The sequence below is a fragment of the Podarcis bocagei genome (assembly GCF_964188305.1).
Source record: "Podarcis bocagei genome assembly, chromosome: 15".
Lineage (NCBI taxonomy): Eukaryota > Metazoa > Chordata > Lepidosauria > Squamata > Lacertidae > Podarcis > Podarcis bocagei.
In genome coordinates this window covers 19,902,778-19,960,950 of record NC_138141.1, presented here as the reverse complement: position 1 = coordinate 19,960,950, position 58,173 = coordinate 19,902,778, and the positions used below count along the sequence as shown (strand labels likewise).

Below are 58,173 nucleotides of genomic sequence, written 5' to 3'. Positions count from 1 at the left end.
GACACACACTCTCTGGGGATATTAAGTTTCTAATCTAAGTTGGCTTCATCGAGCACATTAATCAAAGCCCTTTTTGACAAGCTCAATTATGGTGCACTTTTCATAAGCAAATCCTGGAGGTGAGAGACTCCCCCAGCTGCTGTTCATTTTCAGCTCTTCAGAGGGGAGGTGAAGACGACCCACCAGAAAGCAAATTGAATGCTTAAAAATTGACAAAAGGATGCCTTTGGTTCATCAGGTGTCACTATCGACAGCTGTACTTACACCAGCCCTTGATAGTCCATTACTGAGGTGTAACCTGGCAGCTCTGAAAAAAACGTTTACAGCAATGTGTATTGTATGGGCCTGCAGAAATGGCATGTGTCCTATGCTACCAACTCTTCAGAACTGCAATAATAGCCATGGTGAGTCAGACTTAAGGTCATTCTGACCAGGCTTCTGCTTTGGAGATGAATCTTGTAAACATGGCCTATTTATTTGTCCTTTGGATTCAGACCTATGAATCTGGCAGTTCCGTCTTGGAACTAATAGACCCATGGAGTGGAGCCAGTCTAAATTGCAGATGTCATCAGTAAGCACTGGCGACCAAATTATGAAGAGAGGAGAGTGGTCTCACCAACTTTTCACTGAAGAACTAACTTTTGGGCTGTCCCAGATTATACATGCATATGTCTAGAAGGCTCCCTATAAACTGCTAGTCTAATTAAGCAATAAGCCACCATGACTGATGAATTCTAAAACCTGGCCCATGGACCACTGCCTCTGGTTTTTCTGTTATGTTCTACTCCATAAATAACATGCTCTCCCTCTTCAGTCCAGGCATAGCAAAATATGTCAAGAGTGGGCAAAACTTCAGGATCTCTTAAGTTGACTATTAACTACATTTGAGGCAAACCAATTGATATATAGAAGTTGCTGCCTCTCAGGATTTCCCAGCTCCACCCAGATGTGGCAAGATAGGATTATTGGGTGTTTATATTTGCAAGATTTCACACAGTCTCCTGGGCTGTGTACATGTGTAGCCTCTGAATTGTCTTTCCAGTGTCCTTTTGTACATAGTGGTGTGCAGTTGTACACATCTTTGTGCAAGAGCATCTAAAGCAGCAGCTATCTGTTTTGCCTGCACCCACTGGTGGGCATGTTTTCAAACAAGTATGCAACAGTGCTCTATATTCCCCCCATCCCCAGTTAGTACATCCTCAGACTTTTTTAAAAAGGCAGTCTCAAAAAGAGAGGTTTTTTTCTGGGTTGGCCCTTATCTTGAGGGTGGTTCCTTTGCACTTCTCAAAGTGTGGTTTTTGCTGTCCTCCAGTAGGAAGGCTGCAGAAGCTCTCCAGAGAACTCAAATTTCTTTACAGAAGCCAGTACAGAAATAATTTTAACAAAGCCACACAAGCACCATAAATAATCTTTCCTATGCACTCCTCTGACATCCCGTGTTGTTCTAGGCAACTGCACCCGACCTGCTGCTCTTCAGTGAGCATCAAAATGAACTGTGAGAGTGACTCCCGCCTCCTCCTAAAGATTAATGCAAGCGCCTGGAAGATGTTGACCTAAATTTATGGTGTTGTAGATCAAATTCTAGTGTACCGACATAGGTTTGGCATCTCTAGAACTGGGCTGATCTCTGTGACAAAACAGGCTGAAAAACACCATATTGGATTTGAGTGTTTTTCTTTAGATACTCATCAATCTCCAGTTCCCTTTTCGGATGTTCAGGCTTCTAAAGCCATCACTCAGTGCCAAGAATTTCTCTTTATGCTGCAGAATTGCTTGGAGAGTATGTAGGTAGACAACTGGTACGCTGCTGGAATCGACTAGCATGCTCTGCTCAATGTTTTCCACCAAAGACACATTCTGCAAACAAGCAAACAAACTTCTGTAGGTGATAGCAGCAGGGTGTGACATGGTGGCAAGCTCATGAAAGCGCTGGGATGTGAGGACCCTAGAAATTCAGTATCTGCTCATAGATTGTGAGAACACTACTGCTGTGGCCCTTGACAATTTGCTGTTTTTAAATGTGTGCTAAGACTTCTGTACACAAGCGAAAGCTGTGGATTAGTTTCCCTGACTGCTTCTCCCATGTTTAATCTGCTCTTTCCCTGGCGATTCTGCATGGGAGCCTGCTTCACGATTAGAAATGGAGATGAGATCAGTTGCTCAGCGCTACCCTGCGCTCCACAGCTCATCCAGCAACCTGTCAGGCTCTTATCTTCCACAGCTGGATGAGCTCTTAATAAGTTTCAGAGGTGATTGGCAGCCCTAATTAGAAACAAAAAGTTGTGATTGTAGCCAGGAACTGGGAGGCCTGTTGAAATGGCAGGTGATGGGCTGGATAGATGAGAAAGAGGCGCTCTCTGTTTTTAAGGACTCCACAGAAGGATAGTTTTGAGGTTCTGCCATCTCCTTAAAACCATCTTTGATAGAGAGGGTTGCAAGGCAGCCCAGCAAGCCTAAGGCTGCCCTGTTCCAGTTGCAAGACTGCAGTGGCGATCAAAACTTGGAGGGAGCTGACTTTCAGCAGGAGCTGGCCAGCAAAGAAGTGGGTACAAGTGGCAGCATCACAGTTCGCAGGATCAGGGAGAGGCCCCAAGGTGGCTGCTTGAGCAAGGATCAGAGACCAGTTTGAATTCTTAAGTGGCAGTACTCACCCTCTGAATGTCCAAAGCCTGTCACTCAACTGAAAGAAAGTTAAATAGGCAGTGCTGCCCTGGCTAAGAGATGTGCATTTGAGCATCATTGGGTAGCATCAAAGTGCAGCTTTTGACTTGGGGAGAACTCAAGCTCACCCACACCTACAGAAGGCCCCTTCTGCCTTGCAGCTGCTCTCCATAAAGTACCCAGGCACCCCTTCTTGCACCCTTGCCTATAGGTGCCCATGTCCCTAGCTAGCTGAGACATGAATTTTCAGCTCAGAGTTGCAGCACACCTCCGGGAGAATTAAACACATATAAGACACTTGGCAATCAGGCAACAGCCCAGAGCTTGGAATCCGAAGATTTTTGACAAAAATAGAGACACTTTAAAGCAGGTTGTTAAAAAATAAAAAGATTTACAATATAGGCATTGGCCTTGCATGCCCCTTCTGGCAACTCCTGCAGCAAAGCTGGTGCTAGACATATTGCTCTGCTTTCCTTTGGACCATGTCAGCAAGACCAAGAGGGGGGTATTGACATCTGGCCATCCCAGGACCTCCATACACACTGCCTGGGACTGTGCCCCAGGGAGGTCACTTTGGTGCTGGCAAAACAGTGGTTTGACTTTACTCCTGGAGGTGCACTCCATTGTCTTTTGAGACATTACGGATAACAACAACAATAACAACAAAATGTAACCTTGGAGTTAAATATAAGAAGTGTAGAAGCAGGAAGATCCTCATGAGAGCCAGTGTGGTGTAGTGGTTAAGAGCGGTAGACTCGTAATCTGGGGAACCGGGTTCGTGTCCCCGCTCCTCCACATGCAGCTGCTGGGTGACCTTGGGCTAGTCACACTTCTCTGAAGTCTCTCAGCCCCACTCACCTCACAGAGTGTTTGTTGTGGGGGAGGAAGGGAAAGGAGAATGTTAGCCGCTTTGAGACTCCTTCGGGTAGTGATAAAGCGGGATATCAAATCCAAACTCTTCTCTTCTCTCCATTCCAAATATGGCAGGGGAAAATGGTAGGTGCTAGGCATGTATGAGGCTACGTCAGATGAGAGAGGAATGTTGAAAAAAACAAGCAATACAAGCAAGGAGCAGTGTAGCTAAGGTCTAGAGAGACAGGAGGATAGAAACAGTAAAAAGAAAAACCTGGGTTGAGCTATTACTTCTCCTACTGTAAAGTAGTGGGGGAGAGAGACTTTTTCACAGGGAAATGTTTTTGAATTGTGCTTTGGCAGTTTGTGATGGGAAGTGGAGAGGACCACACAGCTCCTTGAAACCTCTGTTGATTGGAAGCTTCCTAAGACAGAGGCTCTGGAGGAGAAACACAAGGCTGTGCGTTCCCTTAGCTCTGCAGTGGGTGAACAACAACAGGGGCCACTGTGGGTCAGGAAGGGGAACCAAGCAACTGGGGAGGAAGCACAAGGGCTGAATCCTAAAGCTTATGGACACCTGAGGGGAGGCAGTTGCCTTGAGCACAGCGAGAGAAAGATCTAGAGTACTGGTGGGAGTTCTAAGCTGCTGAGCCTTGGATCTAAATTTCCAACCCCCGGTGATGAATCCAAAGGAATCTGCAAACAGTTCCACATGCACATATACCTGCTAGAGCAGGCTTCCTCAACCTCGGCTCTCCAGATGTTTTTGCCCTACAACTCCCATGATCCCTAGCTAGCAGGACCAGTGGTCAGGAATGCTGGGAATTGTAGTCTTAAAACATCTGGAGGGCCGAGGTTGAGGAAGCCTGCGCTAGAGGGATCTAACCTCAAGTAATGCTAATGAGTGCTAATGAGTCTATCTAGCTGTGGTGGCACAGCCTCATGCATTTTGCTTTCCTCTGCTGGGGCTCTAACTGGATCAAATCAGGATGTGCTGTGGATGACTTAATTAGGTTAGAGGCCAGGTAAAGAGAGACAGAGGCATTTGCATGGGCTGGAGATCTCACATTGGAATGCATAGCCAAAGTTTGCCTCCATGATCATTCCAGACTCAGGTCAGCAAATGCAAAGCACAGCTTGCTCTGCACATCTAAGATTTTCCTTTGCACACTTTCCCAAGCAATATGGAGCTTTCTGGAGTCCAGGTGCTAGGAGGCATTCGTGAAATCCTGAGACTAAGCCAAAGACTAGGACCTGATCCCTACTGATGTCTCCTTTTTGGGTGACTGGAATATGCATTTTCCCCAAAAGTGGCTGAGCCACATTTTTACATCACTGATATATAGGAGTACAGTGGTACCTTGGGTTACATACGCTTCAGGTTACAGGCGCTTCAGGTTACAGACTCTGCTAACCCAGAAATAGTACCTCGGGTTAAGATCTTTGCTTCAGGATGAGAACACAAATTGTGCTCCGGCGGCACGGCAGCAGCAGGAGGCCCCATTAGCTAAAGTGGTACCTCAGGTTAAGAACAGTTTCAGGTTAAGAACGGACCTCCAGAAGGAATTAAGTACTTAACCCGAGGTACCACTGTACACTATCTATCTAAAATAAAATGTCCACAAAGTGAAAAAACCTGTAACGTTACTTCATCTACTAAACACTTAGAAAATTATACAAAATCATTGTCCAACCTGATCGGACTGTTAATTATGAGATAATGAAGCAGAAATATGCATTAATTTCCACATTATAATTTGTCCTTCAATAATCAATAAAAGCACCCTGCTCTTACAAATTTAGGATTCTGCAACTGTCTTTTAATTTTATGATTTTTAACAATCATGCTAATTGCCAAACCTTGTTTATTCATTTTCTACACATATTTTTGGCATCCCCACCACCACCCTCAATTCTTTGCAATGATCAGCTTTGCTGTTGTTACTAAGTTAAAGATGTGGCAGAAGTGATAGCACAGGGAAATGCTGTTTACCTTCTGGTCGCAGTGGTGCCTATTTATCTTCTTGCATTGTCATGCTTTCGAATTCCTAGGTTGGCAGGAGCTGGGACAGAGCAATGGCAGCTCACCCCATCGCACAGATTCAAACTGCCAACCTTATGATCAGCAAGCTCAAGAGGCTTGGTGGTTTAGACCACAGCACCACCCATGTTCCTTTCCCTCTCATATACTCCCACACATGAAGGAACTTCAATGCTATAAGGTTTGGGCCAGCAAAAGCGAAAAATTTTATATAATTGTACAGTGGTACCTTGGGTTAAGACCTTAATTTGTTCTGGAGGTCTGTTCTTAACCTGAAACTGTTCTTAACCTGAAGCACCACATTAGCTAATGGGGCCTCCCGCTGCTGCTGCGCAATTTCTGTTCTCATCCTGAAGCAAAGTTCTTAACCCGAGGTACTATTTCTGGGTTAGCGGAGTCTGTAACCTGAAGCGTCTGTAACCTGAAGCATCTGTAATCCGAGGTACCGCCGTTTTGAGATATGGTGGGAAGCGAATGAACCTCTTTCAGCAGAGCACAGCAAAATAATAGCAGGGGGTTGTGAAGTAAGAGCTTCCGAAGGGACTCTCTTCAGATTGTGTTTTTAAAAAAAGAAAAACGGGAGGAGTTGGCCACCAGAAACCAATCTGAGACTCGTATGAATGCTAGACTCTAAACCCAATCACAGTTAACCAGTTGTGAACTTCTAGTGATGGCTTCTAGACTCAGAACCCAATCACAGTTATCCAGTTGTGAACGTCTCGTGATGGCCAGACTCTGGTGGGAAAGGTGGAAGCTCACCAGCTCATTCCAGCAAGCAAGAACATATGAGCAAGCTTCAGAAAACCATGATAATGAAGTCTGGGGGGTGGAGGTAGAGAAGATGAACTGGAGGGATGCTATGTTTTGCAGGTGGAGTTGTTGAGGAGCCTTACCTTGGCCATGGCTGCCATCTAGTGGACAGTCCTCCATTTGATCTCGCTTTTGCTCCACAACTACTCTCTTTCAGACATAAAATACTTTCCTGACTCAGTTGTGGCATACCCCAGGTGCTAATATGCTTGGTTAACCTACATCCCAGCCATTGTAAATCAAGCCTGGTGACTGAAGAGGACTGGGACAGAGGCTCAGAAGAAGCAACGGTGCTTTCTTTGGCCTCCGTTGGATTTGATCTGGGATCAGGGCGCAATTCCTCTGGTTTTGTTTTATCAGTCTAACAAGATTCCACGAAGAAGGGCAACACTTGGATTTAATCTGCACTGTGCAATGACAATCCTGGGGACGGGACTCCATTGCATGCCTGCTCCCCTGCACTGCAAATAGGTGTGCAGGAAGTTTCTCTGACTTGGATAACATTTGGAAGTTGACCAGCAGCCAAGGCTGGCCCAAGACACTTTGTCACCTGAGGTGAACCACAAAATGGTGGCTCCCTCCCTGCTGGGGACGGAGGGGTAAGTGAAGATCTACAGCAGGGTCAAGGGGAGAATAGAGATCTGCATTGGGTTCTGCTGCCCCCATGAATCCTGCCGCCTGAGGTCACCTCACCTTGCCTCATGGGTGAGCTAACCGTGCACATTGCCGACTTGGATGGAGAAGGGGAGGTGGAGGGTATATATGGATAAAATGGTGTGTGAGAGAGAGGCTGGATGATGTTTGGACATTTCCGAATTTTGAACTTCAAACAGAATGCAGTATTTAGGAGGGAAGATCATATTTAGATGTGTGCTCAGTGCTCAGCAAGCATGGGTGTAGGGAGGAGATTAAAGAACAGTGTGTGTTGTGGACACGTATGTATAGCCAGTAAGTACTTAGTAGTAGGGATGGGAGAGAGATTTGCTTTGTATTTCAATGCAAACTTACTAGTTCACACTGCCCAAAACAAGACATGAACAGAAACACACTACCCTTTGAAATGCACACGTCTCTGAATTTTCACAATGCAGCTCTCCGACCAAAGAGTGGGTACCAAAATTCACACATTAGGAGAAAGAGTGTGTGTAAATGGGCATGTGTCGGGGGGGGGGGGAATATAGCATATAGAAATGGCTTGCCTCAAAGATTGCAAATACGTGTACATTAGACAAAGCTGCATGCAAAATTGAGTTTATCAAAAGGAACACCCAGGAAAATGCTGGGGAATTTTCATGAGGACCTGTAAAAATAAATGATCCTGAACTGATTTATTCCTGCATTTCAGAGGGCTGGACTACATGGCCCCTGGGTACCTTCTAATTCTATGATGCTGAGAACAGGAGAGGTGGGCAGGATGGAGAGAGGAACTGAAATTAACAGATTAGCCCTTCCCTGCCTCCAAGGTTGGGGTCCTAAAAGGAGCACAAAGTGCTTAAGTTCTTTGTGATGTTTGAATAGAGAACTGGAAGCAGCGAGTGTTTAGTGCCTGGTGATCCTGCCAGCTTTCTTGATTTCTCTAGCAGACCTTCCCAGGTTAGAGGATACTGGCCTGCCATTGGGTGTTCATAATTCTCATTATCCCCTCACCCTCCATTAATATTTATTTGCTAGGAGGAACATGGTAGACTCTGCAATCTCAACTAATGACTTGCTTGGCATTCTGGCTTTGAAGGCATCCATTTAGCGGTACATACAAGCGGAGGTGTGAAGGGAGAGAAGAATGATTTACCGCAGGAAAGGCAGTTAAAATAAATGTCTGCAAGGCCAGGCACGATCCTGCTAATGGACGAGAGCTGCAAAGAAATCACTTTGGCAAATTTCTCTCCCCGGCTCCTTTGCACTAATAATGTTGTGGAGAATCGGGAAAGCCAACGATTTGGGGCCTGCAGGGGTGGTGGTGGTGGTGGAGGAAGAAGCCCCCAGCGTGATCCATGCAGAGAATTAATGGTGCAGAATATTCTGGAAGGAGATGGCGAGAAATGGAGGAGAGTGAGAGGCAGAAAAGTGCCCTAGTGTTTGGTGGGTGGCCTCGGGGAAGCCAGCAAAGTATGACATACCCTCCAACATTTCTCCAGTGAAAATGGGGACGTCCTAAGGAAAAGCAGGACATTCTGGGCTCAAATCAGAAACCGGGATGACTTCTGTAAATCCGGGACTGTCCCTGGAAAATAGGGACACTTGGAGGGTCTGGTGTGATGCTGTGGTTAGACCAACGGCGGCTCATGTGTTGCCTTCCAGATGTTGGAGCCCCAACCAGCGAGACTGATGCTCAGGGAGGATGGGAGCTCTATTCAAAACAACTTCCAGGATAAGCTGCTCCGCCTACATGAAAAGAGCAAGCAAGTGGGAGCCCAGCTCACAGGGGATCCCCTGTTAGAATTCCTGCTCCATGATTGCAGTCATGGGATTGTTGTCTATCACATGACGGTATATGTTTTGACTCCACAGAGTAGGAAGTGATGGAGACAGGATGTTTGTGTTACTGTGTTCCATGAAGTGGGACTATTGTCCTTTGTTCTTTTTCTCTTTGCTGTCTGATGCTAGAGAGAGAGGGAGCCCTGTTGCAGTGCTCCATGTGTGTTTATATGTAAATAAAGTAGATTAGCCAAAATGCTGAGTTGCTGAGGTCTGTTACGCAAAGCTGCAAAGACTCTGCGGATCCCTAAGTGTGCCGGTGTCGGTAGGCATCGGTCGCTGTGATGTTCGGGCAGAAGAAAGCTTTTGAAGCTCCCTAATGATCAACCAGGAGGGAGAGAACATGCCAGTCGGGCATGTGTCTCTGCCAGGGTCCTACTCGAGTGTAGGCCGAGCTCCTGACACCCCCCCTTCAATAAGAAGGACCACCAGTGGCTCAGCACAGACTTTGTCTACAGGAGGGCTGCACCTAGACACATCAAAGAAGCAATTCACTTAAACGCATTGTAAACTCATACAGGGAAATCCAGTAGGGACAGATGGGACTCCACAGCGCCCTCTGGTGTCACAGTGTTATACTGCATATACAACACATTTATGTAAAACACTTTTTCTAGCTGAGTCCCAAAGTCTCAGGTGGATTCCTGGTGTCCCCAAGGAAAAGCTTGCCAGGCCTTGTCCACACTGGGTATTACTGTGAGCCAAAGACTTCTGGGCACCGTTCTGGGACATTGTCCTCAAATGGAGCCAATCCCTCAATCCTGGGAAAACCTGAAAAGCAACATGCAAAACCAGCCTGCTTCAACCTGGCTGGGAGAGATACCCTCCTGGCTGAAACGCTCCCAGAGCTGCTGCCAATCAGTGTAGACAATACTGAGCTAAATGGTCCCCAAGGATCTGAGTTGGTTTAAGGCTAGTCCCAGTGTTTCTATGTATTATTTTACTGTTAGTTCTAGATTTTATTCTATTTTATTATTAGTATTTTATTTCGTAAAAAACAACAACCCCAAAAACCTCAAAACTGTTTAGTTTTTAATTTTATGCACTGGCAGTGCACATGCCTTCTTAAACTAACGAGTTCTGATTGATCCCAATCGGGGGAAATAAGTAGCCATTCCACGTGGGAAATGCTAACAGTTTGGGGTGGGGTTTTTTAAAGAGATACGTAGCTAATGCTGGGTGTTTGGTTAATGCTTAAAAACGATCAGATGCTGCCATCTAGCGGCACACTTCTCAAATTGCAGTTGTCCCTTTCCTTTGAAGACCCTGCGTGCTGAGTTCTTCCCATGGCCTTAGAGCAGTATGCAATGTGTGGGGAGTGGGAAGAGACTTCCGAGTGCAAGTGTGCTTGCACCACAGAATTATATAAAAGCATGACTAGTGCATGGGCATCTTTACATTCAATCCCTTTCCTTATTGTACCCCCTCAGAGTAGATACGGGTAACATAACTAAATCAGAATGCACTGCCATCATAACCCTGTCCATATAACTTGGCGGGGGGGGGGGGGCAAGGCAGAATGAGGGTGCCACCACCAATTCCTTTCCTTTTAGCTTTCTACCTTTCCTCACGGTTATCATAGGAGCCAACTCCTATGGCAGGCGTAGGCAAACTCGGCCCTCCAGATGTTTTGGGACTACAACTCCCATCATCCCTGACCACTAGTCTTGTTAGCTACGGATGATGGGAATTGTAGTCCCAAAACATCTGGAGGGCCGAGTTTGCCTATGCCTGTCCTAGGGGCTGCAGGGGCTTTGGTCCTCACAATAACTTTTTTGAGAGGGCTGGGCCCCCACAGCGTTGATGGGCATTCCCATTCAAATGGTGTGTGTGCACTGCATCCTGTGCTCAGTTATGTGGGGTGGGGCTTACCTGGGCCCCCACACTATTTTATTCAAGTTGGCAGTCTTGGCTGTTGTTCCTTAACATAAATTGCATGCGCTAAGCTGACTCGGAGAAAATGAAACCCTTTCCTACTTGCTGCTTTGGCTGCAGTGCCGCCTCCTCCTACAAACTGTGGAGGGTGTCCAACCAAGTTTCACCCAAGATTAGACCTAATGAAATCAATGGGCCTGTCTTAGTCATGTCCATTAATTTCTTTGAGCCTATCCTGAGTAATATAGAGACGTGGGTGGCGCTATGGGCTAAACCACAGAGCCTAGGACTTGCCGGTCAGAAGGTTGGTGGTTCGAATCCCCGTGATGGGGTGAGCTCCCGTTGCTCAGTCCCTGCTCCTGCCAACCTAGCAGTTCAAAAGCACGTCAAAGTGCAAGTAGATAAATAGGTACCACTCCAGCAGGAAGGTAAACGGCATTTCCGTGCGCTGCTCTGGTTCGCCAGAAGCGGCTTAGTCATGCTGGCCACATGACCCGGAAGCTGTACGCCAGCTCCCTCGGCCAATAAAGCGAGATGAGTGCCGCAACCCCAGAGTCGGTCACGACTGGACCTAATGGTCAGGGGTCCCTTTACCTTTACCTTTTATCCTGAATAATACTTAGGTCTTGTCATGCTGGGTGCCATCCTACTATATGTTGAACATCCAGTGGAGCTATGCAGCTGGTGCTATTTTTCTAGAAAAAGAGGCACTGGGATTTATCGTGAACGCCTCCCTTGTTTTCTTAGAATGGCACTGGCGCCCACCTGAGAGGTGCCAGAACTGAGTTCTAATGAGTTCTAGCTGAAAAAAGCTGTCACTCGCTGTTACTAGTGTGAGCTCTAGGTGGCGATAGCACATTGTTATTGCCTTTTGCATCACATTGAAAAGAGAAGAGCTTACCTTTGCTTTTTAAAATAAACATGCTTCTTTGCTTTGTTCGGGGGCTACCTGTTGCAGGTGACTTCCAAGGCCCCTGCTCTCCCTTCTTAGGGTTTCTTATTCTTAAACCAGATTTGGACTGGGTACCTCTTCAAAAGGGATGTGAGTGGCACTGTGGGTCAGAAGGTTGGCAGTTCGAATCCCCGTGAAAGGGTGAGCTCCCATTGCTCGCTCCCTGCTCCTGCCAACCTAGCAGTTCAAAAGCATGTCAAAGTGCAAGTAGATAAATAGATACTGCTCCGATGGGAAGGTAAACAGCGTTTCCATGCGCTGCTCTGGTTCACTAGAAGCTGCTTAGTCATGCTGGCCACATGACCCGGAAGCTGTACGCCAGCTCCCTCGGCCAATTAAGCGAGAGTAACGCCGCAACCCCAGAGTCAGCCACGACTGTACCTAATGGTCAGGGGTCCCTTTACCTTTACTTACCTATTCAAAAAAGTTAAGGTGTTATGAATGCTCATAAATGTGTCTCATTGCTTTTAAATGTTATAGATAGATAATATTGATTTTTATCACTTTGGTGTTTGCCTCCTTGAACTACTTTGGGAGGAAGGATAGGATAGAAAATTTAATCATCATCATATTAATAGAGGGCTATCCTGTGCAAAGTAGGATGCATTATAGTGGGGGGTTAACTTGTCCCCCCTGTGCCATTTTCCTTACAAAGAAAGGTAAATGAATTGCTATTCACCTCCAGTGGATATTCAGAAGTGATCCTATTATCTCCAGCAGTTGCCTTCTGAACCTTTCTACAGGTATATGAAAGCCATATCCATCTCATCTCATGCAAAGGTGATCTGCATCTTCTCAGATGTTGCAAAATGGGCATGGTCTGGACATGTCTCATCCTGTCAGGGCTTAGCAGATCAGAGACACAGAGAGAGAGATGCTCCCAATTTTGCACTGATGAGCAACAGACTGCACAATATTCCCTTCATGTGGAATTTGTTGTCTTTTATCTGACAGTGGCTTCAAACAGCAGAGAGAAGAGGCTTGAGTTCTTGACCCCAGTCAGTAATCCAGGTTCCCTTTGTGACTTTGAGCAATCCGCTGTGCCTCAGCTTTCATTTCCCCCTCTGCAGAATGGGGGACTATTGCAATGATGCCTCACAAATTAAAAGTATAACTCTGTCCAAACAAACTGTAAGAGGTACAGGTGGCAGAGGAAATGAAGAGCTTCAGAAAGCATTTGGTCCATAGACTTTCCTGTCTTGGTCCTTAACAACTAATCCATAGCATGCAAGTGTGTTTAGTCATTTCCCCCCCCCCTTTTTTTTTTTTTGCAAAATCTCAGATCTATACATCTCCTTCCATGCAATGATGACACCAGGCTGGCAAACCACCTTATGCTCTGGAAAATGCATCTGCTGTGACAGCAGCAGGGGCCTTTAGGAGGAGAGACGGGACTCATAGGGAAAGGCAAATGACTAAGACTTTGTTTATTTGAAGAGGCGAAATCATGTCTGTGTACCACTTCATTCAACTGTATTATATACTTTCCTGGAATAATTGCAGAGTTTCAGAAAGGGTTCCTTCTGTCTCCTCCCCCCCCCCCTTTATAGCTGAGTGGAGGATCTTTTGTTTGTTTTCTGAGAAGGCAGAGCACTGTCAGTATTTCCACAAAGCCAAAGCTCCCTGAGTAAAGCTGCAGGAGCCAGGACTGATTTTCAAAACCTGCTGTTTTGGTTTTAATTAGTAAGATCCAAGGACGCGGGTGGCGCTGTGGGTTAAACCACAGAGCCTAGGACTTGCCGATCAGAAGGTCGGCGGTTCGAATCCCCGCGACGGGGTGAGCTCCTGTTGCTCGGTCCCTGCTCCTGCCAACCTAGCAGTTCGAAAGCACGTCAAAGTGCAAGTAGATAAATAGGTACCGCTCCAGCGGGAAGGTAAACAGCGTTTTCGTGTGCTGCTCTGGTTCGCCAGAAGCGGCTTATTCATGCTGGCCACAGCAGTCTGTGGACAAACGCCAGCTCTCTCGCCAATAAAGCAAGATGAGTGCTGCAACCCCAGAGTCGGTCATGACTGGACCTAATGGTCAGGGGTCCCTTTACCTAGTAAGATCCAGTATTGGTTCCAGGTTTCGGAGGAGCTTTGGGCAAGACACCTTTCTTCAGTGAGTCTCTTTCCTCACTGCAGCAAGCCCAGGGGGCTCTTGTCAGTGGGGCCGTTTCGTGAGCACAGGTGCTTGGTGGATGCCTCACTATGCCGACCCTTGGTGGTATGGTCTTAGGGTGCAAAAACACCTTAAGCTGCAAGATTCCTGCTCTGATGTTATTGGCAAATGGCTACAGAGGATTTCATGTTGGACTGAGGGCTGGGTCTCCTGCACCAGTTATTGACTTTAGTGCAGGAAATGAGAGACTGTGCACCACCTTCACAAGAGCGGGAGGTCGCTGGGCCTGGCAAAGGCAGCAATTCTTCTGGCTGCCTGTTGCTGGATGACCAGTCTGCTTGCAGTAGCCTGGAATATGACTCTCAATACAGTGGTACCTCGGGTTACAGATGCTTCAGGTTACAGACGCTTCAGGTTACAGACTCCGCTAACCCAGAAATAGTACCTCGGGTTAAGAACTTTGCTTCAGGATGAGAATAGAAATCGTGCGGCGGCAGCAGGAGGCCCCATTAGCTAAAGTGGTACCTCAGGTTAAGAACGGACCTCCGGAATGAATTAAGTTCTTAACCCAAGGTACCACTGTATATAGAAATGGTCTCATCTGATGGACAGAGACTCTCCGGGGTCTTGGACCAAGAGCGGCTCTTTCCATCACTTGCTACCTGAAGTTTGGGGATAGAGATTCCAGAGATTAAATCTGGGACCTTCTGTTTTGTTTTTTTTTTTTTTTAATACAGTGGTACCTTGGTTCTCAAACTTAATCCGTTCCGGAAGTCCTTTCCAAAACCAAAGCGTTCCAAAACCAAGGCACGCTTTCCCATAGAAAGTAATGCAAAATGGATTAATCTGTTCCAGACTTTTAAAAACAACCCCTAAAACAGCAACTTAACATGAATTTTACTATCTTTTAGAAGACATCTGAAGGCTCCCTGTTTAGGGAGGCTTTTAATGTTTGATGTAGTACAGTATTTTAATATATTTTTTTGGAAGCTGCCCAGAGTGGCTGGGGAAGCCCAACCAGATGGACGGGGTATAAATAAATTATTATTATTATTATTATTATTATTATTATTATTATTATTATTATTATTATTTTATCTAACGATACCATTGATCCATAAAATGAAAGCAATAACAATGTACTGCAGTCACACAATCAATCAATCAATCAATCAATCAATCAATCAATCAGTAGCTGAACTGGCTTCCACACAGTCACAAAAACAAAACAAAAAGCTGCAAAAACAAAAATGCAAAATAAATAGCAAAAACAGAAAGACCTCAGCATAACACTCAAAATGGAAGTGTGGCACTCAAATCGGAAGTGAAACACTCAAAACAGAGCACATTTGGCTTCCGAAAAATGTTCGCAAACCAGAACACTTACTTCCGGGTTTGCAGCGTACTGGTTCCAAGTTGCTTAAGTACCAAGGCGTTGAGAACCGAGGTACCACTGTAAAAACATTTGCAGTCGGTTGATCTAACCAATTACCGTATTTTTCGCCCTATAGGACGCACTTTGCCCCCTCCAAAAATGAAGGGGAAATGTGTGTGCGTCCTATGGGGCGAAAGCAGGCTTTCGCTGAAGCCTGGAGAGTGAGGGGGGTCGGTGTGCACTTCCAGGCTTCAGGAAGCTGTCCGCTAGCCGTGGGAGAGCTGCGCGAAGTCGTGCAGCTCTCCTACGGCTAGTGGAGAGCTTGCCTGCACCCAGAAGCTTGGGGCGCGCTGAGCTCAGCTCGCCCCAAGCTTTGGGCTTTGCGCAGCTCTCCCACGGCTTGTGAATAGCAGCCTGTTCTGGGGGCTGGGGTCGGGGGAAGCTCGGGCTTCCCCCGCCCCAGCCCCGCATCTGGGGGGGGGGAATAATTTTTTTTCTTTATTTCCCCCCCAAAAAAAACTAGGTGCGTCCTATGGGGCGAAAAATACGGTAATTGGCTAGTGCATCATAGAGTGGCACTCCCAGATGGTTTGATTTCAGTTACTTCCAGGCTGAAGCCTGATTACTATTCATCTATAGTAGATTTCACCAACCTGGTCTATTCCAGATGTTTTGGACTAAAACCTCTGCCAGCTTTAGCCAGGATGAGAGTTGCAATCCAAAACATCTTGCAATACTGGCGAGCAATACCAATAAACCAAGTGTTTTATCAGCTGTGCAGGGAAGACAAGATGGCTATCTCTTCACACCAGCAATAAACAGCTGTGAAGAGATCATCTTCTCTCGAGAAGCCTATGGGGACTTTCTGCTCTTGTGACAGACACACATTTAAAACAAATATTTACCTGTTGAGAAGATCCTATGCAAAGCAGCTGCTACACAGCATAACACTGTATGCACTGACTTCCTGGATTGGACAATCTAGCCCAGCATTCTGTTTCCGTTGTGGTCAGCCCCATGCCCCATGGAAGGCTTCTAGCAGGTTGTGAAGCAAGTGCCATTGCCATTTGTCTCTTTTGTTGGAAGGGCAACAGCAGAGCTCATTCCATGTGTCAACTCAAGGATGAATTCTGTTAGTGTTAAAGTCATCTAGTTGGGGGGGGGTGAGGGTGGGGGGAGGTGTTGCTTCACAACCAGGCAGAGTAGCATGAAGTTTGCTGAAGTAGTGTGTTGTTCTGAGCGAAATTCGTTGACTGTCTCCCTGCTGTGTACAGGACCTGAAGTAAGAAAGACAAAAAATCTCTCTGTTTCCTTTTCCCTCAAATCATACGCTGTTTTTGTTCAGTATTCTCAGTAAAGTGCCATCAGGATTTCTCTCTCACTCTCTGAACTCTAGCTGTGCTATTTATATGACTTTTCTAACTTATAGACACATATGCATCTGCCGCTTGGAGGACGACTGGCAAAAGAAAGGGCAGCTGCAATTTCAGCACCGGATCAAGAGACAGCACCTCTCTTTTATCTAAGTCCAACCCAATCGTGAATGGCTCATCCCATTACAAATAGCCAGCATGAGAGCCTCAGTGCCTGGTCATGACCATGGTAGGGTTTAAACTCCACCTTCCTTCCATTCCTCTGTAGCTTCCATCTATGCTGGTTGTTGTTGTTTAGTTGTTTAGTCGTGTCCGACTCTTCGTGACCCCATGGACCAGAGCACGCTAGGCACTCCTGTCTTCCACTGCCTCCTGCAGTTTGGTCAAACTCGTCCTCTGTCGTCCCCTTCTCCTTGTGCCCTCCATCTTTCCCAACATCTGGGTCTTTTCCAGGGAGTCTTCTCTTCTCATGAGGTGGCCAAAGTATTGGAGCCTCAGCTTCAGGATCTGTCCTTCCAGTGACCACTCAGGGCTGATTTCCTTAAGAATGGAGAGGTTTGATCTTCTTGCAGTCCATGGGACTCTCAAGAGGTTATTTATTTTATGCTGGTTATTTATTTTAATTTTAAAATATACCTTGCACCCCAAGACAACAAATGGTGCCTCTAGCCAAACAGAGCCTTAAATGCTTGTTGAGTGTCTAATTCAGAGGAGAGTGAGGAATGACAACCAAAGGAGTCAGAAGTTTAGTTTCCCTCTGTTCATTTGCCTGGAAGGAATCTAGGTGGCCTGACAACCAGATCCAGCTCACTGAGTTGGCCAAGATCGCATAGATTGGCATAGACCTCTGTCTAGTGAAACTAATCAATGGCTAGGAGGAACTTCAACGAAGGCAAAACTGAACAAAAGAAAAATGAAATGTAGAAGATAAAATTCAAAGTCAGAGGAGTACGAACCGGGTTGTAAAACTTCAACTAAATTGTTAAAATCTGGGGTTGTTGGCAGGTCAAGCAAGCTCAACAATTACTCTGCATTTTATGTGCTGCAGTGGTAGCCAATTTGGAAAGCCTCATGCCAGCATCACTTTTTCTAATACCAAACTCAGTGCTGTCGGGCATTGAGGATTGGCACACAAAAAGGGCCACTGGGAATGCCCACTAAGGGAATGGGGGGGGGGTTGTCTAACTTCGCAGCTGGTCTGCTTTAAGACCCTGGTAAAACCTCTCTGTTCTGCCAAAGATGCAGATGTTCTGCCAGACAACGGAGCTGGAAACATTTTTGCTGCTGAGTAGAGCAGTATGAAAACAAACCAAAGGACCATTTTTCTCCCTCCTTGTTTAAACCACAAGGAAAGGAGTGGATTTTGAGGGAAAGGGTTTCAGTGCATGTTGGGTTTTTGCTTTCAGGACAGGGCTTTGGGTATTGACATGGGCCACCAAGTTTCAGAAAAGGCACATACTATAGAGCAGGCATAGGCAAACTCCAGCCCTCCAGATGTTTGGGACTACAATTCCCATCATCCCTAGCTAACAGGACCAGTGGTCAGGGATGATGGGAATTGTAGTCTCAAAACATCTGGAGGGCCGAGTTTGCCTATGCCTGCTATAGAGGCTTTCCTTGTTTTCTATTGATAAGAGGGAAGGTCTGTATTCTTGTGAAAGGGTATTTTCACTGGGCAACTGCCTTGCAGACGTGTTTTCAGACTGGATACCAGTATCAGTGGTTATAGTTAGGAGCTTTGAAGGTAAACTCCTTCTCGGTCATGGAGCTCAGCAATTTAACTGAGATCCGGAAAATAAACTTTGTGAAACCGGAGGTCTTAAAGCCAAAGCAGAGCTCTATGCAAATTGCTGGCTGTTTTGTAAGTTGGTTTAATTTAAATGAGGGGGGATTGTGGACTTGAACACAGCCTGTATTCTGCACCCACCTCAGACCCAGACCTCCTGACCCAGCACCTTCCTCTGAAGTCTAATCTCATAAGGCTTTTCAACGAACAAATGAAACATTTTGCAGCTCATTAAAGCTCCAAATGAGATTCTAGTTGCAATCCATCTGGTGAGGGGGAAAGTCCAAGCAAAGGTCACTAAGGAGTGAGGAGAAAAGCTCCAATTTAGTTAGAATACAAAAAAGAAGTGGGGGGGGGAGAGAACCAAAAGAAAATTCAGCTTGTACATTAGTGGTTGTCTTTGTCCATGGAGTTTTCTTGGCAGGGATACTGGAGTGGCTTTCCGGTTTCTGCTCCAGGTGGATCACGTTTGGTCAAAATTCTCTCCAATACTTTGGCCACCTCATGAGAAGAGAAGACTCCCTGTAAAAGGCCCTGATGTTGGGAAAGATGGAGGGCACAAGAAGAAGGGGACGACAGAGGATGAGATGGTTGGATAGTGTTCTCGAAGCTACCAGCATGAGTTTGACCAAACTGCGGGAGGCAGTGGAAGACAGGAGTGCCTGGCGTGCTCTGGTCCATGGGGTCACGAAGAGTCGGACATGACTAAACAACAACACCTTGGTGGTGATCTATATGGGCTTGCTGAGAAGAGCCCCTGCTAGGCTAAAAGACAGTGATGACAAATGCAGGACACCTTGTCTTCGAAGAAACTGGGGCTAAGTTTGTGGCACCTCAGGAGCCTACTTTTTTTACAGTAATGCCGAGTAAATTTCAGCTGATAGCCCTGGCTAGGGAAGCTTGTGGCACTGAAATATGCGCCTCTTCCAACAGAGGAAATTTCAATAGCTTTGGAAAGGAAGAAAGGGGGAATTTGTGAGCGGTGAGCATACTTAAGAAATGTTGTTACACTTCTTTCCTTTCCTTGTTGCTCGTAACTAAAGGCCCAGTGAGATGACATATTAGCTGCATTCTTCTGCCCACAAGTAAAGGGTTTTTTAAAATTAAAAAACCCCCACAAACTGTCAGCACGGCAGGGTGCCTGCTCTAGGTTTGGACCCTAGTATTGGGGTGCAAGGTAGATTTTTAAGCCTTTGCCTCTCTCCTAGAGTATTGATTTGATGCCACCAGTTTGCACAGAAAAACAACAGCTCTCATTCACTTCAGTAGGAACTTTCCACCTTATACAAATTGATTTTTTTTGGGGGGGGGATAGAATGGAATGGCTAACAGCTCTTGATACTGCAACATTCTGTTACAGAGCCCCAGAGAAGGTCACACATGACGTTTGGGTTTTATTGGAATCTGAGGCTGCAGTAATAAGACCATCCTGGGATGTGAATGATCTGAACTTGTATATACAGTGGTACCTCGGGTTACATATGCTTCAGGTTACATACACTTCAGGTTACAGACTGCTAACCCAGAACTAGTACCTCAGGTTCAGAAATTTGCTTCAGGATGAGAACATAAATTGTGCTCCAGTGGCACGGCGTCAGCTGGAGGCCCCATTAGCTAAAGTGGTTCTTCAGGTTAAGAACAGTTTCAGGTTAAGAACGGACCTCCAGAACGAATTAAGTACTTAACCCGAGGTACCACTGTATGTTTAAATAAACCCTATAGCATAAAAACAACACAGAACCCCACCCCCTCCCAAAAAAACCTTTTTCAGGTGAGCTGGCCAAATATGGTGACACCATAGATTTGTATAATGGCATTGTGATATTGTTATCTTCCTGCTTTGAGCCATCGCTGTGCTCACTGTGGGAAGCCAAACCTTTAGTTATGCGTAGTTTGGGGTGATGCCATGTGAGAGAGACCCTTTTGGCCATGCGGCCGCACAGTCCTGAATGTCAGGGAGCAGAATGGCAGATGGAAGACCCATAATTGGCTCATAATCGTCAAGAACATGAGCCAGGGAAGACCAATGGGGACACGTTGTGGGCAGGATAAGATGTTGATCCTGGTTGGCATTTCAGTCAGAAGAGAGCTACAAAGCAAAACAGACCCTTGGAATATGGAAATTTACCAGGCTGCCCCTCCAACCTTTTAGCACAAATGTGCATTTAAGTGACTATGCATCCAGACCCCCTGGAGAGAAGCCTTTACAATCCCTGAAATGGGAGAAGGCATTCTGCATTTATGAGAAAAACAAGAGTGCAGGCTGGGTGATTTTTAATTTTTTTTTAATACTGCACAAATAAACTATCCAGTCTTTGGCTGTCAATGGGAGATTTCCAACACATCGCCTCTTGTCTTCTGGGGCCCATTTTAATTCCACCATATGAACTAGCAGTTGGTTCAGTGTTCCCTCCAGCAGGAAATAAAGCTAGATGAATGGATAGGAATGACTCTGTGGATTTCCGCATGGGGGCCAATATGCATGATGGTTCCATTACCTAAAATGTGAGCTGTCTGGAAGATGAGGATTTCACATTCATCTTTCCTGAAGGAAGGAAGGGTGATCAAATTGCTAATTCGTCAACTTGGAAAGAAGGACCTTTTAAAAATATGCTTTTCTCCTAAAGGTAAAGGGACCCCTGACGATTAGGTCTAGTCATGACTGACTCTGGGGTTGCGGCGCTCATCTCACTTTATTGGCCAAGGGAGCCGGTGTACAGCATCCAGGTCATGTGGCCAGCATGACTAAGCCGCTTCTGGCGAACCAGAGCAGCGCACAGAAATGCCATTTACCTTCCCGCTGGAGCGGTACCTATTTATCTACTTGCACTTTGACGTGCTTTCGAACTGCTAGGTTGGCAGGAGCTGGGACTGAGCAACGGGAGCTCACCCCGTCGCGGGGATTCAAACCGCCGACCTTCTGATCGGCAAGTCCTAGGCTCTGTGGTTTAACCCACAGCGCCACCCGCATCAGTACACCTCAGTAAAATTGGCTGTATCAGGCCAGTGGCCCATCTAGTCCAGCATCCTGTTCTTAGCCAGCAAGCAACAGCATTTCCCTCAATTAGGTTTCTCAGGAACATGCATCCAGAAGTTTACACCCTCTGTTAATAGAAACAGTACATAGCCATCATGAGTAGTAGCTATTGATACCCCCATTCTCCCTGAATTTGTCTAATCCCCTTCTAAACCTATCCAGAGGGTTTAATGGATGGTACCCAGCTCTTCCTCACTGTCTCACCTGAGTGGTACATGCCCTGGTTATCTCCCGCTTGGACTACTGCAATGCGCTCTACGTGGGGCTCCCTTTGAAGGTGACTCAGAAACTACAACTACTCCAGAATGCGGCTGCTAGACTGGTGACTGGGAGTGGCCGCCAGGACCATATAACACCATTCCTAAAGGATCTACAGTACATTGGCTCCCAGTACATTTCCAAGCACAATTCAAAGTGTTGGAACTGGCCTTTAAAGCCCTAAATGGCCTTGGCCTGTGTACTTGAAGGAGCATCTTTGGCCCCCATCATTCAGCCCGGACACTGAGGTCCAGCTCCGAGGGTCTTCTGGTGGTTCCCTCAATGCAAGAAGTGAAGTAACAGGAAACCAGGCAGAGGGCCTTCTCAGTAGTAGCACCTGCCCTACTATTAGATATCAAGGAAATAAGGAACTATACAACCTTCAGAAGACATTTGAAGGCAGCCCTGCATGGGGACGTTTTTAATATTTAATGTTTAATGTTTTATTATGTTTTTGTATATGCTGGAAGACACCCAGAGTGGCTGGGGCAACCCAGGCAGATGGGTGGAGTATAAATAATAAAATTGTTATTGTTTTTAATAGAGTCCCATTTCTTTTGCACCACTTTTATATTCCTGAATTGCACAAAAAAACTAATTGCTAACAACAACATTTCACACTTCAACACCTTTTCTCTAAAGGGACTTTGGTGGAATGCCCATTTTGCTGATGGGCAAACCAAGGCCATGTTGAATTATTAAACTGGAAAATTAGCAGTGACCCATACGCTTCTAGCCAAGGCAAATGGAGAGGAATCAGAGCTCATTATTGCTTCTTCATGCAAGGAAAGGTTACCGATGCTGAAAAATCTCTCTTCCAGTTTTCTGGGCGAATGTGTGAATTACATTATTGAATGTGATATAATTTTGAGTTTAGGTTCCAGTTCAGTGCACGAAGAAAGTACAAAAGGGTGCACTATAGTGCCGATACGCCTGCTTGATTTTCTAGATTTAATACACAGCAAACTGGAAGTAAATGTGAATCATTATCTTTTGACAGAGAATGATGGTTTTGCTTTGCAATATCAATTGAATGCTCGTGGGCAAAGATTCTGCCCTAGTTGCTGTTGAAAATTCTTGATTAGATGTTCGGTGGTGACGGTTTCCCATCTTCGCTGTAGATCTTTGCCTCTTTCCTAATCTCCCTTGTCATATATATTTTCCTAATCTCCCTTGTCATATATATTTTCCTATTTGAGAATGCCATTAAAAAGCCTGGCTCTTTAAGAGGCAGAAACTGTTGCCTCTCCCTCTACAGTATAAGTGAGCGCAAAATGGAGATGAAGTAATTTTACTGGAGGTTTATGAAACAGACCAATATTATAACGATGATGACAACGACCTGAAAGAATCTACAGCAGAGATTTAATGACTGGCCCTGGGAATACCAGAGGCAGCCCATTGCCATGATATTGCTTTGGTGGTTGATACAGATAACTGTCATTATATATTAATCTCATCTGGGAAGAAAACTATGCACTCTTCTGCAAATATTGAGGAAAATTCTGCAGGCAGTCTTTTTTTTTTTTTTTGCTGCTAAAGAGGGGATAAGGTCCGTATAGTTAAAGCTATGGTTTTCCCAGTAGTGATGTTATGGAGCTGGAGGAGACTCTTGAGAGTCCCATGGACTGCAAGAAGATCAAACCTATCCATTCTGAAGGAAATCAGCCCTGAGTGCTCACTGGAAGGACAGATCCTGAAGCTGAGGCTCCAATACTTTGGCCACCTCATGAGAAGAGAAAACAGCAGAATCACAACCTACACTGAAACAGCAGGAAAAGTGCAGAGCAGTTGCCCGGCTGGCTTCCCAAGGGAGGCCTCTTCACAGTTTTCCTGCTGTTTTGGTGTAGGTTGTGCTTCTGCTGTCTGCTCTCAAATGGTAGCATTTTAATGCTTTCTGGTGGTTTTTTTGTTTTACTTGGTTTCATCAAAATTGCAACTGCCCCCGGGGTCCTGTTGAAGAATGGTAAAAATCACATATATAAATAAAACCTACTAAGATGAGCATATTTAAAACAACAAACATATCTAATGTAACACATTTGGGGGGCTACAATAAATCCACCAGGACTTGGTGAGAATGGAGTGTTTCTAGACCAGTGTTTTTTTCCTGGTTTTTTGTGTGTGTATAAATTTTTATTAAATTTTCTGTTTTACAATTTAAAATACTCATTTTTACACCCTTAAGATATCAGTGACTTCCCTTCTTCTTTACCCATGGTTCATTTTACATATAATAAATCCTGGCATATTTTACAAAAAAAGAATTCCATTCAGTATTCCATTATTGCATCCAGCAAAACATAGCTGTCAACGTTTCCCCTTTTTAAGGGAAATTCCCTTATTCCGAATAGGATTCCTCGCAAGAAAAGGGAAAAGTTGACAGCTATGCAGCAAAACTTATTTACACTGTTGACTTTATCTTAATGCTGCCTGCGTTTTCAGCTGTACATAATTATTTCCCATATATTCAATAAACGTTTTCCAATCTTTCTATGTCAGTGTTTCGTATTACAGGGACTACACGGAAGCTTAAAACCTCCTTGCTTGGCTATAAACCTCTATAGGTGAAATGCCGTCGGACGTTGTGCTTTTACTAGCAGTCTCAGCTGCAAGAGCGTGAGCCTTAGAAGGAGAACGTGAGAATCCCTTTCGAGCAACCCGTGTTTAGACATCACAGCGCTTAGGTACAAACAGGCGGGAGAGACATGTCTCCGCCCACAGGCGCGCGGCTCTTCCCTCGCCTCCTCTGTGGCGCCAATGACTTCTCCTTTCCCCTTGGGCTCTTTTGCATAGCCACGCCCCTCCGCTCTCGGGGCTGCGCGCTGGGCAGCCATCTTGGACTCCTCGGCGGGGGCAGCGCGGTTACCATGGAGACCGCCGGGACGCGGCGCGGCCTGTGAAGGAACCCAAAGCCCGACTCAAGTCCGTCCCTGGTATTTGTTCCTAATTTCGAGCCTTTCAGCACTTTTCCTAACCGAAAATAAGAATTCCCGAGTCCTCCCCAGGTATTCTGGGGAAATAGGGACTTGACTTTGGTCCATCTAGCTCAGTATGGTCCGTACTGGCTGGCAGCGGCTCTCCAGGACTTCAAGGCAGCTCTAAGAGGAGATGTCGGAGCCTGTCCTCAGATCTGTGTACAGGATTTTTGGCGGGGGGGGGGGGTTGTTGGGCAAAAAGTTGTTGAGATTTTTGTGGGGGGGGGGGTCGCACCAAAAGTTGAGTTGTTGAGTTTTTGGGGAGATCCCAGATCATGAACATTTTCTTTTAAATGTAAATAAAAATAAAAAATAAACCCAGGCTTCAGGTATCTGTTTGAAGGGCAGGCTTTGTTAGGGGGGGCAGAACCTCAGTTTCAAGATTTATATGCAATTTATACACTGTGTGTGTATATAGTCAGTGCTTTTTTTCTGGGGGGGATTCAGGGGTACGCATACCCCTCAACATTTTGTGAATCTTTGTACTTTTGACCATTAACTGTATTTATTTTTCCCGATTTGAACTATAAAATGGTGATTTTCTTGAGTCAAAATGAGAGTACCCCTAAACATTTTTTAAGGAAAAAAAGCACTGTATTGTAATTTATACACTATGGAGTGTGTAGCCAGAATCCAACTGGTGCAGCTTAAGCTCCCACCACCCTAGTGGAAGTATGGATATATATATATATAAAACTTCCCCTGTTGCTCTTCTGCTTGCCATGCAATCTGTAAAAGCAACAGATGCCAACAACAGAGAGAGGGGGGGGGGTCCCACCTGTTCTGCCCCCAGAAGGGTCAGTTTATTTAGTGATAGCAAATCTGTGTATTAGTATTAGGTAGAAGGAATAACCATTCTAACCCCTTTAAGAAAAAATAGTGCCCCTCCCTTTTAGGTCTCTCCCACCCCCCAGTTTTTCTGCAGCAATGGGAAAGGCAAGGCCCTAGAAAGTGCCTTCCTCTTTCTCATCCTTGGCTCTGTCCTGTAAATAGCATCTCCCCCCCCCCTTCCCTGAAACTTCACCCCTTATTGGATGCTCTCAGCATCTTCTTTGTCTTCTTCCCTCCAGCTGCTCCTACAGTTCCAGCTTTGCCCTGGATTGGCTTTGGAACACCAGAAATTAGACTCCCCCATCCACCCCTTTTTTGCAATGCTAAAAGTGTTTCTTCTACAAGGGCCTTTAGTAGAAGGTTTTACACTATTGGGACATATATAGTTTTGTTAGATAGTAATACTGAGGATTAGTGAACTCTAGCCCTGCCTCAGAAGTGTCCCGAGTAAAAGCCATGGTAGTAAATCTGCTTTGTATGTCTGCAGCATAGGCAGAACTCAAAATTAGCATAACGTAAAATTACTGTTAGCCATTTCTAATGAACCCATGAAACAACCACAAGGTGGCAAGCTTTAGACATTATGAAATAGTTTGAGATGTTTTATAATTTTTCCTCTTCTTCCTTTCATACAGATTGTTTCAGTATTTGGGGTCAAGATGTCCAAAGAGCAGGAAGAACAGGATTTGCAAAAATTCCTTAGAGATGTGGATGAAGTTAGTAAGTCAGCCATAAGTTTGTTTGAACAGTACCTTGCATGAGCTGAGCATGTCCCAGCCAGTCAGCAGCACCTGATTTTTCACTACAGCATCCTTTGGTGCAATTATAGGGAGGTTCTTCTTCTTTGCTAGAGAAGTACCCCGCTCAGCTAAAGCGGGAGAAATTGAAATTACTGCTGAGCCAGTTTTTCTTGAGCTCCACTGTAAACATACTTACACTGCCTTTTTAAACAACCCCCAAGTGTTTGAGTGTGGTTTGACCCTCTTAACTTTGCCTTTCAGTTTCCTTTTTACCAATCTCCTCATTTTGGGGAAGTTGCCTCTTTTGAAATCAAATGTGATTGTGTTTGATTTTCTTGGCAATTGGCCCTGTGCATGTGGTTGCTTTACCTTTCTTTCTGTGAAACAATAATAAATGACCCATTAGTGTTCTACACCTGAGGCAGCTGACGCAAGAAGAAATGACTTTCACTACACAGGGATTTCAACCTGGATTTTATAAGAGGAAAATAGGAAGCTGCCTTGTATCAGGTCTGACTGCCCATCTAAGTCCAACATTCTCTACTCTGACTCTCCAGTGCCTCAGAAAGAAAGAATTCCCATTAACTAACTGATTATTTAGATCGGAGTTGCCAGAGATTGAGCCTGGGTCATTGTGCAGGCAATTCGTGTTCTCTAGCATTCTGCTGTGATCCTTTCTTAAACTCAGTATTTTATCCTCTTTGCTGTACTGACTGATTTGCTGAATTACACCTATGATGAAATGAAGCGTTTATATCACACCTTTCATCTGTGGTACAGCACACAGAGTTCTCAGTGGGTTTCTATGCAGGGACTGACCAGCCCCAGAATTGCTTAACTTTGATGAGGTTGCTGCTACATGTGCCTTCAGATCATGCCCTGAGTAATGAATCCAGTGCCACCTTTTAGAATAACATCTGTCAGGAAATGAAAATTCTGTGTCACTTAACGGGCTATTGTTGGTCCCTTTGAAATTAGTCACCTGTGATGAAGCTGCAGCTCCCCTTGACCACCGGATAGCACCAGAACCATCAGCTTGCATGGATTTTAAAATCGAGAGTTGTAAAACACTTTCTTTAGACAACACATTTCTAGCCATTATCTGACCATTCAAGTAGTATGTTGCAGCTTACCCTGAACACCTTCCTAAAAGAATTAAGAAGCATAGGAAAGACATCTTGAAAGCACCAAGATAGTGAAAGAAGCAGATGATTTATTAGAACAACTCTTTCTAGTAATAGTGTTCAGAGATGGAAAGATTTGATCACCAGACTACACAGCATTACAGCTATATCTGACAAGTTCTGCTGTCGGTAATCCTTTGATTTACTTGTTCTCTGTGTTGCAAAAATTGCCTTAAAAATTGATGCTAGCAACTGCTCTCATGACAATCAATAATTTAAAAGCCTCCTAGTTTGGCTTTTTTTTTAAATTCTTATGAGACTATGAACTTGACAGCTTATTCCATACAATAATTTTGGTAACTCTTTGTAAACATTGTTTTATTTACACAGTTTCAAAATCTTTTTGAGGTAGATAATCTGAACCCTGAGATTTGGAAAAAGAGCACAGAGCTTTATAGAAATATGCATAGCGAATAGTATTTGGTGACAAGCAATGCGGTACAACAATAAATAGCCCACCTTCCCGCATAGAAGGGGAAGGATGACTAATGCAAAACACTCCTACCCTCATTTGAAAAACTGTGTATCAGTATTATAAAAATGAGATTCTTTGAATGTTATTTATATCCTGTCTCGGTTGCTAAAATGCTGTTCACTTTGGCTAGCCTTTGGTTTATTGTACCTAGCACACTATCACATAAAATCTCTAGCTCTGTGATATAAAAACTGCCCTATTCTGCTGCTTCTTTTCTTCCTCTTCTCCTTGTCTTGTCCTAAGGGAACTACTACTTAATACAGGTTTTATATTTCTAAAAGAAGTGTTTTTCTCCCCAGTTTTTCCCCATGGTGGCATCAGTATAGAAAAATCTGAAGCCTTATCAAAGTGACACATCTGTAATCTAAGTAATTTTCTGCTCCAGCTTCTCCCCACACACTTTTAAACAAAATGAGGGAGAAGATAAAGGTACAAATACAGTGATTATGCCACCATTTTGTAATGAAAAGATTACTGAAAGCTGTTCAAGGATATAATGTGGAAATAAAAAACCTATATTCATCATTTATGTAGCCCACTAGTATATAGTGATTCTCACATAACTTTCCACTCCAAACATCCGACTGAAATATATTTACAATTTCATAAACTACTTCACATGGATGGTTCACTGGGTGACTTTGTTAAGATTCAAATACGTATTAAGAAATCCCCTTGTAAAAGCAGAAAGGAATTGTCAGTCATTGTGATGTATTTATTGTTCTAATATTGTCTGACCCGTATCTAATCAGCTTCAAATTTTGTCTGAATGTTTCTTTGCTGTTTCATGCAGCATAAGCTAATTTGTTCAAAATTGCCAGTCCCATAATTTGCTGTACAATTCTCTATAAGTCCTAGGTATTTGGTTTATTTCCCAGTGTTTTGGAGAAACAATTCTAGTTGTCAGAATCATATAAAAGAGGAGAGTTGCCTTATCCTTTGTCATCTGTCCTTTACTGTATGACTGCATCCTGTGCACTCCCATGACTGGTTTGTAAAGCTGTGTACACACCATGTTAGCCCCACTCCACATCTATCCTGTACTTTTTTGAGGCACTATGCATTTTCATCCTTTTCTCCCCAAATCAACTCCAATGTTTCAATTTGAAACATAAGCCTCGTGAAGACATCCATACCCCATCTCTGCCCACTGGTGTGGACAGACAGCAGGTGACATGGAATCACATGTACACATTGTACTGATGTGTACAATGATGTGTAAATGTGATTTACACAGCAGGGAATAAATGGCCTTGCTGCATTTTAAGCCAGTAATGTTTGCACAGCCTGTGCTGGAAAGAAAACTTTAGGGAAGCCTTTTCCAACCAGGTGTCCTTCAGATGTTTTGAATGACAACTCCCATCAGCCCCAGCATCATAAAGTAATGCTGGGCGAGGGCTGGTGGCAACTGTAGTCTAAAACATCTGAAAGGCAGCAGGCTGAGGAAGACTGCCTTAGTATCAGCATAGAGTTTATAATTTATTGCTTCTTTCTTTGAGTGTGGTCCTCTGCATCCGTAGTGCGGCATCTTTTGATTTCCTCTGCTGTCTGCTTTACTTGCAACGTACAGACGGGTTGTACAGGTCATCTGAGAAGACGGGAAGATGATGGTTGTTCTTTGTTTTCGTTTTGCTTTCTGCAGTATCCCCAACTCATCTCGCCTCTACCCCCTCAGTGAATTAGAACTGGCTTTCCAATTCATGACTTGGAGAAATCTCAATTATTGCTTGGGTCATCCATTTTCATATAAACACGAGTGCAACAAAGCCAGAACTTCAAGGAGAGCAGGCGTCTAGAACAGCCAATCTGTTCTGCAGAGATAAAATGCTGACTTCAGAATTAAATCTTGGCCTAGTTGCACTGCTTTGCAAAAACATTTCTCTTTTTATATCTTTCTCAATGTTTTGAAAGTGGTGTACATCATGCCAGCTTCTGAGAAAGCCCCCAAATTAAATCTGAGCTGAGCAATTTGTTCAGCATTGAATCTACATCAAAATGTTACTTTGCCAGAGGGCAGCACCTGGTTTGCATATTTACAGTATTTATTTATTTATTTTTAAAAAAATGTTTGCATATTTGAGTCGTAGGAAGTTAACATAAAATATTCCTTTCTTGAGCATGTTGACTACCACTCTATGCAAGTCATAGGTGAGTATCACTTGAATTCTAAGTTCTTGAAAGTTAAAAATAAATGACAGAGAAATAAATATTTCTAAGGGTCTTTTTAAAACAAACCAAAAACCCAGTATTACAGTTTTCCTTTTGCCATTCCAATTTAAAACACATCTGTGCAACCATGAGGGATAGAAGATTTGTTTTCCTACAAATATCAGATTTGTAGGATTCTAGCTAGAACATCACATTTAAAACAAAAATCATATTATATGATTAACAAATCAGCGTGGCATTTATGATCTATAAAACAATATTAATAACACTAACAAAATAGCAACTAAAAGCTAAGCACTGTTAAGTTCATCCACACGTTCTCCATATCCCCAAAAACTATGGTCTTTGTTCATTAAAATACACATAAAATACACATAATGCCCACTGTTAAGCCAGGTCAGCCAGATACTGCACCGGCTGGGGTCCTTGGGTAGTGGGCCATGGTGGAGATGATGGGGTTCTTGGGCCTACCACTAGTGGTAAGGTGGATGTTGATTCTGGGTAGCCTGCCCCGTGGCACCTTTGATGAGGAAGTTTGATAGATTAGTTATTATTAATCTCAGGGTTGTGGGCTTGAGCACCATTTGGGCACAATATTCCTACATTGCAGAGGGTTGGACTCAATGACCCACATGGCCCCTTCCAGCTCTATGATTCTATATGTTGCTCTTGATAATCAGGAGGTCCCTCCCCCCTTGAAGAAGTCAGAGACAAGCCTGTCCCTCTAGAGTACTGAGTTGTGGCTGCCCTTGGTGTAGAAGCCGACCAAGAGGTCCAGCAGTGCCTGCATGCTCATGATGCTCTTGCTGTGTGGCATCCCATCCACCAGCAGGTGCTCCAGCTACTGCCACACCTTGGTGGCAGCAGAGGAGGCTGCTGCTGAGGGCAGGCGAATTTCTATTTGGCTTAGCTTTTCTCTGGTTGGTGTGGTTTGTTATGCTCTTATACTTTGTATTACCCTGTGGCTTTTATTGATTTGTTTGTTGTCCTTATTTGTCCTTTACTTGCTCGTTGCCCTGGAAGCCGTGTGCAGAAGCAGTGGGATGTAAATTTCTGAAACCTATTACTCAGGGCAGGAGTGAACTCCTTATTTGTCTGACAACTTTTCTATTCCATGCTTAATTGTTTCGTTTTTCTTCCCGTTTCCAGCCAACCTGATTCAAGGCCTAAATTCCACAGACCCTTCTATCCAGGAGAAAGCCATTGCAGACACAGAGAAAAGATTAAACTCCACTGCTGTCAAATGTGAGGATAAACACAAGCCCACAGTGGACAGAACATGCATCAATACACGAGCCCCGGTAAAGCTACGCTAATCCCCGTACCCTGATGGTACAGGGGACTTTGAACAATTACATATTGTACTTTTAAGCTATTATATAGCAAACCAGGTGAGACTTCTGTTTACAGGATGCCACTTTTGCCTTTTGTCAAGTTTCTTTTCTTGGAAGAACTATTTAAGGTTTCTCTGTATGCTGCTAATTGCTATATCATTTCCCAACGTTGCTTAAATGCACATAATATTAAAACGAAATGCCACTGTTATTTGAGAACAGTGTGTGTCAATATTAGGAGAAATAATCTCCTTTTTATAGCCCTTTCCTGCTGTTTTCTTGCTTTGATTGTTTGTCTCTGATTATTCTGTTTGCTCATTCTCATTGACAGTTCAGATTGTACTTGAGTATAGCTGACTGAGGCCTGCATCCACGTTGGTATCACAGTTAGATGGTAGTAGATTGGCCTATGCCACTTCTGACTGCAATTGAGGGCTGCCATTTTTTGCCTTAAAAAAACCTGCATGTTGAAAATAGCATTGTAGCCCAGCCTTCTTCTTGTGCTAATTTTCTAAGTTTTTTTTTGTTTTTTTTAACGGCATCCCCTAATCTGTAACCTGTAATCTGTAAGTGCAACAGACCATTCTACCATTTTTGGGACCCTGTAATCTCACCCTATTTTGTAATCTAAAGACAGTCTGACCATTCTATCACTATGGGACTCCATCATCTCATTCCACCCCATTGTTCTGCATGTTTAGATACAGACGGACTAACTTCCTCAATCAGCTGTAGCAAAATTAAACTGGCTCCAGTTATGAAACTCTCACACTTTTTTATTATGGGCTAGTAGAAGCTTGATACCCCCCCCCCTGCAAAAAATAAATAAAACACTGAAAGCAGGAGTTTTCGTCGAATTGGGACGTTAATTATGAAATGTACAACAGCATGCCATTATTGCTGTTTTAAAGTGTCAGTCCACAATGGCAATTTACCCTGTTGAAGTGTCTGCAAAATCCTTCTCCAAATTGATTTTAGTTTCCTAAGCCCCAAATTACTGGGTGGGAGGGAGTTTGTTTTGTTTCCTTCCCGTGGCTTTTAATGCTCCTGACGGAATTAATTTTGACAGCTGTTGAAAATGTTCTTCTTTTTGAGGTTAATATAGGTTATTATTATTTTTTAAGTGGCTTTGAAAAATGAGCCTCATTTTCTTTTCATGCAGCAGGTACCATTAAAAAAACCCCACAGCCAAGCAGTATGTTGCAGCACGCTCTTTCTTCCTCCGAACTTGCAACTAACTTTTTGCTTTGATGCACCTCTTTTAGGATTTGCCAGATCAGCAGGAAACAATGGATCCAGGTAAGCGGCTCAGTACGTTGCTCCAGTGTATTTTGAACTGGGAGTACTACAGGAATCTCTGTGATATGCAGGTTGAACAAAGGATGCATACATGTATTGTAAGCAAACTCTAGCCCAGGTTCTACATTTGCCCATGTATGGGTGGGTCTTGAAAGAAAGCCATATCCCAAGAGACTCCTCTGCTGTTTTTGTTTGTGGGGATGCATGGAATGAAAAGGAACAGATCCTGTTTCACAGATTGGCTGTCCGTCTACTGTCAACCTATAGACCGGCTACCCCATCAGATACATACACCTCTGTGAGGACGGAGTGTCATGGTAGTAGTAATTCTGCTGTTCTTTGTCAGAGCCCTACGATTAATTGCACGTGAGTTAAGGGGTGGGCAGTGTTGACATGTCCTCAGACTCTTTCCCCTTTGCCTTGATTGGCTCCTTGAGTTCCCTGTATCTAGTTGAGGGACTGGAATGCCAGTTATCTCTACTAATCCTGAGACATCTTACACCATTAAAGCCACTTTTTCTTTTAAATTCCCAAGTCAGAACTGGTTTCATTCATCTACATAACAAGCCCAGATGGCTTGCATCTTCAGTGTGTGAAGTGCTTTTCAGTATCTTTTAATCACTTCATTATCCAGAAACTAGAAAGACCCTGTCGCCTAGAAATGTGGGTTTTTTTCAAATGTAGGGATTAAAATCACTATCAGCGCTATGGGTCTCTGTTTAAATGGAAGCTTATTACCCCTGTTCTGATTTGATGTCACATTAATGAAACAGCCCTTTTCAATTTCCATTTCACATCTCAGATATGGCTTTGCTCTTCAATTTTACCTTCATCTTTCCCCTTTCCAAAGCGATCAAGCTCTTTTTGTTTGATTGAACTTGCATCTCCGCTTTCTTGGCTTTTAGAGAGTTTCATGGCCGTTTTAGAAAAGGATGCCAAAGAGCGAGCAAGGAAAAGGAAGCACAATGAAGCCTTAGCAAACGGTAACAGTTTGGTTTTGACATGTCCTAGTTGTTTATTGTTAATCAGGATGTTGGTTCATACCCCCCACCCCACCCACTTTCCACCTAACATTCTGGGTCTAACCTAACAAAGGCTTTTTATGAATCTGGTTACCATTTCCACAGCACTGAAAGAAAAAGGGAACGATGCTTTCAGCAAAGGGGACTATGCACTGGCTATTCAGAAGTACACTGAAGGCCTCAAGAAGCAAAAGGATATGCAGGTGCTGTACACCAACAGAGCACAGGTCAGTGTGGGGCAAGAACAACAAATGATGGCCACTTTATCCCCACAGCAGGTAGTTGATTTGGTGCTCTAATCTTGAGTCTGAATATAAGCAGTGCTAAAGATAAAGCCATAGATTCATGGTTGCAATTGAAACAGACCACCTGGTTTATTGGCAAACAATGCTTTACCTGGAAAATAATATTTTCACATTGGAAGATAATATTATTAACTTGGAAGGAAAACATGGCAATGTTATTCTAGTCATTTGTAACATTGGGTCACCAACTCCTTCCAGATATCCTGCATTAGAAATGCATTCATTTTTTTAAATGCATTGCATGATTCCCAGGACTGTATGGCCTTGGCTTAGTATTGCCCTCCTAGTACCCACCTATCCGCCAACGCATTGCCTGCTTCTCTCATGAGAATTGCACAGCTGAGCTTCAGTGATGCATGTTTTCAGGCAAATTTTGACTTTGGGAATTAGCATAGGGACATTTTCCATTTCCATCACAACATTTTCTGGTGCGCCACAGAGTTGTCTAAATTAGCATGTTTATTTAGCAAACTGTACTAACCACTGGTAGTATACCGGTAGTATAGCACAGTGGGTTTTAAAAAGGGGTGGTATTCAGCTAAGTTTTGAATACACTGTTGTTTGCATTAGTCTGTCTCGAGAGATAATGGAGCGCACCTCTGGGGGTGAAGTCAAACCACTGTGTTAGCAACACCAACATGACCTCCCTGGAGTGCAAGCCTAGGCAGTGTGTCGTCTTCTTCTTCTTCTTCTTCTTCTTCGGCAATCACTTGTAGTCGAGTAAGATTGTTTTCCAAAAACACGATTTTAACAATGAGTCCGTAAGTGACTGTGGAGGGCAGTTGTGTGTATGGAGGTCCTGGTCTATCCAGACGACAAGGCCCTCATCTTGGCCTCGCTGATGAAAAAAGAGCAATACGTTTGGCACCAGCTTGACTGCAGGAATTGACAGAAGGAGGCGTACAAGGCGCCATGCATCCGTCTTGGAGACTCCACTCCAGATTTGTGTAGGGTTTAATCCTTAGCCTTTTCTTCTCCCGAAGATATCCTGTAGTGTAGCGGTGGTTTAGGATCAGTGTTTCCTTCTCCTACCTTCCCAGGTTGATGAGCCCCATCTGCCCCTTTCTTCCCTCTGCACACAGCAGGTGTAGTAGCTGCCTTTTTAACAGTTTGACCCACTATTAGTTTCATCTGCTCAATCTGCCAGAGTCTGTCTTCACATGCAGGGGAAGTCCCTAACTAACCAAGGGTTACCCTCACCTGGTTGACCAATCGAAGTCGTATCTCAGGGTGTGGCTTCTGTCACATGCTGACAGCTTCTAGGTGCTACAGGTGATAGCTGAGTGCAGGGCAGGATGAAGACCAAAGGTAAAACTCAAAGTGTTTGCCAACCAATTTCCAACCAATACCCTTTTGGAGGCACAAGTAATTCAGCTAAATGTGCATTACAGTTGCTCCTTTGAAATGTAGCCAGACCTTCAGCACCTTCTAATGGGAACATAGACATCGTCTTTGTGGGCCTTTCTAGAGTCTAAGCATGTTCGAAATGAGCTACAAGCAGCTCTGTGCAATTCTTGCGTCACCTTTCACATTCCTTATAATAGGATTTGATGTGCTTCATTTCGTGCCATGTTCTCAACAATGAATATTAATAGGATATCTAGGAGAAAATATGGTTGAAAGTTACTGGCAGAATATTGCAGACTCTGCTCTTTGACAAAACTCATTCAATTCTACTTATCCTGCATTCTGCTCTGTTAAAGGAGATGCAACTCAAGCATGCTACATGGCTACTGCTGACATCCTGAAAGATGCTAAAAAATGAAGCCAAATTCTCTGGTACAAAAGTGGTGTAAGACAGTGTGCATCTGTGGCTCCTTGGGGGCTCTTAAAATATCAGAGTCCTTAGATATTTTGTGTGTGTGTGTGTGTGTGTGTTCCAGAGTATCCAATAGCAGGTGAACCAAGCTTTCCTGGTCCCAACATGTCATAGGGTTGGGGAGCTGACAGGCTTTACACACTGGAAAGCATGGGGTGTGTCGGGGCAAGTTCCTTCCCTTCCCTTCCCTTCCCTTGGGGTATATCTTGGTCACCAGGTTGTCCACTACAATGCCTAACTGGCAGCATAAAAACTCCAGGACACATTATTTGAAAGCTCACAAAGTGCCACTGCTCATCCTTCATAAAGAACTTTATGCACTTCACATCATGAGTGGAACTCTCCAGATCTGTACTGTCATTTTGTCAAGCATTTTAAGAGGCTATTACATCATGTGGTTGGTCACGAACTCTTAGATTCATCTCTCACAGGACAGCCAACTGATGCAAAACACATCTGTAATATTGTAGTTTTGACCTTCAGCTTTTTGAAGAGTCAGATTTCTCTGATTTAGGACCTTAACTCTTAAATGCCTTTGTAAGAGGAACAGCTTCTGTTCTAATTAATGGTGCTTTTGACAATAATTGAAACAGGGCTGGAATTCATTGCCTTAAACCCAGAGGCATAGAGGTCCCTTTCTGATCATGGGTTCGATGCTTTTTGACCTCTCCCTGTTTACTCTGGTTTAATTTAATTGAAGACTCTGTGAAGGTGTGCCTGGGAGAGTAAGGAGCATCTGTCAAGGGTTACTTTTTGTAGCCTTTCCAGAGTGTGTGCAGGTTTTATCACTTTAATTGAGTTTAATTAATTAGCTGAGATCAGTTGAATACTTTGAACAAGGAAAGACTCACAGAAATGACCTGTCTTTTAATTAGCAACTGTACTTCAACTTATAGTCCTCTGTTGATCCATTTTGTTTCAGGCCTACATCAAGTTGCAAGACTATGAAAAAGCTATCAGTGACTGTGACTGGGCTTTAAGGGTAAGAGACCCCCTACATTTCTCAGCCGGCCAGTGTTGAAGAGGGAAAGTGTTGGGTACATTCAACCTAGTGGTGTGTGAATGAGACAATACAGGTGATGGAGGGACTCGGTAGATCCATCTTCCAAGCTATTAAATACAAACCAACCATTAAAAGAAAAAAGTACCCCAAGGAAAGTTTAGGCAGCTAGATGAGCCACTTTTCATGGCACAGGGAGGTAGTAGCTATTCTAGAGCATCATGAGAAAACTCTCATGCTTTTCCAAACCTCTATGCTTCACGACCCTTTGTTGCCATGAACCTCTCTCTTGCTTTGTGATGGCACTTGCAGATGACAGTCAGGCCACGTAGATGAAGATCTGCACTTGGATCAAAGGGTCCTTGCTGTTAGGCAACCCAATCACTCTCTCAAACCATATTTCTGGTGGTAAAATGGCTATCATGACTAGGCTACTAGTCTTGAATATATTACCTCCCTTACTGGTTGCTGGCTATCACAAATGGGGAGAGTGCCATTACTCTTATATCTTACTGGTGGGCTTCCCAGAGGTATTTGGATGACCTCTGAGAACAGGATTCTAGACTAGGTGCACCATCTAGTCCAGTAGAGTTCTTATGTTCACGAGCCTGTTCCATATAATGGAAATTCTCAGGAGGTCAAAATGTGTTAAAGATTCCAAAATTATTCACAATTAAAGAAAGGTGTTGCATTGGTTATGATTACTGGATTAAAATTAAGTCCTATGCTTCCTTAAGAGACACTGAGTTGTCTTCCTGGACACAGTTTCTGGCTTTCCATTAAAAACCTAAACGAGATGCTGAGCAGAGAAGTTTTAACATTTATATCTCTCCTTTATGGAACAAATCTCCCAATTTCTCATTTGTTTCAATTCAAATATTTAATTAAAGATTGATGTAATTAATGATAAATTAATTATCTTATGACACCTTCTAAGATACGTGTAAAACTTGAAGATTAATATTCTTGTTCAGTTCCCCGAGCATATGTGACATTGACATATTCACTTGACAAGGAAAAGCTGAACGATGATGCATTTTAAGTGGTTTTTTTTAAAATCCTGATTTCCATTAAGCAGTGCATTGCTGACAAAGCTCAATTGTGTCACCTCAGATATATTAAGATATTCATGAGTTTGTGGTATTCACTTAAGGCAGAAGAGACCAGCTGATCCGCTGCCATTTGAAATCTGATTTTCTTGGTTTGTTCTTTAAAAAGCCCACAAAATTTACACAGGAGTACAGGAAGTCAGAATGCTGTTCCAGCTAGTTCAGTATTGTCTACACTGTCTGTCACTTGCTTTCAGGGTTTCAGGCAGCAGGTGTTCCCAGCCCTCCCTGGAGATGCTGGGGATGAAACCGCAGACCTTCTGCATGCAAAACAGATGCTGTTCTGTGAGCTGGGGCTCTTTCCTCTAATCAGCAAGAGCTTCTTTCCACTGTCATCAGTATTTATGCAGTCACCTTGTGAAATTCACTCAACCATAGGCTCCCGTATGACCACCTGGAGTGATTCCTCGGGCATTTGTCTCCTCGGCCTGCCTGGAGGATCCCTATGCTAGGGTTCCGTAGAATGTCTTACAGCTTGTCCCTCCACAGAGCTGGAAGAGGAGTTATGCTGGGGTGACTTTTTCCTGGATTGCCTGGGAAATGCACTCCAGCTGCTACTTCCCATGTAGTCAGCTTGCTTATTAGTTGCAGATTAAAGTGCTCTTCCAAGAGGTCCTCTATGTTGTATGTGGGTGGGAGTGATGTTGCTTTTTTTCGCTGAGAATCTGCAGTTTCACAGCCGTAGGGTTAATCTGGTTGTGCATTTCCCCAACTCAGTTCCTTTCTCTTTGTCCTTTCTCGATGAATAATTTCTCCTTATTTTGTCAGGGTTCCAAGGGTATAGCCCTATATCCTGATCTGACTAGGATTTTTCATCTCCCGCCAGTCTTTACTGGCTTTTGACATTCTGTGTTTGGGGCTGTTCACTCCCCAAAGCCAGAAGGCACATTAACGTCACTTCTTGCAGCCCTGCCTGTCAGTGGATGTTGAGTGAATGTTGTCCTTGGCTGTGATCCTGTAAGTACCTGCAGCCAAAAGCTCCTTTGTCTTCCAATGTTGGTGTTGCTGTCCCAGTCATTTGCCTTTAAGATGAGAAGAAAGACTAATGTCCACTTAGGATTTGAAGCCTTGAAAGCTTTCTGAAAGATTGTTTTTCCTGCCACTTGTAATATCATAAGTGATGTTGATTTAGCGGGGTGAGGGTGGAAGCACTAGACAGCACGCCAGCAAAGGTGCAGCAAAACAGCTGCTTTCGCCAAAAGTCTGGTGAGTATCTGTCAGTATAAGCGATGACCACATTTCAGTATAATTTCCTGCCAGGGTGGCTGAACAGTGTTTTAGATGTCCTGATAGCAGACACCTTTAAGAATTAGATCAATCTATTTGATTTTACTTCTTGGGCCCCAAGAGAAGCATCACTGCCTTCTAATTACCTGCTGTACAGGTTCACCGTTCTGTTCTCAGGGCTTGAAAAAGAAACACGACAACAGACCATTACCAGTTCTTCAACTGTCAGTCCATGGTTTCCCAAACTTGGGTCTTCTGCTCTCTTTGGACTACAACTCCCATCATCCCTAGTTAGCAGGACCAGTGGTCAGAGATGATGGGAACTGTAGTTCAAAAACTGTTGGAGACCCACGTTTGGGAAACCCTGTTTCAGTCAATCTGGAGACATTTTCAAGCGGCTAGAATGTGGTTTCTTAAAAACTTTGTTGGCTGCCTTGTGTTTTGAATCATGGCCAAAGTCCAGGCTCCTTAGCATCCTGCAGTGGCATTCCATCTAAGGGTGGTAGGCAGTTGGTTAGCATGGCATTTCCCTATGAGTCTGGGAAAAGCTGGAACTCAAGGGCAGAGCACATACCTTGCATAGATGAGGTCCGAGGTTCAATCCCCAACAGCATCACAAGGTAGGGCTAAGAATGTCCCTTGCCTGAAACCCTACTAGTCAGTGTGGCTGGGTGGGCCAATAGTCTGACATGGTATAAGGCAGCTTCCTGTGTACCTGGACTTTGTCCTGGCTCGGTGGGACACTTTGTTATAAGATAGTACTCTAAAGGTACGGAACAACTGTCAGTTTGTAGTAATTGACTGTTGCCGTTATTGTGTAGTGCCAGGTCAATAGTGGAGACCGATAGCTGAAGGCTTGACTGAATAATTCTGTTCAATACAGTGTGATGAAAAATGCATCAAAGCTCTCTTCCACATGGGGAAAGCATATTTGGCCCAGAAGCAGTACAGTAAGGTAAGACCTGTTGACTTTTAGGTATTCATATCTGTTCTATGCCAGTTTATCCATTCATTTAGACAGTTATCCAGAATTCTCTCGGTTTTCACACTGCTGACTTCTGTTTGTTCTTACGTGCTTTTTAGAAAGAAAGGCGAGTGCCAAAAAGAAGGTATGCTAAGCAGCCTGGTCCTGATGAAATCATGTTCAGAATGTGTAGGTTTGCTGCTTTTGCAGTTAACTTGCTGACGAAAATGTTGCAAAGCTTTTTTATGGGTTTTATTTTAAATCACTGGCTGTCTCTATTCTAAGGGAGGAAAAGCAAAGGAGTTGAGCCATGTCTGGGTTAGAGATACCCAGGAGAAAAAGTAGAATTTCCTTTCTAGTGCCTGTCTACAGGAATGTTTGATAATGAATAGTTTCAGAGCAGGCATGGAGGGGAAAATGTAGCCCTTTCTTGCCCTTCTTTAAATTTAACCTATTTCCTCTGAAGTCAGTATTTGCATTGGGAGGAAATCCCCCATTGATGGATCTCCTGTAATTGTCCCTCCTGTAAAATCTTGCCCTTTTTCTTTCAGTCCAGAGAATGCTACCTGAAGATTTTAGACATTGATCCTGGAAAAGAGAAGCTGTGCAAAGGTAAGGAGTATAAAGAGCCTTTCACTTTCCTGCTGCTGCCATCCTGCTGTCGACTTTAAACTAGCTTCCTGTATTTTGAAACACGATGTTTGTACTTCTGGCTTGCTGCTACTTAAACACCAGGACCCGACACTTAATTGGAACACCATGCTTTATGTTCACTGAATTCCGTTCCATTAGTTTTTGCTATAGGTTATGTGTCCTGTTTAGGTCTACATCCTCCCCCCCCCCTTTGGACTTTCAGACTACATACACCAAGTAGACTTGGAGGAGAAAAGGCAGCACGAGGAGGAGAGGGCCATGGAGGAGCTTGAATCTGGAAAACACACAGCTGTGTCAGTGAAGGAATTGCTCCAGAAGCTCCGCATCCCTGATGAGAACATTCTGTACTATGCGGATGGGATTAGGCTTCTGACTGCGTTGATGCAAGACTGTGAGTACCCCCAGGGTGTGCATATAAGTAGCAGGCCTCATGTTTGAGAGGTGCTCAGCACTTGTGACCTGAAATGCTGCTTACTGAAAGCCTCGAAGAACACTGTTTTGAGTGGTTTGTGCTATGCTGCTTGCTGCTCCCTCTGTCAGCCCTGACTTTAGTGATCTTGCTTCTTATCTCTGGGTATTGGGTGAGCATGTCATGATACTTCTCTGACATGATTATCTTTGAATTTGTTGCAGGCACTGAGCAAGCCTTATTTAGGACAAACAATGGCTTCAGTATCATCAATGACAACACAGTCGTACAACGGTAAGGTCTCTCGGGTGAAGAGAACAGAAGGGTGTTACAGGCCAGAGCAATAGCAAGTCTATTTCCAAGAAACACAATCGCCCGTATGAAATTCAGATGGGCTGATCAGCCGATAATGTGGCAGCCAGTTGCAAAGTTTTACTGACTTCTAGGTAACCCTTTGCACACACAAAAAATCTGCTCTTTTGGATGTGTAAAGGAAAATTGACTTTGGTGCATCCTCCATGCTCCTTCCGAAGGCTTAGTCTTTTTAATTTGTCAAGCCTGAAGGTAAGTGTAGGTTAGGAAAGCATAACATAAAAGGGTATCAGATCTAGGAGTTCTAAAGCACCACATTCACCCAGGGCGGAAGACCTCCACTAGTTTCAGCCAAAGGCAGTGTACACTGTGCTGATTTTCACCAGGAAGGGAGTTCAGGCCTCCTTTGCTCTAACTGCTGGAACTTTTTCTCAGTATCTCTTTAATGTTTTTAGAATCAAAGCAGAGGATCTTCCTGCAGGATTTATGAGCTCCTTGCTTCATATTGTTTCATTTTTGCAATGTGCTAAGTTGTACTTCTTGAAAAGCAATAACTCTGGTGACTTTAAGTGCTACTCTCAGCTGCCTAAATCTGATGCCTGGAGGAGATCAAAGACATTTGTTCACTGCTGATTTCTTTTTAATTCTTTCGGAAAACAGAACAAAGAGAGATCCAGGGGAGCTGTAAGTGCAATGAGTGAATGCGAGCAAAAGCCGTCTGTGCAAAATGTAATAGTAACTTGAATGGTATCTTGAGGTCCACAGTGATTCAATCCATTAGGATGGGAATAATCTTTTAATGGCCTTCTGGGAGAAAACAGGAGGCCTCTTGTAAGGCACCTGGAGAAATGTTAAAGCTTAGAACTGAGGTATAAGAACATAGGGAGCTGCCTTATATTGAGTCAGACCATCAGTTTTTGCTTTCTAAGTAGACAGATAAAACCCTGCACTCTCTGCTAGTGTTGCCCTGAGTTGCATTTTGGGGGGACCATTTTTTTTGCCAGCATAACATTGCTGTGTAAAAAAATACATGGCCTGGCTGGGCAACATCCAGCCTGAGAAAGCACCTTTCATGATTCAAAAGCCTGCACCAATGTTTTAACCCCCAGTTTGTCCAAACAAAAGGCTGTGCCTCACTTGCTTCATGTTTCCTTATTCTGTGGGACCAACACATCTCCTAGGGCCTGCCCCTCTCCTTGATGCTTAATGAACCTGTTTATTTTCCAGGGTTTTCCACACCAAGACAAAATCTCCTGATGAAGTGGAGCTGTTTATTTCCATTCTCCTTCTGTGGCAAGCAGCCTGCAAAGACAATGGTAAGCAACATCAATTATTGTTAATGTATTATGAATACGGCTTTGACTCTGCTTGGAAGCATTGTTTTCAGTGATTCACTCCTGTGAGTGCTCATCTTTCCAAGATCCTGCAACAAAGATTTGCAGGTCAAATGTAATTACGGCAAATACAGCATTTGCAGTGAGCCTCTGGACTTCCCACTAACAATTCCCTGAGGCCCTTCACAAAGCTTCTGCCCATTAAACTTTTTATATTCAACCTACTTCTCGGAACTCCTACCTTGGCCTCCTCTTTGCTTGCGCTTGGACCTCAGGAGCACTTTCTTAGCTGTTAATAACTAATAGTCCTTTGCAGTTAATAATGGCAGTGGTGTAGCAAGATTACCACAGGGGAGAGGTTTTGCATCATCTTATTGTCTTTTGTGTCCATGTGGCTCTGAAAATCCTTGACTTAAGTTATGTGTCAGTGCCAGATTGAAATGGTTAGACATGGCTCAGTCTCACATTTGTGTTAGACAAAGGAGTCCGGCTAGCGTCAAGCTTTCTCTGAAGGCATGTTCTCAGAAATTAGATGGCTGCAGGATACAGCCAGAGGGACCAGAGGTTTCTTTTTGGGGGGGAATGGACTTTCAAAAAGATGGTGGAGAGAAATAAGCTAGACAAGTTTCTGGAGCATGAAGTTGTTCAAATTAAGCCTTAAGCTGCACTTCTTGTGTCCTCCAGTGATGCTTGAAAGATAGGACTAAAAGAGACATGTGAATTGCTTCTCATGTATGAATGAGATATATAATTTGCCCTTTAGAAATGGCACGAGGGAGGAGAGAGGGAGGGAAAGGAGTAATGGAGAGTGCAGACAGAACACTCTTCCTTTTACATTACTCCTACAGACATATCCCTCAAGCAGATGACAGAGCAGTGCTCACATAGCTGAGTGATTTTGGAACAGAGACAAAATTGCTGACAAAAGACTTTTAGAGTACCTGGTGGAGCAAGCTGAATTTTTTTGTGTTTTTCTTTCTTGTTTTCTTTTCCAGAGGAGAACCAGCGCCTGCTTCTCACTCATCCTGATGTCAACCTGCAACTTCCTTCTCTGTTGCTCTCTGAAGTGCCCGAAATCCAAGAAGAGTGCTTAGCCCTGCTTTCTCTCTATGCAGAAACAGAGAATGGGAGGATCCTTTTGGTCCGACACCTGGACACAACTAGGTATTGTATTTTAATCTGGCTTGCTTAAGCAGTCCCAGTCCTTCTGCAGAAACAAGGAAGAGCAGGAAAAATTGTCGGGGCTGAAACAGTCATGTTGGGGCTCAGTCTCTGAAGCTGAGATTACGAGCAGTACAAGCATCCTACGTATTTTCAGTCCCAGTGTTAGCTTTTCAGACTGCTTGGAATGGGACCTTGGTTTTTAAAGTTCGAGGAGCATTCCTTCAGCATCTTTTGCTTTTGGATTGGGAATTGGGCTTGTCTTCATTGAGTCTGACTTGACTTCCTTTTTCCCGGTTTCTGCAGAATCTTGCATTTGGCCTTGGGGCTTGCACTTCACTTTCCAGTGTTATGTCAAGCAGCCACTTACTGAGGGGTGGGGAACAATTTTCAGATTGAGGGCTACATTCCTTCATGGGCAGCCTTCAGGGGCCACATGTTAGGGGTGCTTGAGGCAAAAGTGGGCAGAATAATAGGTGCGACAGAAGGGTACATTCTAGCCAGACAAGCACCAGAATTGTCTGCCTGCCTGCCTGTTTGTATCTCTCTCACCCCTCTCTCCATCCAGGCAAGCAAGAGACATAGTCACAGTTAAGCACTTGAAGAGGGGGACATATTCTGTAAGAGTTCCAAGGGCCAAACAGATAGGCCCGGAGGGCTGGATTTGGCCCCTGGGCGGCTCCCCACCCCTGTGCTCATCCAATCCTACACACCAAGGCTGTCCCTTTGGGTGGAAAGCAGGAAAAGGAATGGGGGTAGGGAGATTCTGCTTCCTCCTCCTTCAGCAATAGCTCCTTCTTACTGGGCACCAGAGTTCTGAAGTGGCAAAGCACTTATAGACAAGCTGAAGCAAAATGGCTGCTCCTTAATTTCTTTGGGGAAACTCACGTCGATCTCCCTGGGTCCCCCCACCCACAGTAATAAGTTTGCTGGTAATAAAGAAAATTCCCTCCAAGAAAAACACAGTCTCTGGGGTAAATGACATCTCAGTGGTGTAATTAAAAGCAAAATACTTCACTGTTTTGCATTGTTTGTAAGCCTAGCCAGGAATTAAAAGGCATCTCAGTGTGTTGAAGAAGTCCCATCTGGTATCATGGTAAAAGGCTGTGCTCTTGCCTGCTTGGAAAGTGTGGATTAAGCTTGTCTAGTTTTGCCTTAGCCCTACATGCCGGATGGAGCAGCAGTGTGCAAAGGTTTAGCAGAAGGTGAGGTGTAGATGAATTTGCAGCCATTCGGGACTCAAAGCTATTCTCCTGGCATTGAGGGTGATGGAGCCACCAAGACAGCAGCAGACTATGGCAGATGTCAAGACCAGGGAGTGAATGAGCTGCAGCTGCTTTCTCCCTTGCTGCTTCTTCAAGAGATTTAAAGGTCTATCCAGTGTGTCTGAGAGCATCACCCTCGTTAGGGCTATAATACACAGGACAGAGATGACATTTTGTGCTAACAACCTGATTGTTAAGCTAGTGCATGAAATGCTAGGAGTGAAGGAAAACACTTTTTTTTAATCTAACTGATGCTACTCAGATAGTCAAGTGCAAAGGACATAAAATTCTTACTTTTGCAAAATGTGGTAAACCTCATATTGAAGCACCTTTTTGCAGTTAAGATACCAGGCATATCACTACAATTGCTTATATAAGCATGTGTTTCCAACTGCAATCAGGACAGATTTTAGTTATTGACTTGATCTTGGAGAAAAAGATCCATTTGCATTCTTCTTGTGCTTCATTTGGACCTTGCATCAATATTTTTTTAGTTTTAAGTTTGGGCTTGTCGATTTGGAAATTGTAATCAATAACTTCTAGGATTATAGTGCCACTGTGCAGCATTACAAATGTGTGCAAAAGGGATAATCTGCTTCGATTTGCTGTTTTTAACTTGGACAATCCCCCCAATTGAAGAATGACATAAGTTTAAATACATCATTTTGAAATCACAGAGGAACAAAAGACATTTCTAACACCTGTACCAACATTTTATAACATGAAGTTCCAACACTGAGGCAAATACATTTTTTAAAAAATAGAATTTCTATTCATAATGCAGCTATATTTTGGTGAGTCAGACTCCTTTGTCCACTTCTGTAGAAAAGACCCAACACTTCACTGACCGCTTACTGTTCCAGATGACATAATTTGCCTGTCTACGCCAATGAATTGCTTGTCTCACCCACCCACTCTAGCTATTTCATGTGATTTTCTTAGCATGAAAGAAGGTGCATCAGAGATACTTGGATGGATCGTTTTCATTGGGAGAGTGATTGCTTTGAGTATAGCTTGGGTTTGTTTCCTTTCAGTGATAAGAACTCACTAAAACTTAGTCCTGTTCTCCCTCCTTCCCTCCTCACCTGTCTGTCTGTCTGTCTCCCCCCCCCCCCCCGTTAGGTGCCTAGTACAAATAAAAATTCAACGTGACTTGGAATGCAAATCCAAGGTTTAAGCAGCCCAATTGGGATTCTACCCTGCTTGCTTACCTCTGCTATCTCGGTGACCCAAGACATATTTGGCTTTGTTTTTCAGGTGGCTACACATCTTTATGTCCTTCATCAAGGTTTTTGACAGCAGAGCTAGATGTGCCTTGAAATTGCTGACCAGCTTAGTCCCAGAGGAGAAGTAAGCTGCCCTTCTTAGATTCCTTCCTTATCCAGAACTAGCTTTGGGAGTTTACTGAATCCTGACATTCATATCTAAACTGTAGACTGCTTTAACAGGACAGGGCTTGCACCCTATGTCTGAGAAGACCTAGGTGGCAACCACTAAGATGCAAATCTCTAAAGAGTCATCTTGATTGGAATAGTTTTATGGAGGTTTGCTTGTAAAGGGAGGCAATGTATTGCTGCCTGCCAATTGCTGGGGAGCAACAATGAGGGAAGGCCCTGGACTTCAAGCCCTGCTTGTGGCCTTCCTGGAGGTATCTGGCTGGTTGTTGGGAGAAGCAGAATGTTGGAATACATGAGCCCATCTGGATCTGGCATTGGTATGCCGTCTCTGACAATGGAGATTCCATAGGGCTATCATGACTAGCATCCATTGAAGGCCTTGTTCTCCATGAGTTTGTCTGTTCCTCTTTCAAGGCCATCTGAGTTAGTGTTCATCACCATATCTTGTCTTAGTGAATTATGACACTGAGTCAGAGGTTTGGGCATCTGTTTGGAAAGGCTTGGCGGGCTTAATATGTCCCTCCAGTCATCTGTGGAAGAACAGGAGCCCAGGCGTCTGGTCTGGTTGGCCACTGTAAGAACAGGAATGAGTCATTGGCCTGATCCAGCAGGCTCTAGTGTTCTTAAGGTCTAAAGATCAGTCTCACTTTGTTACCAGGTTCAAAATTCAGTGCCGTATCAAACTCTCCACAGAGGTTTTGCCACTATTCATAGAATTACTGGTAAGAAAACCTCTCTGTTCCTGAATTTTGCTTCAAAGCATTGTTTTTGTCCATTTTGTATGCTGCAGCTTGGTTTCATTTCAAATTTCTGCAAGGATTATTTACAGCTAAAACTGAATTGCATAACATAGATCTGGAAGATGATAGGCAGGATGAAAAGTTGGAAACAATTGGAGGCAGAATAAGGAAAAAGAAAAAAAAAACAAATGGGTAGCTTGGATGTTTCCTGAAGCCCTTTTTGAATTCCCAGTTTTGTCAGAGGGATTGTGAAGGTGGCAGGTGGGCATGATGAGTTTGGGTCTTGAGTAAGCTAGGCAGTTGCTTTTCTTTTGCCATACCCTTGTGCCTAACTCTGGTGCACTGAGACAGGAATCACCATGGAGTCTGACTCTCTGGATCCGTGAAAAGGGATCCAGAATCTGTTTTTAAGTACTTTTACAAATACTAAATCATGGTAAGACAATTCAGATAGAACTTTAGGTTCCCAAGGTGCTTCTGTCCCTCATCAGTGTTTCACCCATTTTTGTCCTCAGCAGTGGGGAAAGAGTTTGTTCATGGCTAGTGTTGCACACTGGGATTCAGCTGGTTTAAGCAGCAGCCCTGGAAATCCCTCCATTGCTTCTGGAATTGAGTGACAAGGACATGGCATGAGGTCCTCATAGCAGCTTGATGAAGCCATTTCCATTAAAAAGAAAATTACATTGTTGGATTGTTTTCTGCTCATCTCAGGGCTGCCCCCACAGAGATTTGGCATTTCCTTGGGGATGTTCATTTCCAAATACTGTAATGAAGGAATGAAGGATTATTTTTCAGTAGAGATGGAATCTTCTAAAATTTCTAGTCTGGTTGTGGAGTATTATGGGTGGATATACAACAAAATTCACATTGTGCCAACCTGTTTTCACTCGTTTCAAAAGAGTTCTGCTGAGACACTGAACGAGCTGGGCCTCGCCCATTGCATTGCCATCATGGGAGACATGTGCTCAGACGTGGTCATCCGAATGCAGATGACTGAAAGCCCAGATTGCTGGCAGGCCTGTTTGAGTTTTCTGGTGAGTAGGTGTGACCTGGCAGCATGCTCTCCATTGCATTGGCTGAGTTTGTCCCCTCCCATCTTGTATGGGCTGTGGTTGCTTCCTTCTCTTATTCCTACCTTTGCTTCTCTGTGCTACCCTTTTTTCAATATTTAATTCTTGCTTCTTAAATAAAACACAAAAGTTAATACTGAATGCAAAACTGAGCTGCTAAGACATATGCCACCCAATAATATCAAACCCAAATGTTGATGCAATCACGGATACAAAGCTTCAGAGTCATTTTTTAAAATGTGGCTTTTTGAAATGACCCTATAGAGCAGGGGTCAGCAAACATTTTCATCAGGGGGCCGGTCCACTGTCCCACAGACCTTGTGGGGATTTATATTTTTCAAATATTTATATTTGAAAAATTTAAATACCCTGCAAGCCGGTCCCTCAGCTGCCTCTGGACCTGGAGGAAGAACGCACTCTGCACACGCTCATGAGCACATCTTGGCGGCACCCGCTCACCGGTGTTGTTGACAAGCAGCAGCTGCTCCGTCGGCCCATCCCCCTGGAGATCCCAGGCGGCGTGCACCATGCGCTGTGGCCCATCATCCGAGGCCAGGTCAGCAGGCAGGCCGCGCACAGCTCACCCTCCAGCTGCTCCAGCGCGGCCACTGAGTGTGCCACCACCAGCAGCGCCGAGCCAGGTGCCAGGTGCGGGGCCAGCAGGTGTGCCAAGCTCTGGCTGAAGCCCCGCAGTACGCCCATCACGATGCCCACGGCACAGCCCAGTCCCGCCGCCCCCCCGGCCTCTCCATCCATGGCCGTGCTGGGTTTACCTCAGTGCAGGGGCGGCGAGGCTTCGGATTGGCTGCAGGAACTTCCTGCAGCCAATCCAAAGCTACGCCAGCATCACTGCCTGCCCAGAAGCCGTGCCAGCGTCACGGAACTCAGTCCCCACGTGGTGAGGTGTCTGCAGCACCCGGGGACTGACTAAGCGGGTGGCAGGGTCCATGGACCGGATTTACGGGGGGGGGGCGCATCTGGCCCCCGGGCCTTAGTTTGCCGACGCCTGCTATAGAGCATTAACTTAAGTCACTTTTGCTTTAGCCATACTCTTCCAAAGCATTAACTGTTTCAGAAAATAAACTTCATTCCTCACAAGTAGAAGTTTGTAATCTCACCTTTGGAATGGGGTGGGGGGTGGGGAGACAGTCAACTTGAAAGGGAAGCCCAACCAGAAACCTTCCTTTCCTGTTGCAATGGAAAGATGACCTCCTTTAACAACCTGTCACTGTTTTAATAGCATCATACCCTCTGATCTGGAACTACTATGGTGTTATGGTCTCATGTAACTAACTACCTGAAGTTGCCTCATACTGAGTCAGACCATTGATGCAAATAGTCCATTAATGCTTGTGTAGTAATTGGCAAGGGCTCTCCAGGGTCTCGGGGAGAGCAAATTCCTTTTCATCCTTTCATCTGGAGATGCCAGGAACTGAACCCAGGACCTCTTAAGTAAAAAAACATGTGCTTTGCCTGCCCCAAGGAGTGGTCAGATTCAATGAGTGACCAAAAGGGGAGTGCATAGTCCCTGGAGCAGGAAATATGAGGAAGCTATGAGCCCCAGACACTGAGATTTCCACATACCTCAACAGTTTTTGTGAAATCCTAGTGTGCTTATTTTGTCTTCTCCCTGTGAAGGATGAGTGCTGGAACAAAGGCAAGGCCACCAGATACCCAGAGTGTCTCTATGCACTGCTTGGCCTGATGATGAACCTCTCTTTGGAACCCAATTTGCTCCTTCAGGTAAAGTGTTGGGCTCTCTCACCTATCCTTTAGTTGATTTGTTGGTTTCCCAAAGTGGAATTGAATTTAATACCTTTTGTGAGCCTTCCCACCTCTACTACTGTGGCTGTGAAGCTGTGTGTAGTCTTTTACGTTCCCAGAATGTGCCCCTATACCCACCCACCTCCAATTCCTAAGGACAGGTGCACCAGCCAGTGACCTCTTTTTTTTGTCACGGATACACCCAGGAACTTCATCTAAATTCTGGAGAGGCTGCACCTCTATAACTTGCCAAAATCAGGCTTTTAGCTCTTGCAATTACACATGAGTCCACTGTAATTGTTATTTAAAATTATACAACTGCATCATCCATGTACATGACACTTGAGAAAAAAGGAGAGGGCAGCATAAGTTGGGATGAGACATAGGGTTGTATCTAAAGTAGTATAGTACGGAGTTAAAAGTCACTGAGCTGTTTGCTTGTTTCACTGTTCAGTGTTTTGGGCCAGTGGAACGCTGTTGCCAAGAGAATATATGAGCAGGTTGCTGGTAATTTGGTTACACAATAGGTGGCATATTATGCTGTTCATTGAATTTCCTCCGGTGCAGCTGTTGCATTCTTCTCTTGTGCTCCATGAAAACTCACCGGTCTGCTAGTACACAAGTCCTTGCACTTAGCTGACGGAGAATGTTAGATGCAGTCCATTATGACAAGCATTGTCACCGAGAAGGGATCTGAATGAAAAACTGTCCAGTCCAAGTATAAATTTACTGCCCTGTGACTTAGAGCACTGTTATATGTCATACCTCAGAGGAGCCTTCCTGCTAATCCAGTAATTAGGAGCAGTAATTAAGCTGCTGTTCTCAGCTGACATTCTCACCTTATTGGTTCTTTTCAGGATCTTGCCATAGAGATTTCTGGGAAATGCATGTCCCTCTTTGACTGTAAAGAGGGAAGAATTGTGACAGTAAGTGGTACTTGAGTTGAAGGAAAGTGGTAGGATTAATATTAAATGAATGTGTTTTGTTGCTCTCACAGTGCTGTGATGTAAATTTGTTTTCTTACTGAGGTTTAATTATATATATGTATATTATTATGTATTATATAATGTTGTACTGGCTTTGGTTTTAACAAAGAGAGGGCTATAAATTGCCTACATAATGCTGTTATGTCTATTCTTATCGTATCTTGAGGAAGCATGCAGATTGGGACTGGGATGTTGCCAGAAGCAGAAAAAGGTTTGGGGGCAAAGGCAGTGGGAAGGAAAGAAGCAGCGGCTAGCTTGGAATGCCCACAGGCTGCCTGCAGAGGATTATGGCTCAGAAATGAAGTAGCAGTATGTACTGTACTCCTCCTCCTTCTTGGGAGTCACTTCTCTTTGCTCCCAACCATGATGCCTTTGCCATTCCACTTTGGCTTTAAACTAAGGATTTTAGCTTGGAAACTGAGGCACAAATAAACATAGGAGTTGTCCTTCTGTAGCCTGAGCTATGCTTTGTCTCAGATTAATACCAAAACGAAGAGCCACAGTTTGTCAGGCATGATGAGCTTCCTTTCCAGATAATAAATGTTGAGTATTGGCTTGCTGTTTTATTTTCTGCCTTGACGGTGTCTATCCAGCAATATATAAAAGTAAAAGTATATATATATAAAAGTCAGCTCTAGCAAAGGACCATGACATGAACAAATATGATAGCTTGTGGTTTTTTTTTGAAAGAAGACAAATCAACTTCTCTCTCTTACCGCCACCTTCAAATTTCTTCTCCTTAAGCGAGCAGTTGGGCTTTTAAGTCACATCCTGCCAATAAGTCCAGAGGCACGGGAAGAGGCGATAAAAGATGGTGTGGTGAGGAAAATGATCAGATTTCTCAAGGTAATTCGCCAGTTTCAGGTTTCTATAACGTCTAGAAAGTCAGTGTTTTCATGACAGTGCCCTGTACAATGAAGGTATAGTTGAACCTGGGCTAGAGGAGCATAGGAAGCTGCCTTTATACAGAGTCATATGATAGCTACACTGACTGACAGTGGCTGCCCAGGATTTCAGCCAGAGCTCTCTCCCATCCTTACCTAGAGATGCTGGGGATTGAATCTAGGACCAGGGGTGAAACTCTGCTTTATTTCACCTGGGTCAGACCCAGTTTGGCACTCCCCCATGTGTATTTGTGGACACACACACACAAAAACACAGGCTGGGAGCCTCAATGGCACCCCTCTGGAGGCTTCACCCAGGGCAAAAAATTGGCTACCCCCCCCCCACCGCCCCCTAGTTATGGTTCTGCCTGGGACCTTCTGCATGCAAAGGAGCTGTAGCCCTTCCCCTGCCTTATACTAAATCCGAAGCAAAAAGCACTGGGTGCAAAATGGACCCTCTGGTTATACAGAAACTAGGGTTGCTTATTATAGGCATTTCTCTTCTTTCTTTCCTGAAAATGTTCACACTTTAAGTTATATGGAATCAGAACATTGATGCATCTAGCCTGGTACTCATTGCCATAGCTGTCAACTTTTCCCTTTTCTTGCGAGGAATCCTATTCGGAATAAGGGAATTTCCCTTAAAAAAAGGGAAACATTGGCGGCTATGCTCATTGCTGTTTTTGCTGTAATGGAGCAGATTAATAATAATAATAATAATAATAATAATAATAATAATTTATTATTTATACCCAGCATTAGCCCAGCATCTGCCAGTTCTGAATTGGCAGTGTTTTCCCAAAGTCTATCTTGCCACCTGCTGCATGAGATGCAAAGCATGTGCTCTACCACTGAGCTATAGGCCCAACCTTGCCTTAGTATATATACACCTTAGAAATAATTTATGGGATTGCCCAACTACCTGCACTACTATTAAGGTCCTCCCCCTGCTGCCCCTTCCTCCAGTGTGGCAATGTTCTTTCCAATAATGTTTATAGTATTTTTGCCACCCTGTTCTGCTGAAAAAGAAGAACATAAGATAGCTGCTGTCCTCAGCCTTATAATCTAAAAGAAGGAGTTAATAGAAGGAAGGTGCCCTGAATACATCTTAGTCCTTTAAAACTAGGGGAGAGGCAGCAGTGCACCCACCTACAGTGATACTCTCACTGCTTTCCGCTTCCTCCCCCAGGAATCCCAGAAGTTGTAGTTTAGTGAGGAGGTTGAGATACCTCACCTCTTAATGTAACTATTATGCCTGGATGGAGTCACAGCAGATAAAGGATGCTTGGAAACTGCATGAGATTCATAGCATTGCTGTGCCTCACTCCCAGCATATCCAGTCTGCAACCATTTGAAGAATTCTAGGCATTCCTTTGGCATCTTAGCATGGCAGCAATGAGGTCAGTGCTCACTTTTGCCACCATTCCATCTTCACCCATGCAGGCTACTGCATGCATAATATAATGAATAGAATGTAATGAATAAGTATAAGATAATGAAAAGCAAAATTTAGCAGGAGCAGAGAGGAAGGAAAATAATTTACAGAGTGTTGGATGACTCCGTGGCCTTAGCTCTTCACCTCTAAATAATGTTTCGGCCCAGAGAAAATGGTCCGGGTACCTATGAAAGCTGAAAGAAGAGACCTTTTATACGTTCTGTTTAATGTGCAGTGAAGCCATCCCTTGGATGGATTTATTCCCTTATCAGCAATTCATGTATGGAAATGAACCATAAGAAGCATCATTAGAACTGCATATTCTTGGGAGTGCCCATATTCCTGTCAGAGGTCACAGACTGTTGTAGTGTTAGAGCTTGAATCTGATTATGAGGCATTGTCTGAGCATAATTAGGAGCTAATATATTTAAAGATGGAAGAAAATTATTACTCTCAGAATGCCTAAATACCCCATGATTTGCTGCCTTGTCATAAAGCACCCATAAACTTTCTGGAACTGAGGGCCTTGTCGTATATTTCCGAGCCCCAGAGTGCATAACTAGACATTTAATGGATGCCTCTTTTTTTTACTCCAATCTAGGCAGATGGGCAGATCACACATGGCTATGCAATGAAAATCCTGGCTGTTTGTGCCAAAAGTAGCCAAGAGGCACAGGAAGAGATTGTGAAGCTGGATAAAAGTAAGTCTGGCTGCAAAGAGTTGATCTGGGGCAAGGACCACAGACAGGAATCTCTGCTGTCTGCAGGATGAAGCAGGACCGTTAATCCTATCTTACGTCCTGCAGAATCCAAATACATTTTACAAACAGGGTAGCCTTCACTGCTGCATAATACGGCCTCCAGTCATTCTTAAAGTGCAGCCTGTTGTGCCTATTTTCTATGGAGAAAATAGGTTTGTATGCAGAACGGTAAACCGCCATCTTGGAAGAGGAAACAGTATCTTGCACTCATTTAAAGGGAACAGTTTAAGGAGCAGAAAAGAGGGACTCTGTACTGTAAGCAGAGTTGTTGGTTTTGGGGGGAGGAGGGGAAATCTGTATTACAAGGCAAACACAAGCTTCCTTGTGAGCTTCACTCTTAATCCAAATGTGGAGACCAGCTGGGGGGGCACATTTGTAGAGTAGAGATTAACTGTTCTCCACCAGCAGATTCTCCCTTAAAAATTCTCCCTTCCCCCTGCATCAATTTTGACATAGTTCCCCCCTCCCCAAAGCTGGAAACAATTGAGCTGGGGGAAGAAGGGTGGGGAGAGAAATGGCTCAGAAGAGGGGAGATTGCTTTGGAAAACGCGCGACTTTGGAAGGGTTATGCAACCTCTCTTCTTTGGGTGCTCCCTTTTCATCACCTTGGCAAATGTGAGTTGTTGCAAACACTTTGCTGAGGGGACACATAGCAAATAAAGTAACTAGTTCTGCCCTTAGGAGGATTTTATTGACCCCGATAGGGTCAAGGAGAGGAGCCCACCCACCTCCCCAGTTCTAGCCTGCCTAGGGCTTGTAATGCATTTGGGCCTCTAATGAGAAGCTGAGTTTTGGAGATTTTTTAAAGAATAGACGAGTGACAGTTTGATGCAGATACAGAGACATCACCTTGCCAACAAAGGTCCGTATAGTTAAAGCGATGGTTTTCCCAGTAGTGATGTATGGAAGTGAGAGCTGGACCATAAAGAAGGCTGGTCGCCAAAGAATTGATGCTTTTGAATTATGGTGCTGGAGGAGACTCTTGAGAGTCCAATGGACTGCAAAAAGAACAAACCTATCCATTCTGAAGGAAATCCGCCCTGAGTGCTCACTGGAAGGACAGATCGCAAAGCAGAGGCTCCAATACTTTGGCCACCTCATGAGAAGAGAAGACTCCCTGGAAAAGACCCTGATGTTGGGAAAGATTGAGGGCACAAGGAGAAGGGGACGACAGAGGACGAGGTGGTTGGATGGTGTTCTCGAAGCTACCAGCATGAATTTGACCAAACTGCGGGAGACAGTGGAAGACAGGAGTGCCTGGCGTGCTCTGGTCCATGGGGTCACGAAGAGTCGGACACGACTAAACAACAACAACAACACCTTAGTGCAGGACACCCTTTCTTAGGGCCACTTCTGAAAGGACAGTTCTGAGATTATTCCTGAGCAACAACTTTGAGCTTTTGATCTTAGAGCTCATTTCAGTTCTTTTCCCCACCCCCAAATCAAGTTGTTGCATACCTTGGAAGCCTGCTCTGGGAAAGCACTGATGCCTACAGGTGACTGCTCAGACAGTCATTAGATGTCTGCATAATAATCTCCATCTAATTGCAAGGTAATATTGGGACCCTGCCTTGGAACAGGTTGACTTTTAGATCATTAACATGTAACTCCTGCAAGCCAGCTTCCATGTGCATGGTGTTTCTTGAAAGAGGAGAGCAGTGTCTCTGTTACAATGGGATGAAGATGTCTCTCAAAGAAGTGTGAAATCCTTGGATCTAGCTGGTTCTTTCCCCACCCATATGCAGGCACCTTGAAGGAAGCTCTCCCACCCTCCTAGCTTGTGGAAAGTCACACCAGACCCCTCTCGGTACAGAACCGCCCTTTGCTGCTTCAAAACCTTTTCAGCCCACCTCTCTGGTACCCTGACACTAAATTGCTTTCTGTCCAGGCCCTGTAGGTCAGCTTGCAAAATGGCTCCCCTGGAATGTGGGTGGAGCAGCAAGTAGCAGGTTGGCTCTTTTCAATTTATTCAAAGACTTGACATGAGTTTAATCTGCATTTTCTCCCTACTCCCTGTCCACAGGGCAGCCGTGTTGCTGCTAGATCTTCTTTTCCAAAGAACCATGAGGGTGTTTGGCATTGAGGGGACAGAGTCTTTGGTTACATCCCTTACTCTTTTGCTGATGTTTGACACCGTTTCTCTTTGGCTCCACACAACCTTGCAGAATGTAAGATACTGCTGAAGTTTCTGCGCTCAGAGAATGAGGTGTTGGCAGGAAATGCTGCTTTCTGCCTTGGGAGATGCTTTGAGGTGCCCGGAGCAGCCACTAATTTGCTCGACGTGGATATTGTGCGGATTTTATTGAAAGTCGCTGGCAGGGATGCTCAGAGGACGTCTGCGCAAGAGAACGCAGCCATTGCTTTAGGAAAGCTCTGCACAGCTGATGCCAGGCAAGTATCCACAGATGTGGGCTCACTGAGGATTGTCCTTGTTCTGTTGGTTTTATTTATTTGTTTATTTGGCATATTTATGTCCTGCTGAACTACCAAGTGAAGTTCTCAAGGCAGCTTCCAATATATTTAAAATACAGAAAGATGCTAAACGTTACTATGCATGTAATCACAAAAGGTGAATATTAGTTTCCCCTTGCCCTAGAAATGGCTGCCAAGCCCCTGACAGGTAAGTCTCTCCTTCCCTCCCTCATTGCCTCCCACAATCCCTGGCTTTGGAGACAGATGCAAGGCATGCTGGGGGAATAAAGGCTAGACTTCTGAAAAGCTCATTTTTTATGGCTTTCTGGTCTCGTTCTGCATTTGTTCGTGCTAATATTTATTGGCAGCCACCCTTGGAACTGATGTTATTTGGCAGATAATGAACAAATATTGTAAATCAGTACACATTCAGCCACTTTGGTGGGCTTTATACAAACAGCTGTAGTGGTCAAGGCATCAAGCGGTGAATGATTTTTGTGTGAGAGAGATAATTGCTTGACTGTTCTGACACATCACAGCCAAGTAGTGAGATCAGGGTTTTCCAGTCAGTCAGGTTTTTACCATTTTTCAGACAGTGTCCATTATAATATCATCTTTTGTTACCTTCTGGAATCCCTTTTGACACGTGGAGTGGGCCAGGAAGTGCTGAGTTCTGAATGCACATCATGTGGCTTTCTGAAGCAGGACAGGTTTTGCCAGTTGCAGATGGGATGTTTGTATGTATGTGTCTCGTGCATACAGTTTGTGCAAGAGGAAAGCAACGATCTGCGGTGAAAGCGGGAATGTGCTGCAATGTGAACACACCCTCGTGCAATAGTTCTCAAGAGTGTGGAGTGCTTTGATTCAGAACACATTAAAGTACTTCTTCATTCAGTGGAATGGAACTTGCTCCCACAGGAGGCAGTGATGCACCCTACTTACTTGGGTGACTTTAAAAGAGGATTAGACAAATTCATGGTTCCTACCCAAATTTCTGTGCTTTGCCTCCATGGTCAGAGGCAAAATCCTTGGGAATTGCAATTGCAGAATACCACAGGAGGGGAGAATGCTCTTGTGCATTGGTCCCGCTTGCATGTTTTCCATAGGCATCTGGGTGGCTACTGTGAGAACAGGATGCTGGACTAGATGGGTCCTCTTTGGCCTGATCCACCAGACTCTTCTTAAGTTATTAGGGCATTGTGTGTGAGAGATCTGGTGTCAGCCAATCCAGCTCCCCTGCTCTCCAGTATGCCAACAACAACTAAACTCTGTTGTGTCAGGAGGAGGAGGAATTTACAAATAATAAGCTTTTTTTATCTGCTGGGAAATCCATTGAAGAAGGCATGCAGGTTCCCTTTCAAGTTGCTTTCTACCCATTTGAAACCATTGGCAGCATGGAGATAAATTCAAGAGTGTAAATAAGTTTTGATGGCTCTAATAATGGAATGCTCAATGGTTTAGTTTATGTAAAATATGCAGGGATTTATGTTACACAAAATGAACCATGGAAAGGAAAGAGAGGAAGTCATTGATATTT

General features: G+C 44.3%; 1 protein-coding gene across 7 annotated transcripts; it reads left to right on the top strand.

The window, feature by feature from the left end:
- Positions 1-24,378: 24,378 nt before the first annotated feature.
- Positions 24,379-56,721, top strand: TTC12 (tetratricopeptide repeat domain 12). 7 transcript variants are annotated; one of them, XM_081171529.1, is made up of 21 exons: positions 24,379-24,532; positions 26,041-26,125; positions 31,123-31,274; positions 32,573-32,606; positions 33,512-33,589; positions 33,734-33,855; positions 36,675-36,734; positions 39,972-40,043; positions 40,604-40,664; positions 40,909-41,097; positions 41,340-41,409; positions 42,655-42,743; positions 43,757-43,925; positions 46,445-46,537; positions 47,243-47,306; positions 48,224-48,358; positions 50,033-50,137; positions 51,016-51,084; positions 51,889-51,990; positions 54,065-54,164; positions 56,390-56,721. In XM_081171529.1, exons 2-21 carry the CDS (start codon positions 26,065-26,067, stop codon positions 56,704-56,706), a joined length of 2,142 nt encoding a protein of 713 aa, XP_081027655.1. In that variant the 5' UTR covers positions 24,379-24,532; positions 26,041-26,064; the 3' UTR covers positions 56,707-56,721. The 7 variants fall into 7 exon arrangements, with proteins under 7 accessions (XP_081027655.1, XP_081027657.1, XP_081027658.1 ...); XM_081171535.1 differs by having other exon boundaries at positions 24,400-24,521; XM_081171530.1 differs by having other exon boundaries at positions 24,449-24,604.
- Positions 56,722-58,173: the final 1,452 nt, after the last annotated feature.

What these genes read in the sequence shown, in the direction of transcription:
- TTC12 (XM_081171529.1), top strand. Translation starts at nt 26,065, where the DNA reads ATGTCCAAAGAGCAGGAAGAACAGGATTTGCAAAAATTCCTTAGAGAT. An exon ending in TGTACACCAACAGAGCACAG is followed by an intron (nt 33,856 to 36,674) that starts GTCAGTGTGGGG and finishes ATTTTGTTTCAG; the next exon opens with GCCTACATCAAGTTGCAAGA. An exon ending in CCCAGAAGCAGTACAGTAAG is followed by an intron (nt 40,044 to 40,603) that starts GTAAGACCTGTT and finishes TTTTTCTTTCAG; the next exon opens with TCCAGAGAATGCTACCTGAA.